The sequence below is a fragment of the Bos taurus genome, chromosome 23, assembly GCF_002263795.3.
Source record: "Bos taurus isolate L1 Dominette 01449 registration number 42190680 breed Hereford chromosome 23, ARS-UCD2.0, whole genome shotgun sequence".
NCBI classification, from domain to species: domain Eukaryota; kingdom Metazoa; phylum Chordata; class Mammalia; order Artiodactyla; family Bovidae; genus Bos; species Bos taurus.
In genome coordinates this window covers 50762207-50831872 of record NC_037350.1, presented here as the reverse complement: position 1 = coordinate 50831872, position 69666 = coordinate 50762207, and the positions used below count along the sequence as shown (strand labels likewise).

The 69666-nt window shown below is 51.4% G+C and overlaps 3 protein-coding genes and 1 long non-coding RNA gene across 7 annotated transcripts; 1 reads left to right on the top strand and 3 right to left on the bottom strand.

Moving 5' to 3' along the window:
• Positions 1–2041: 2041 nt before the first annotated feature.
• SERPINB1 (serpin family B member 1) lies at positions 2042–11158 on the bottom strand. 3 transcript variants are annotated; one of them, XM_024983469.2, is made up of 7 exons: positions 10336–11158; positions 9926–10100; positions 7207–7341; positions 6548–6665; positions 5120–5262; positions 4869–5036; positions 2042–3306 (listed from the first exon to the last, which is right to left on the bottom strand). In XM_024983469.2, exons 1-7 carry the CDS (start codon positions 10425–10427, stop codon positions 2905–2907), a joined length of 1233 nt encoding a protein of 410 aa, XP_024839237.1. In that variant the 5' UTR covers positions 10428–11158; the 3' UTR covers positions 2042–2904.
• Positions 11159–38383: 27225 nt separating this feature from the next.
• Positions 38384–47375, bottom strand: SERPINB9 (serpin family B member 9). Its single transcript, NM_001075859.2, is given in 8 exon segments — positions 38384–40110; positions 40321–40476; positions 41954–42096; positions 43318–43435; positions 43761–43898; positions 45602–45786; positions 46508–46589; positions 47338–47375. Coding segments are annotated over 6 exon segments (1125 nt in total). The 5' UTR covers positions 45770–45786; positions 46508–46589; positions 47338–47375; the 3' UTR covers positions 38384–39708.
• A 94-nt stretch (positions 47376–47469) lies between these two features.
• Positions 47470–53968, top strand: LOC132343664 (uncharacterized). The gene is made up of 3 exons (XR_009492609.1): positions 47470–47646; positions 50438–50525; positions 53135–53968. It is a non-coding gene; the product is annotated as an uncharacterized lncRNA (long non-coding RNA).
• A 2915-nt stretch (positions 53969–56883) lies between these two features.
• On the bottom strand, positions 56884–67609 carry LOC404051 (serpin peptidase inhibitor, clade B (ovalbumin), member 6-like). 2 transcript variants are annotated; one of them, XM_024984156.2, is made up of 7 exons: positions 66752–67608; positions 65104–65278; positions 64782–64931; positions 61765–61882; positions 60665–60807; positions 59207–59362; positions 56884–59019 (listed from the first exon to the last, which is right to left on the bottom strand). In XM_024984156.2, the coding sequence occupies exons 1-7, from the start codon at positions 66766–66768 to the stop codon at positions 58615–58617; spliced, it is 1164 nt and encodes a 387-aa protein (XP_024839924.1). In that variant the 5' UTR covers positions 66769–67608; the 3' UTR covers positions 56884–58614. The 2 variants fall into 2 exon arrangements, with proteins under 2 accessions (XP_024839924.1, XP_024839926.1); XM_024984158.2 differs by lacking the exon at positions 59207–59362 and having other exon boundaries at positions 66752–67609.
• Positions 67610–69666: the final 2057 nt, after the last annotated feature.

Below are 69666 nucleotides of genomic sequence, written 5' to 3'. Positions count from 1 at the left end.
GCTTCACAGCTGAGCGAGAAAACACAGTACTACCAGTGAAGGGCGAGCATCTCTTCCAAAAGCTTCGAGTGCACTCAAATCCCCCTGGGCAGTTCTTGGTGACGCATCAGGAGGACGTCTACTCGAAGGCCCCAGGCAGCTTCCTCCCTCCCGTCTGCAGCCTGAAGACCAGACTGCTCACCTTAGAGTACAAACATCGCATGTGGAGCACCATGCCTGGCCCCATGTGGGACTTGGAATCTGGAAACTGACGTATCTGTTTGAAATCATGTTGAATGTCAGCTCTTTAAACATGATTCTGCCCTAGACAGGGCTTCCCAGGTGGCTCAGCAGGAAAGAATCTGCCTGCAATGCAGGAGACACGGGCTCAATCCCTGGGTTGGGAAGATCCCTTGGAGGAGGAAATGGCAACCCACTCCAGTATTCTTGCCTGAGAAATCCCATGGACAGAAGAAGCTGGCGAGCCTACAGTCCATGGGGTTGCAAGAGTCGGTCACCACTTGGCAACGAAACCACCGACCACCACTGCCCAGACTCTTTTTTTTCCCCCTTCTTTTCCTCTGAAGTGTCTTCTTACTGACTTCTCTGGGTTTTTTATCTTCCCTTTTGCATTTTTTCCATCCTTTTGTCTTTCTGGATTACATTTTTCTTTCTGAAAGAAGTTGTGGATAATTTTTCCTGATCTGACCATAGTTTCTCTCTCTTGCCATCTGTAATTTGCTAATAAATCTTATCTATTACATACTTCATTCTTAACTGTGTTTTTTGAGCGCTAGAATTTCTGTCTCATTTTTGAGACTGATTTAAGCTTCCAGTTATCCGCTGAAATGTTTACCCTTGTCTTGTCTTGCTGATCAGGGATGACAGTGTTGTTTTGTGATTTGTGTGTGATGGTTCTAATAGCGGGAGCCTCAGGACCTGCGCTTCTATCCTCTGTGTCTCTGTGTGCTGGTTTATGTTGTCATGGCTCAGGAGGGTGTCTTCAGGACAGACCAGGTGGCACCCATCCAGTTACTTTCGATCGGATACTGGATGTTGTATAAGAAAAGCTGCTTATAAAAAGTCATTTGAAATTTATGGGTAATCTTTCTGCCTCTGGGTTGTAGCAAACCAGGATGAATAACCCCATTATAGGGCCTGGAATTTTCCAGGCTGTCTGACGACTTCAGCAGGGCTGCATTCTGCAATGGCTCGCTCATACCTTAGGGTGGCGGGAGGTTGAAAGGGGCCCTCACTCTTGATGGGTCCAAGCACAGCCTCCCTAGCCTAGCACAGTGCCAAAACCCCCACGTCACTCCTCACAGATCTGTTCTGGGTTGGGAGATGCCCCAGCCCCTGCTGGGTCTCGGGCCCAGTGTTTCTCCACGATCAAGTCAACCTTCCCCCGAGGGGCTGCCATGTATTTTTTTGGTTTTCCAGTTGGTCTCCAGACGTTTCTGGGTTATCTCACTCATCATCATGAGAGGTGGACGTTGTCCACATCAAATATGAACCGGGGGACTTCCCTGGTGGCCCAGTGGTTGGGACGCCACACTCTCACTGCCAGGGCCACAAGGGCACGGTTCCGTCCCTGGTGGCTACGGGCAGCGAGACCAGAAAAAAAAAAAGAATCAGATCTAGTCCCTGCTCTCGTATCTCCTAGTTGTTCTGACTTCAACAGCTGATGGTAGTCCAGGGGCCTGTTCCCTCAAACACAGAAAGGGAGGATTTGAGCAGAGCTGCTTGGGCCCACGTAACTCGATCCACACGACCTACTCTAAATCGCTGAGTGGATGTTGGACTGAGGAGCAAAGAGGGACAGACCGCTGCGGCTGTCCTCCTGGCCCCTGTAGCCACGAGGCCTTGGATGGCAGGCGCTAGGGAGAACCGTGAGAAAGGAGGAGAAGCGCCTGCCAACGTGAGGCCTGCTGCGATTCTGTTGCTGTCCTGTGCAGTCACTCCGTATCAGCCAGATGTAAGCACAGGTCCGGCCAAGAACCCGCTTCTGCAGTCTTGGCTTGCCCGAGATCAGGGAGAAATAAGAGGACTGAGGTCAGTCTGGTTTGCACGATCTGAGGAAACTTTATTAACCAACCCACCAGCTTCACGAGAGCAAGAAGCAGCAATTCAAGGCACATTCCAAGAAGAACATTGACAAAGGTTGACATCCATCAAATAGCACCCGGCCACCGTCTTCCTCCACAGCCTTGCATAAAGCTGTCCTGTGACCATAAAAACGTGTGCCAGATGATGGACATCAAGAGCCTTCATCAGAAAACATGGGAGAAGGCAGTGAGCAGTGAGATCCTGTTGCCATTTCTTGGCTTCTTTCCTGACAAGACATCTACTGCCTGACTCCTTGTGCCCCTCATAGCACGCATCCGGAGGAGCGAGGGAGAACAGACAAGGGGGAGCGTGGGTTACGGCCAGGTCGGAGGGCTGGACACAGGGTCAGAGACCTCACCAAGGCAAGGCTGTCTCATAACCCTGGCCCTCAATGGGGGCGCTAGCCTGTATTTCAACTGAGTATCTGTTGTGCCTCCCCTCAGCTATCAGGACATCTCTCTACTGCGGCTTCCAAAAGTCTATCTCTAAAAACAGTTGACGGCGTGACCACTGTCCCCCCCAGCTCTCAGGAAAGTATAGCAACTACCTAGACTGCTACATTGTCAAGGATCTACACATATGATTTTTCTATTTTTTTAACTCAGTGCATTCAAGAGAAATCACGGGATTTTTTTCAGTATAAAAAAAGAAGAAGAGATACCCATGCCAAGTGTGAACAGCCAACAGAGCTGAGCTTACAAAGGAGATTAAAGATTCATTATCGAATAGTACTTTATGGGTAAAGGTACATGCGAATGGTCCCCATCTAAAGGGCAGGCAAAGAGCTTAGGCTTGACCTTGCATTAACGTCTCTAGCTTCTATGGGGAGGAAAGCCTGCCTAGAAACAGGATGTTCGAGGAGGGCTTGTGCCGGATGAAGAAGATGAAAGGGTGGTCGGCAACGAACTCCTCCTCCGGCACGAGCATGGCGAACTCGGCGATGGCCCCCGTGGCGGCTGCCGCCTCCGTGCCCTCCTCGTTCACGTCCACGACGGACTTATGGACCACCTTGGATATGAAGAGGTCCTTGGCCCCCGACATGCCAGACAGGTCTGCCTTGCTGCTGAAGAGATCCCGCACACCCAGGCGGGCCAGGGGCTCCTGGAGGTCGTAACTCTCCTCCAGCTTGAACCTGGGCAGCTGGACCCTGACCTCAAGGAGGTCTAGGCTCTCGGGTCGGGTCCACTCCCGCAGCTTCTCCAGAGTCAGCTGTTGCTCAATCTGGAACAGAATGGGCGAAAAGAAGAGCTGAAACCATTCTATGGAAGTCAGTCAATAAGGCATTCCTTAGATGAACGGACCCTCCTACCCACTGCTCACTGGTTTCCTTCATGTTTGCACCAAAACAGGTCCCACTCGGGGACTTCACGCCTTTCTGGCTGCTGGTGAGAATACACAGAACCGTGTTCCCAGGCACCAAGGCCCCGTACGGAGACAAGGCCCGGGAACCACCCGCCCTTACCCAGGACTGCTGGTGAGAATACACAGAACCGTGTTCCCGGGCACCAAGGCCCCCGTACGGAGACAAGGCCCGGGATGCTGGTGAGAATACACAGAACCGTGTTCCCAGGCACCAAGGCCCCGTACGGAGACAAGGCCCGGGAACCACCCACCCTCACCCAGGACTGCTGGTGAGAATACACAGAACCGTGTTCCCGGGCACCAAGGCCCCCGTATGGAGACAAGGCCCGGGATGCTGGTGAGAATACACAGAACCGTGTTCCCAGGCACCAAGGCCCCATACGGAGACAAGGCCCGGGAACCACCCACCCTCACCCAGGACTGCTGGTGAGAATACACAGAACCGTGTTCCCAGGCACCAAGGCCCCGTACGGAGACAAGGTCCCGGAACCACCCGCCCTCACCCAGGACTGACTGAGCCTCTGCCACGCTGGACCACTGCCACCATGGCTGTCACCACCCTAACTGACCGAGTGACACGGGGTAATTTTTAAAGCTTTCTTCTATGTCTTCTATTTATCTGAGTCCCAGTGGTCGCTGTGGTTATCCGCAAACCTCCCACAGCTGAAGTTGTCCTGATAGACATAGCTCATGAAGCTGAAGCTCCAATACTTAGGCCACCTGATGCAAAGAGCCGACTTATTGGAAGAGACCCTGACGCTGGGAAGATTGAGGGCGGGAGGAGAAGGGGACGACAGAGGATGAGATGGTTGGATGGCATCACCGACTTGACGGACATGAGTTTGAGCAAGCTCTGGGAGACAGTGAAGGCCAGGGAAGCCTGGTGTGCTGCAGTCCACTGGGTCGCACAGAGTCGGACACAACTTATTGACTGAACAACAACAAGCAGCACACTGGTAAAACCAGAGACGGACCGAGTCCCTCATCTAAAGTGGGGAAACCGTAGCACACGCTCGAGCCCTGCTCCAGGTGCCGGACCGCCCCGCAGAGAACACCGGGCGCACAGGGTGAGCTGCGTGAGCCCAGCTCCTGCGGCCGCCCTGTTACTGCTGCTCCACTGGGACAGAGCCACGCCGCACTGCCCTGCTGATGCTGCTAATCCCGGACTGTCCCTGTTACAGTCAGGAAGGGACAACCATGCAAATACAGCTGAGAGCAGGAACAGCCAGGTTCTAACGCATGCTGTAGCTGCAGACGGCTAATACCAGACCCCGCCCAACAGGAAGTTTAGTCAGGAGGGGAAGGGCAAAGCACCCAACAGGGCAGACACACGGAAGAAAAACTGCCGTCTTCACACTCCTGCCTCTTCCACACACACACACACACACAGTCCGGGCACCACGCGGGGAGTGGGGCCGCACCTTCTTCAGCCCCGTGGCCTCGTCCTGGATGTCGTCCGGCAGCAGGATGACCATGCTGAGGTCCTTGCCCTCGTAGGGCAGCTCCAGCACCCGGCACTTAAGGTCCTTGATGTAGCCGAAGGGAAACTTCTTCTTCTGATACATCATCTTCACCGTTTTCGTTTCTTTCTGAACAATCAGACCACAGATCGCCCATCATTATCCGCGTGGCTTCGGAGCACAGAGTCATCCAGACAGCCATCCGGCCTCACCTTATTCAGTCTGAAAGGCGCATCCTTGGTGGCCTCCACCATGAACTTCTCCTGCCACTTCCCTTTGAAATAGATGGCGTTCACCAGCACCAGCTTCGTCAAGCTGTCAACCATACCTGAGGCCAACAGCTCCGGAATTTTCCCTAAAAAGACAAACTTAGCTTTTTAAAAACCCACCTATCAGAATTCCAAATTTGAAGGGACCTTTGATCAGCACTAGGCTTCCCTCATAGCTCAGTTGGTAAAGAATCTGCCTGCAGTGCAAGAGACTGGGGTTCAATCCGTGGGTTGGGAACGACCCACAGAGAAGGAAATGGCAACCCACTCCAATATGCTTGCCTGGAAAATTCCATGGACGGAGGAGCCTGGTGGGCAGCAATCCATGGAGTCACAAAGAGTCGGGCACGACTGAGCGACTAACACACTTGATTAGCACTGAAATGCAATTCAAACGCTTCCTTCTACCCAAAGTCCTGTCACATGGCACTACGCTAAGGCCCCGGGGTGCTCCCACTGGAAATGAACCGGCTCGGAAGGACTTCCCTGTTGGTTGGGTGGCTAAGAATCTGCTTTCCTTGCATCCCTGGTTGGGGAACTAGGATCCCACAAGTCTCAGAGCAGCTAAGCCCACACACCACACCTGGAGAGCGCACGCCACAATTAAGACCAGACAACTCGAGGGCGGATGAGGGGAAACACAAACTACCCCCGGGGGGGGCGATGCTTCGAAACAAGGTATTGGGTTAAAGGGCTAAAAACAGGAAAAATCTCCTTTTCTGGGATGTATGATAATCAGCAGGCCTCATTTGGAGACAGGCCATTCTTTATAAGGAAAGGAAAATTTTCTTAACCAAAGTGTTTCTAGTCACTAAGAAGTAAATTGCTTCTTCAAATCATCCAAGTGGTCGCCTAACTCCCACCAGGAAGCTTTTAACAGACGTCTAAGAGGTAGGACAGCTCCTCCGCGGACACATGGCCCACTCGTGGTGCGTGTGGCTGTGACGGCCGCTGTGGGTGTGGAAGGGACAGGTGTCCTGTGGGTGCCTTGACCATTCCGTGACTACGACAGGGACACGAACGAGAGACGCAGCCTGACTCCTTAGATGAGGTGTTGGCGGAAACACTCCTGGCCACAGCGGCTTGTAGACATTGGATCACGAGGTTTTCATCCATTTATTCTACAGTCGATGTTAGTTTCAACTTTTAAGCGCAGTTTGGGGAGCTTACAGGGAAGAAGCTGCAGCATCTTCAGTTACACCATGTTTACATCTCCACTTGGAGAGATTCCTGAGTTTGAAAGCTGACCGGCCTGGGCAGGGGTGGACCCCAGGGTCAGGCCAAGAGGCGAGGGAGGGGAGGGTCCCCGCAGGGGGAGGCGGGCGGAGGGAAGGAAGGGCCCGGCGGACGGCCAGCGCCGCCCTCGCTCACCTCCCGTCTGCTCTTTGACCCACGCGTTTATGGTCTTCCTCGCATCCTCGGGGGCCCGCAGAAAATCCACACTGGCCAGCTCAGCACTGTACATTTCCTGCGTTGAAGCTAAGAACTCCTGTTTAAGAAAAGAAACAGGAGGTATCGTGAGTAAGTCCTTCTCCATACAGAGGTGGTTCTCCAAAATCCTTAAAAGCAACAGGAATAATCCCCAAAGGCATATTTCATGGTAACAACAAAAATTCTAGCTCTTGTACTTTTTTTTTACTCTGGTGAAAAACACGTAGCATTGACTTGACCATCCTAACCACTCTTACGAGTGTAGCCCAGTAGTTTTGGTGTTGCACGAAATTTACCGATTCTTTTCTATTCTCTGACTAACACTGTCATAAACGAGCAAACACTGGCTGTACTTGGACATGAATGACGGGCTTCACTCTGGATTTCTCTAGTAGAGCAGCCAGGGCTGACCTTTTCACTGTGGAGATGAGAAAACGAAATCACATCCGCCGAGGCGAATGCTGTTGGTTATGTTTTCATTCTGGATTATTTTTCTGAATGTTTATAAAAATTAAAACTGGTTTGCGTGACTTGATTGTGCTGGGCAAAAAGTCTGCATTGTCTTTCGAGTTTGAGAAAACGAAGAGCAAAGCACTCACAGGCAGGAAATCGTAACTCTTCTCTCCGAATAACCTGTTGGCGAGTTTCAGAGTGTACGGAGCACCACACTTGTTGATATCAGCATTCAGACTCTGAAATCCCGAATGAATCTCAACTCCTTCGAAATGCAGAGCCTAAAATAAAGGAAATATTCTTTCTATAACCATGGATTTTGAAATTATAACCCGGTTCCTTGGAATTTGCTTCCATCAAATTAATATGTTTTAGTACTAATTATTGATCAGCAAAATCCAAAATGTATTCGCTTTGTGAAACATAGTAAGTATATTGAAAGCTGCCCTTCAGCATCACTTTTTGATATAATTACAGTTGCACAAATATGAGTGGTTACTAAACTAGACATGTATACAAGCCTGCTTCCCCCAATCATAAATGGCATGTCCATATTTGTACAAGTAGACTTCTCCTGAGAGTTCTCAGAAATAAACAGTAGATACAAGAATCATCAGCTATGCAAGAACACAAAGGTAGTAGAGACTGAGAGGTTTGTTATTGCCTTGCCAGCGTCAGTAACTCACTTGCTTAAAAACAATTTCATTAAACTTAACACTGGACAAAGTTTAACTCTCCACATATCAGTTATACCAAGAGCCACTTTATGGTTTTATGCGGCCTGGGCTGGTTCCTTCTTTCAGGGCACAAAGAGCAAAGCTCTACCGTGTGCAAAGGCCGGTCTCTCCCTGACACGTGGAGCGTGTGTGTGGGCTCTGTGATCCGTCTCCTCAGGGAAACGGGGTAAGAACCTAAGACTGCTCTTCACTGAGGTTGTGAAGTTCCTGGAAAACCTCAAAACAGAAGCTCAGATTACCTTGCAGGGGCAACTAACAGTTACTAGTACCAGGGTTTTTTTCTTTCTTTTTTTTTTAAGTAGATTTTTGAAAACTTTCAAATGCTTCTGTATCTACAGTGATGAAAACCGTTGGTTTTCCATCAAGTACAAACACTTGTACTTGTTGCAGCTGCAACAGGCTGGTGAACCTGAATCTGGGCTGGACCTTCCCTGGCTCTAGGTGCAGCGTGACCAGTGGCCTGGACATTAGAAAGACCTTCGCGGACGCCCTTTCTTTCGAGGAAAGCCAGAGTTCCCCACTCAGAATAAAGCAGGCCCAGCACACGGGTGCCCTCCGCACCCCCCAAGGACAGGCGGAGTCTCCGAGTCGCCTTCCCGTCTCCCTGAAGGGCCCTCCTGCTCACACAGGACACGCCTGGGCCAGGCCCAGGAGCACAGGGCCGGACACAAGACCCCGCAGGCGCTGCTGGAGGGAGGAGCCGGCATCACAGGCAAAGCAGAAAGCAGACGGTCCTGGGGGAGGAGGTGCCTGTGAGAGCCAGCAGGTGATGCTGGGGCAGAAGCAGCAGGCGGCAGGGCGGCCAGTCTTCTCACTGCTCTGTCCTCAGCCCGGGGGAGACACCGTGGTCACACAGGCGGGTGTCCCAGGGCGAGGCTGACCCATTGCACTTCGCACGAGCTGACCCCTGTGATTTCCCCAAATGTGGGAGACTCCACTGGGCTTCCCCAGTAGCTCAGGTGGTAAAGAATCTGCCTGCAATGCAGAAGACCTGGATTCGATCCCTGGGTCAGGAAGATCCCCTGGAGGAGGAAATGGCAACCCACTCCAGTATTCTTGCCTGGAGGATCCCCTTGGACAGAGGAGCCTGGTGGGCTACAGCCCATGGGGTCACAAAGAGTCAGACACGACTGAGCGACTAACACTCCACACTTCACACTTGCTCAGCCCAACCAAAAACACTGTCTGTCTCATGCATGCATCCATGCGAGGTTGCTTAAGTCCTGTCTGACTCTGTGACTCTATGGGCTCCAGGCAAGAATAGTGGAGTGAGCTGCCATTTCCTCCTCAAGGGGATCTTCCCGACCCAAGGACTGAATCTGAGGCTGTGACACCTCCTGCATCGGCAGGCGGGTTCTTTACAACTAGAGCCACCCCATCGAAGGTGCTCAGAAGAGACTGGATCATAAAGACAGCCTGCATCCAAGTGGATTTTCCCTGGGGCTTTTTCTGGAAGTCTGAACTCATGAAGTGTAACGTATAACGTGACACACAACACTGAACACTGAGACACAGTTCTACAGACGCACTGTGCACGCATGCCTGCTAAGTCGCTTCAGTCTTGTCCGACTCTTTGTGACCCCGTGGCCTGCAGCCCCCCAGGCTCCTCTGTCCATGGGATTCTCCAGGCAAGGATACTGGAGTGGGCTACCATGCCCTCCTCCAGGGGGATCTTTCAGGCCCAGGGATTGAAACCGAGTCTGCCTGAGTTTCCTGCATTCCAGGCAGATTCTTGACCACTGAGCCATCTGGAAAGCCCACAAATGCACTGCAAGAGCTCAGAGGTACAGCCTTTGATCCCGGCTGAGGCAATGGCACCCCACTACAGTACTCCTGCCTGGAAAATCCCATGGATGGAGGAGCCTGGTAGGCTGCAGTCCATGGGGTTGCTAAGAGTCAGACACGACTGAGAGACTTCACTTTCACTTTTCACTTTCATGCACTGGAGAAGGAAATGGCAACCCACTCCAGTGTTCTGGCCTGGAGAATCCCAGGGACAGGGGAGCCTGGTGGGCTGCCGTCTATGGGGTCGCACAGACTCGGACACGACTGAAGCGACTTAGCAGCAGCAGCAGCAGCGGCAGGGCTCAGCGGGGAAAGCAGACTATTCTGGCTAGTTTCTGCTGACCTTGGACATTTGCGCCGCGGTGTCGCCTCTGGCCCCCAGAAAGACCATGGCCAGCGCTGATGAGATGCTGAAGGGGGAGATGAAGATGTTTCCGGCAGGATTGTGCTCGGTCAGGGTGAGGAACAGGTCCACGGCGAAGCGGGTGTTCGCTGCGCTCAGCTGCTCCATGGTGAGGCTGCAACGCAGAGCAGAGCCTGAGCCGCCAACGGCACACAAGTGAATCAGCAAGGTCACCCCCGTCTCCTCTCAGCTTGGGCCACCCCCCCCTTAAGTTCACTGGAACTTGCACGTTCTCCTTCTCTTTCTAGGAGGGCAAGAACCCGCAGGCATAGATGTGAGAGCCTGGGGAGACTGGCCAAGGACTCAGCACTGACATGGCATCCAAGTTTCCCATAGAAAATCAGAGCAACCTGCCAACCAATGAAGCAAATTCCAGCAAGGAGACAGGATGACCCTCGTTTTGGGGTTCACTGTCCGATGTCTGGAGAGGTCTTGTCCCCATTCTCGCAGGATATGAGAGCTCGGAAACCCAACACAGGCCCCGAAGCAGGTCGAGCGGCTGGACAGGGAGAAGGTGACCAGAAACCCTGTCCCTCCCGCGGGCAGCGGGGTCTGCGGGTGCAGCAGCTGGCCCTGGCCCATCAGCTGGCCCCTGTCCCCGCCCGGCCTCGCTCTCAGCCCCACACTCGGGCGAGGAAGGGGATCGGCCGGAGGCTGCCCCGCATGCCAGTCACAGCTGAATTATTACTGTCGCTGACAAATCGCCTCCTGCACCTCCAGCAGCAGGAAAGAGGAAGGAGGAGCGGCTTGGCCTGGGCCGGACCGCGCAAACAGCTCGGGAGGAGGGGGAGAAGGGCTGGGTTCCGCCTTCGGGCCGGCGGCGGCCTAGAAAGACCGGACGCGGCGCGGGGACCCCGGGGCGGGCGCACGGCGGGGCGGGGTGACCGCCGCACAGGAGACTCCGCGGGGCGCGGGCCAAGGGACTGGGTGACCATCGGACAAGGAGTTTCCGCGGGGCGCACGGCGGGCCGGGGTGACCGCCGCACAGGGGGCCCCGCGGGGCGCAGGGCAGGGGGCGGGGTGACCGCCGGACACGGGGATTCCGAGGGGCGCACAGCGGGCCGGGGTGACCGCCAGATGCCGGACCCCGCGGGGCGCGAGCGGACCCGAGCCTGTCCCGCCCGCCCAGCTCCCTGCCCAGCCTTACCCGCTGCTGGGCTGCCTGGGCGGGGCGGGGTCTGGGACAGGCCGGGCGCGGCCCTTATAGCGGCAGAAGGGGGCGGCGCAGGCGGTGAGGGCGGGACGCCCTGCCCCCTGACTCACCTCCCAGGAGCCGGAGCAGGGCGGTGCATCCGGCGGTGAGCCGCGTGCGCGCAGCGCCCTCCTGGGGATCAGCACCCCTGAGTTCCAGGCAAACTCAGGTCTCCGTCAAGGGCCTGTCATCTCTGTCAAGATGAGCTGTTTCTTACTAAGGTGTGAATGACTGAGACGCCGATGCATCACCTTTCAGAGGCCAAACCAGCCTCTTTGAAGTCTCATCTGTACACTCCAGCCTCTCCGGTTATGGGGTGCGGGAGTGGTGGTGGTGGTGGTGGTGAGGAGGGGCCCTCAGGGTGAGAGGAAATAGAATCAGTTCCAAGCAACATCACCCAGGTCCCTGGCTCAGGTGTCCAGTGAATTCAGCCCAAAGACTCCCCTGGCAACTGACAACCCCACCAGGCTGGGTCAACTCATATAACTGCTCACACACCATGAGACCGCCCATTCGTGTGAATAAAGTATTTCTTACCCATTACCCAATACTGAAATGCACACTGGCCAGTTTTCCCCTATACAGACTGTTAGAGTGACTATGAGTGGAGAATAAAAGCAGGAACTCTTTCTGTAAGTTCCTTTTGGTTTTTCCCACTTTAAATGCCTGGCTGTGCAATTTCACCAAATCTGATACTTGGGATGGACAGGGAGGCCTGGCATGCTGTGGTTCATGGGGTCACAGAGTCGGACATGACTGAGCAACTGAACTGATCTGATACTTGAGAGTATGTAATAATTCTGCATCTTGAAACTTCCTCCTTGCTGTTTTACAAATCTCAACATGAAAAGGGAACAAAGGAAAAATCTTATTTTTAAAGTAATATAAATAAAGCAGTGTAAATGAGTTTGTAGGTTTTGTTTTTACTCTGCAAATTTGTTTATAAGAAAAGAGGCAAAAGAAAACCCAGTAATAAGAGATAAAAATACTTTTCATTATTTAACCAAAACAAAACACTAAGACTTTAATAACTAAGATTGAAGAATGTTTCATAGCCCATTGGAATAAAGAAACTGGCATTTATTGAAAGTCAGTCATAGTTAAAACCAGTGGTTTGTTAAAATCAGTAACCTCTGCACTGTCTCTCACAGAACCAAAGACCCCTCATCAGCTTCTAGCAAGAGGTCTTTGTGGGTAAGGAAGTCAAGAGTAAGAGGTTGTGCTGAAAAGCTGTTAAATTAAAATCCCAGACACATAAACCAAGGAAAAACAGGTTCTGAACTTGCTGGTTTTTCCCTCTGACGTTTTGTATTTGTGCTCACATGAAGTTAGTAGTCTGAGTCAAATATGACATGAAGTGAAGAGAAGTGTAAGTCCCTCAGATGTGTCTGACTTCTGAGACCCCATGGACCATACAGTCCATGGTATTCTCCAGGCCAGAATACTGGAATGGGTAGTGTTTCCCTTCACCAGGGGATCTTCCTGACCCAGGACTCGAACTAGGGTCTTCTGCATTGCAGGCAAATTCTTTACCAACTGAGCTATCAGGGAGGCCGTAATATGACATCCGGAGAAGGCGATGGCACCCCACTCCAGTACTCCTGCCTGGAAAATCCCATGGAGGGAGGAGCCTGGAAGGCTGCAGTCCATGGGGTCACTGAGGGTCAGACGACAGAGCAACTTCAGTTTCACTTTTCACCTTCATGCACTGGAGAAGGAAATGGCAACCCACTCCAGTGTTCTTGCCTGGAGAATCCCAGGGACAGGGGAGCCTGGTGGGCTGCTGTCTATGGGGTCACACAGAGTTGGACACGACTAAAGTGACTTAGCAGCAGCAGCAGCAGCAATATGACATCCCTACATACTCTGTACCAGGCGCAGACAGGGCTTTACACCCCAGTCATCCATCAGTCTGTGGGCTGCACATGGCCCGAGGCACTTGCGGGCTTGAGTGTCAATGGCCCGGTTCCAAGTTACCCCAGAGATCCTGGGACATGAGTGATGGCCGGTCTGGTGCAGTGTTTGGCGAGTCTGCTGAGCTCCGAGGTGCGGTACCCTGGCTGGAGCAGCGATCTCGTCCCCAGGACAGACCCAACGAAGTGCTTGTGAGAGTGAGCGCCTTGAGACGTGTACCGGCGTGTTCATTAGCAGCAGGATCTGAGTCAGGCCCAAGCAGAAGGATGGGGAAACCGTACAGCAGAACCACGTAAGAGCAGAGACAAATACACCAGGCAATGCGCAGGGTCGTGGCGCGCGGCAGTGCAGGCTGAGCTCGGAAATAGGCGGAAGCGGTCGGTGGTGTCAGAGGTCGGGAGGGGCGGAGACCCTCCCGGAGGAAGGTGGATGCTCTGACCACGTTCTCCTATTTTCTGTCTCCTTGACACCCAGGCATTTGGGGCCTGGATCCTGAAGAGCCTGCGAGCCCAGGGCAGGCGGGTTCCCGGAGGCGGGAAACGATCCTCTCGTAAGGGCACCTTTGGCACATGGACCCAGGAGCTCGGTGACCACACTGTCGACTCTCTCCTTTATCAAACCCACACTGGCCCTAACGCGCCCCAACCCCAGGCAGCTAGAGAGAGTTGTAGGGACCCCTCCTTAGATCCCTGGAGGGCCTGAGCCCTCTCCAGCACAAGCTCACTTAGTGCACCCAGCCTGTCCGACCCATCCCTTCTTACGTACGAGAGCCCGGCTAAGGGCTGGGAGCAGCCACTTGTGCCCGCTCCTCCTCTGCCCCCCGCCCACCTGGGTGCTCCCCAGGCCCCCGGGACGCAGCATCCCTTGCCTCCTGCGCTGGGGGCCCTGTGCCTACACTCCTCCCGCGAGGCGCTTCCGTCCACGTCAGCTTCTCTGGCTGCCGGTGAGAAGAAACCCCGTTCACTCTCAGCACAAGCCGGGTGGGCGGGAGCAGCACGGGTGGGGCGGGGCCTTCTGGGGTGCCGGCAGCTTCCCTCCGGTGGTTACACAGTGTGTGGATTTTGTGATAACGTATTGAGTTGTAGGCATACATCGTGTACTTTTCTGCGTGTATGTTGTACTTCAACAGAAATTACTATAAAGTAGCAGCAAAGCATATTAAATGTTGGTAATCGTTTCTGCCTTTGCTGCCCCCTAGGCTCAGCCAGGATTAATCAGCTTGAAGCTGGTCGGAGCCCCTTTCCCCCCAGCACGTCCACCCCCTTAATTGCACTGGGTGTGCCCAAGGGTCGGGGAGGAGCTGGTGACCCCAGGGCCTCCCTGTTGTCCCACGCCCAGCCACAAGGACCCCAAATCCAGGGCAGAAGTTTCCCACCCACTCTCTGATGCGGGGACAAGGCAATCTTAGGTTCAAGGTCCAAATGCAGAGGCGCAGGGTCGATTTTTCAAAGACTCGCAGCTGCGTTCATCAGGCGCAGGTCAGGGGAGCGTCCCAAACTGGCCGCAGTCTGTGGCGTTGGTCTGAGAACTGACTGTCCTTACGTTACTGACCTCCAGGTTAATTGTATTCTGGTTGGGGAACATGATTCCTGTATTATTTCGGTATTGAGGAATGTTTTGGGACCTGCTTAACTGACCCAGTATATGGTCCAGTTCTGTAAATACCCATCTTCTGATCCACCCTAAGTTTGTTAGGGGCAGGATTCTCTAGCCATTAGGAACTAATCATGTTATCTAACTCTGTACTTGGATTTACTAAACATGTTTAGCAAGAGAATGACTAAATATCAACTAGCAACAAATAAAATGAAATTAAAAGAAAAATACCATTTAAAATACTATTAAAAATACCATTTAAAATAGTCAAGTCCCTGGACATATTTCTAATAAAACATATGCAAAACCACTATACAAAATTATTTTAGTATTATTAAGAAAATTTTCTAAAAATCTAACTAAATGAAGAAATATATTACATTCATTGAGTAGAACTCAATATTGTAAAGATAGTCATTTTTCTCTGACTGACTTTTTAAATCAATCCCAATCCCAATAACTATTCAAAGAAAATGGATATGTGCACATGCGTGTGTGTTTAACTTGTACAAATCACATAAAAACTTTTTAAAAATGAGCACACACTTTAAAAGAGGAAATCCAAATGGCTTTTAAATGCATAAAAACGGGTTAAATACAAACTTTAAACAAAATGAGATATCTTACATTCACATTGCCAAAAATTAAAATTTCTGACAATTTTAAGTGAGCCACTGGAATTTTCTCACTTCTGTGTGGGGTGGATTATAAACTGGGAAAACTACTTTGGAAAATAATTCAATTATTATTCGAGTTCGATTATTAGGAGTGTTGAACCAGCAATTCTCCTAGTATTCACATTCATATGGAGACATTTACAAGAATGTTGGAGGTAGCTTTATTGGTGAACCCCAAAGATCAACAACAGCAGAATGGGAGCCCATTCAGTGGAACGCTGCTGCTGCTGAGTCGCTCAGGCGTGTCCAACGCTGTGTGACCCCATGGACGGCAGCCCACCAGGCTCCCCCGTCCCTGGGACTTCCAGGCAAGAGTACTGGAGTGAGTTGCCATGTCCTTCTCCAGTGCCTGAAAGTGAAAAGTGAAAGTGAAGTCGCTCAGGCCTGTCCGACTCTTCCTGACCCCATGGACCGCAGCCCACCAGGCTCCCCTGTCCCGGGGATGGCATTGCCATTGCCTTCTCCGACCACGCAGCAACAAAGATGCACAAACCGTGGCTGCCTTCACGACATGCATGAAACTCTGTAACATAAGTTGAGCAAAAGAAGCCAAATTCAAAAGACTACATGTCAACATTATTTTATTTACATAAATCTCAGAATCAGCCTAAAGAAAGCTGGAATAAGCTGGAAGGGGTAAAACAATAGAGACAAGCAAAGACGCTCTCCCCAAATCACAGGAGCTGTTACCTGCGGGGACAGGAGAGGCAGGGCTGGGCCTGGGGGGTCACGTGCTGTAGAGGCAGCTTCCTGAGCACGGCCAGTTCAACCTCTTGACCTGCATCACTTGGGTGCATGCTGTATAACTGTTACAATTATCCTCATAATCTGTGGGTTATATGTCACAGAAAAAAAAAAGCAAATGAAGTAATGTCAAGTGATCCAACAGATGAACACAACTCAAAATACTTGACAAGCTGATTTGATTATAATTTCACAGTTGATTTGAAAAGCCCTTGAAGAGCCTTCTCATACAAGAACAATGGACAGACAGACATTCTAAGGACGGAGGAGGGGAGGGAAAATCCTCCCACTGCCCGGGTCCAGCTCGGTGGCCAGCCGGCGGTCACGACCTCTGCATGCCCTCCGGTGAGCTCCGTGATGCTGGGGGCACAGCTGGAGTGCTCCGTGGCCGACGCAGCCGTGACCACGGAGGGCGGGGAGAAGACCATCAGCAAGGAGCAGGAGGAGGGCGTGAGGCCGGCTGTGAGGGCCTTGGCCCGCCCGGGCAGGGAGGCCTGAAGGCGTGAGAGCAGAGCCTGTCCTCCGAGCGGCCACCAGGGGCTGCTGTGCAGGGGCGGCCGAAAGTCTTCAGTTCTCTTGATTTTGATCAGAAGTTGCTAGTTGGACAAAACAAGGTAGGGGTTGGGGTGGGGCGGCGACAAGCTTGCCATGCACTTGCTGCATTCATTGAGGGTACAAACGAATGAACTTAGTGTTCTTTTAAGCGCGTAAATATCTAGACTCGTCTTTAAAAACGCCAGCCTTGAGTCACAGTCATCTGACGTACCAAGTGGCCATATGAAAAGCTGAGCACACCCAGCTCTGCACTCCAGAGCAAGATAGACTCTCTGGAAAAGGAACTGGGAAAAGCACAAATCAGATGTGCCAAACAAGGGAAAATGATGACAGAGGGCGTTAGAAGGATACGGTCGTTGAAGATGAATCAGATTCCAGACCGGACCCAGGGGAGAGCGAGCACGCCCACACTGCCCGTCATCAGCGCCCAGTCTTGTGCTGAAAGGAGAGCGTCAGCCTGTGAGTGCACAGGGTGCACCCGTGTCTTCCAACCTGAGGTCCTTGAAGCACCCCCTCGTCGCCCTCTCCCCTCAGGGGCACGTGTGGGCACCATCGAAACTGCTTCTGGCCGAGTGGTCCTGGCTGGCTCATCCTATAAGAATAAGGGGGCTGTCCATCCTCTAAGGGGTTTCCTCGTGACTGAGTTATTCCTCCTGCTCACGCAGCCTGAAAGGGAAAGTGGGTTCCTCTTAGACTTGTCTCCACCTTCAAATAAGTCGGCCATCCAGAAACCCCACAAAAATCTTGATTTTCTTTTCCTCTTCAAAAGTAATTTTGCATTCACCTGTTTTCTGATTCAGTTCAAGAAACTAAATAAGAATCATTATACCCTTGATCAGCCTATCCTGGGGGTGTTAGACATCTCACAGTGGTTTGTGAATATGGAGACTGGGATCACTATGAGCACAGGATCTCCATGTTAGAGTGCTCTCTAGACAATAAGCTATTTTATTTTAGATAATTATTCTCTAAATATAAACAAAATTTACAATAGTCCGTGGGCGTGCAAACATTTTAAACTTAAATAATTTTTAAGCCAAGTACAAAACTGTTCACTACAGTTAAAGAGAAATGTGAAACTAACTTGACACGTATTTAAATAATTGCTTAACATGTTTGTGTAATAATTTATTTTTAACTTGTTAAAACGATAAGAAAATGAATCAAAATCACTTTATAACTACTAATGTTTTCTTGTCAATAGTCCAAGAATTTTAGGTGAGACACAGTAATTTCACACCGAGGAATAATTTTGGAGACTGAGATATGGTTGCAGGTGACTGGACCCTCTAAGGAAATTCTTAGTTACATTCTCATGTTCAAGTTTCTTGAGAAACTTAAGTGACTAAGGCCATTGCTGCTGCTACTGCTAAGTCACTTCAGTCGTGTCCGACTCTGTGCAACCCCCTAGACGGCAGCCCACCAGGCTCCCCCGTCCCTGGGATTCTCCAGGCAAGAACACTGGAGTGGGTTGCCATTTCCTTCTTCAGTGCATGAAAGTGAAAAGTGAAAGTGAAGTCGCTCAGTCATGTCCGACTCAGCGACCCCATGGACTGCAGTCTACCAGGCTCCTCCCTCCACGGGATTTTCTAGGCAAGAGTACTGGAGTGGGGTGCCATTGCCTTCTCCGAACTAAGGCCACAGGAACAGATACAATAACCTCTGAAGAGTTTCTGTTAGTCCTTTTCTGTTAGATAATCGTGCAAAACAAACCTAGTGGTGAACTCTCAGCTTTGTCCTCCAGGGGGCGGAATGTCATCACAGCACACCCACCGCTGACCACTGAGAGGTCTGAGCACTGGGCCTTTCTGCTTCAGTCAAGCACAGTTCCCATTACTAGGGGAGCTGCAATATCCATAAAATTAACTGTGCCTGTGAAATAGCTCAGTCAAGGTTTCCTCTGACCTCACCTCCTTCTCCTCATCTTGTAGACCTGCCTTCCAGGTCTCAGGTTAGAAGCGTCTTGCTCCAGGGTCTTCCTCCTGCTCTAACCTCTTCCTGGAGCGACAATGACTCCTAGTTCTGGTCTCTTCTCACCACCTCTTCCTGAGGCGGTTCCTGGTGTCTCCTCTCTTCCCAACTTACTTTCTTTTGCATCCAGCATCTGTTGCCGTCAGAAATGATCCTGGTTAGGAATGGAGCGGCGTATCACGGAAACAAAGCTCCAACCAGATCCAGAACGGCACCCGGATCGCAGTACATGCTCAGTAAGTGTTGCTGGGCAGATGCATGAACAAGTGAATGGAGGTTCTATCCCAGAACAAAGTGGGCTGTGTGGGCAGGTGATGTAATGCCGACTTGTAAAGTTTCTCAGTCAGTGGTAAAAGGGACCAAAGGCTAATCAGATGGAAAGGATAGAATGACGTTAGTTTAAATGGAAGTGGAGCCTTTGCAGCAACATGGATGAACCTGGACATGATCGTACTAAGTAACCTAAGTCAGGCAAAGACAAGTATCATACGATATCACTTATATGTGGAACCCAAAACTGTAATACAAATGACCATATTTGCTGAATAGGAACAAACTCACAGACACAGAAAAATGAACTTCTGGTTACCAAAGGGGAAGGGAGTGTGTGTGTGTTAGTTGCTCAGTCGTGTCCAACTCTTTACGACCCCGTGGACTGTAGCCCACCAGGCTCCTCTATCCACGGAATTCTCCAGGCAAGAATACTGGAGTGGATTGCCATTTCCTTCTCCAGGGGACCTTCCCAACTCAGAGATTGAACCCAGGTCGCCCGCATTGCAGGCAGATGCTTTACCATCTGAGCTACTAGAGAAGCCCCAAAGGGGAAGGAAGGGGATGGATAAATTAGGAATTTGGGATTAATATATACACACTACATTGTAAAAATGGATAAACAGTAAGGACCTACTGTGTGGCACAGAGAACTATAGTCAATATTTTGTAATAACCTTTAAGGGAAAATGAAGGGCTTCCCTGATGGCTCAGATGGTAAAGAATCTGTCTGCCAATGCTTGTCAATGCAGGAGACCTGGGTTCAATCCCTGGGTCGGGAAGATCCCCTGGAGAAGGAAATGGCAACCCACTCCAGTACTCTTGCCTTGAAAATCCCATGGACGCAGGAGCCTGAATCATTTTGCTGCGCACCTGAAACTAACACTGTAAATCAACTATACTTTAATAAAGGAGAAATCAACTTTTAAAAGGAGTAATTAAAAAAATCAATAGAAGTGGAGCCTAAAGAAGACAAATTCCAGTCCCAGGATGAACCACTACTACACAAGAGCAAAAATGATGCAGACAGCTGACGTGCTGCAGACGCTGTCGTCAGGATTTGAGTGGGCGACTGACAAGTCTCGTCATCACTCTGAGGGCAGGATGCCAGTAAAGCATGGTTAGCTGGTCGTAGCCATGACCCCACGCACAGAGGTCTCTCGACGTGTGCGGCGGGCTCTGCCTTTGGTGAGCTTGTCTCATTCTCTCACAGACAGCTTCAATGGAGGCTTAGAAGGACACAGACAATCAACTTGCCAAACACAAGTCTGTTGCAGGGGATGAGCGCACTGAGATTCAGAAGAGCTCTACCGGCTGAAAGGTCGTGTCAAACCAACGTGAAGGATGTCATAAAGAGAGTGACCTTTTCAGTTTAGATGTTAAGGAGTTCGTTTTGCAAATATCATGAGTGAGACACCTATTGGAGGAGCAGTTCATGTGGGGGGAAAAAGCCTGTAATTTCAACGGACCACAAACCCCATATTCACAGATAGGGTTGGGAAGATCTGAGTATTAGTAGAAGCAGATGGTCCACCTTCAACGAGAGGGGAGTTTCGTGGGCCCGCGCCATGGCCTCATCTCTTTAGAGAACGGCTTTCAGCTGTGGGGGCCACAAGTATCAGAGGGGACGAAGGTTACGCTCTGCAAGGGACTTTGGGAAGAACTGGCTGCCTTCAGTTAAAGAGAGGAAGACCGAATCGGGCAGGGAGGAGGCCGATGGGCCTGCGTCAATACGGCGGCTCATGAGGAAGCCGGTGATGCCTGGCTTTGAGCCCCGCGCTGCCTCTCCCGGGCGGACTCCTCACACCCTCCGGGTCCCAGCTGCACTGTCTGTAAGCCGAGGGCAACAGCGGCAGCCGCTGAGGTCCGGGGTGGATTCAGTGAAACGTCCCCAAACGCTGGCACCTAAATACAGCGCAGGTGCAGGAGGGGTCACAGGAGCGCATGGACCGATGCTGTCCTTGAGGCTTAGAACAGGGGCGGAGGGGCGCTCAGGTGGAGGTCACAGAAGCGCGAGCTCGCATCCCATCCGGGCAACGCAGCGAAGCCGCGCCCACCAGCCGGCCGCGGGCCTGCCTCCTGGGGGAGGGGACCTGGGCCCTAGCCCAATCCCAGGGCTCTCTCCCTGCTTCCCACGCCTCCTGCACAGAACACCTGGGACAAAATACCTAACCCCTTCTTTCTTTATTTCCCACGGTACTCAAGGCAATGTCCTTCTAAAGCTTTTCAGAGCCACAGCTTATCTCAACTGGGAAGGCACCTCGTCACCTGTTACCTCCACCTCCAACTGGGTGTCCTGCCACTCAGCTCGTTCTGACAGCAGCTCCCCAGGTGAGCGCGGGGCCCCCAGGCTGGGCTCAGCCCCACGGGGATGGCCCCACTGCAGATACCAGTCTCGAGTGCCAGGGACCACCTCCGCTTCCAGCCGACGAGCTACAAGTTCAGGAGTTCCTATGGCCCCTCCTCAGTCGCACGAGTCTCCAAGAGACTCTCAGAACCCAGGAAGGCGCTCTGCTCACTCTCTGTGTGCGCGGTGTGTGTGTGCGTGCGCGTGTGGTTCCCTCAGTCCCCACGTCCACCCGTGTCCGACTCTTTGCAACCCCAAGGGCTGTAGCCCTCCAGGCTCCTCTGTCCATGGGATTGTCCAGGCAAGAACACTGGAGTGAGTTCTCCTTCTCCAGGGGATCTTCCCAACCTGGGGATCGAACCCTGGTCTCCTACACTGCAGGTGGATTCTTTACCGATGGAGCCACGAAAGAAGCCCGTTCTCCTCACGATGCCTGTTATGAAGGATGCAGCTCAAGACCGGCCAAGTGGAAGAGCCTCGCAGAACAGGGATGGGGGTGGGGGTGAAGCATGGGCCCCATCCCCCGCCCCCGGCACACATCCTCCCAGAACCCTGGTGTGTTCCCCAGCCCAGAGACGCTCCAAATCTATGACTTAGGGTCGTTTTTTCCCTTAAATCAAGAGACGATTGACTAAATCATCAGCCACATGATTGAACTCACTCTCCAGCCCCTTCCCTCCCCAGAGGTGGGCAGGGGTGCCTGAAAGTCCCAGCCTTTACAGCCTCTCCCCTGAACCTACCTGGAATTGCTCTGTTAGTGTAAACTCACATGTGCTTGAGAGAGCCGCCTTGTAAATGATCAAAACACTCTTATCGTCTGGAATTCCACAGGCTTCGGAAGCTCTGTGTCAGGAACAGGGGGCAGAGAACAAGTGTGTTTTCATGACATCGAAGCTAAACCTCTGACTTCCCAGCCCTTCCAGGCTCTGACCATCCCGGTCAGACAGGCGCTCCTGACGGGAGGGACTGAGAACCCAGGGTGGCATCGCGTAAAGTAGACTTAGACCCGCAGAGGTCCTTCCACCCACGTCCACCCGTGTCCTTGACAGCAGACACCTGGTGAGTGGAGGAGTTCAGAGACCGCGGCCCGAAGCTGCCCGCCTGGCTGAGAGCGCAGTGTACCTGCAAGGCACAAGTTCTCCGTGCCGTGGGCTCGGCTTTCCCAGCCCTGCTACCTGTCATCGCCGGACAGACCACCTTCACACGGAGGTTCCCCTCCATCACGAGGCAGTGACCTGTTTAGTCCCCAAGCGAAACCTCCATGAGGGTTCTTCCTAGGAGCCTGCCTTAGCCAGGGGTGGGGGGGCGTCCCCTACCCACCCCCAACCCCCATGTCCACAGGGTCCTGGGAGCCTTCGTACCTCCCCAAAGAGGCTCCTCAAGACCTGGGAAGTGCACGGGAGACTCTCTGTGGACTGGCTTGGGGTGGGGGGGGAGTGGGCGGGTGTCAAGGACCCTGCAGGTGCCGGGGGAGTGGGCGGGTGTCAAGGACCCTGCAGGTGCCGGGGGAGTGGGCGGGTGTCAAGGGGGTGAACTGTCCTGCCTAACAGACAGCAGGAACTCGGGGTTGAAAGGGAACCCCACCCGCCTCCACCCAGAGACTATAGGAGAGAGAAGACGAGACAGGAGGCTGGCCCAAGGCCGGAGAAGAGAAGAAAAAACAAAAACACTTCCACTGGAAAGTCAAGGGGGTAAGACGGGGCTCCGGGTTTTGGGGGGTGTCCTCCACTCCTGCCTGCAGCCCCCTCCCCTCGCTCCTGACCAGCTTCTGCGGGACAGCAGTTGCAAACCTACCTCCTGCCATAAGGATGTGTTTATTTTCCCGCAGATGAAGCCAACTAGCTGACCCAGAGGGTCCCTCCAGCCTCCAGCTGGTGAGCTGCGTGTCATGAATGGAGGGCTAGTTTCAGTTGATCTTGTTCACTTAGTAACATCACTTTTCCTCAAGACAGGGAAGCAGAGTTCCCCCAGTCTCCTTGATATGGATACTAGGCCAGACAAGTTTTATTATCATGGTTCCTCAGGTGAAATTCCCTATTAAGTGCTCAAGTTTCATTTCAGTAGGTCTTCAACCTACCTGATTACGAAGGCCGCTTAGTGACCTTAGCAGTGAGTTTTCACCTTGCAGTCAATATTGAACTTGGAAAGCTTCTATGAGATGCCAACATTCAATTTTTGGCAGAGTTTCCTGCCCGCTCCCCCCCCCACCAAAAAAAAAGCATACAGTTTCCTGTTCAGTTCTAAAAAGTGAATCTGATCCTTACTCTGTAGAAACCAAACTGTGCCCTCGCTGTGTAAAACGGCTTTGTAACCTTTTCCACATCTTTTGGTCTGCCGTGTGTGTGCAGGAGTGCACACAGCCCAGCCTCCCTGAGTCTCACTGTGTGTGAGGCTGTGTGAAGACCCTGTGCCTCAGGAGGAACCAGATCGGGTGACCGGAGCCAAGCGCAAGTCTTGACCAAGAACTCCCTCCGTTCCTCCTGCAGCCAAACTTTTCAAATGCATTTTCAAGCTGTTCCAAAGGGTGGACACAGGGGCACCTTTCGCTGGGGTCTTTGTCCCAAGAGGAGAGGGCAGGAAGCTGTTGTCTCCTCAGAGATGAAGCCCTGGCCGACCTCCTGAGAGTCGAGGCGTGAGCGCTGACCGAGGACCCCCGGAGCTGAGACGTGTCTGTGGAGAGCAGGTGTTAGGGCAGAGGTTTGCTCTTCCAAGGCACCGGATTTGCTTTCTAAGCCCCGATCACAGCTCTCTCCTGTTCCCCTCTCCAGTGTACCCCTGTGTACCCCAGAAGTGCTGGAAGCCACATGAGGGAAAGCACACAGATCGTTTACGTTCTGAGCTCAGCCTTCCACACGAGCTGGTGTGCTGGGGGGCCGGGATCAAGCACACACAGGTGGTGATGGCAGGACCTGGGGAGAGCTGTAGGCCACGGAAGGGCCAGGGTGCCGTCGGCTACGCGCAGAGAGATAGAGAGGCCCGGGGCTGGTCTGCGGTCCACCCTCGAAGGCCCTGCATTCCACCCGCAGGGGCCTTCCTGCCCGACCCGCCCGAAGGGCCTGTGCTCTAACCAGACAGGGCGGCTCTCTCCTGGACAGCGTTCCAAAAAAAGTCTGCCTTGGCTCTCTAATTCTCAGACTGCCGAGAACAGACCCCTTGCGGCAGTTTTCTTTGTGGCCCCTTGATCCTGGCTCTGTCCATCTCTGAGCTTTTCATTCAGAAGCTTATTTGCCACCTGGAAGAAAGAAGAGAGCTCTCAGGTCCAATGGGCCGGCCACCGGGCCTGCCCGCCGCCCCCTGTGATGACCCTGGACACGGTAGCCAAGTCCTCTTCCTCACGCTCTGCCTCGCACAGGTCCAGACAAGCCAAACCAGTTTTACTTCCTGAGTCTCCTGCTTTAATAAACAAAAAAAGAAGACGAAAAAGAAAATTTAGTATGCATCTAGTAAGCATTTCGGGGGTGGTTTAGTCACTCAGTCGTGTCCAACTCTTGCAACCCTATGGACTCTAGCCCGCCAGGCTCCTCTGTCCATGGGATTTCCCAGGCAAGAATACCGGAGTGGGTTGTCATTTCCTTCTCCAGGGGCTCTTCCCGACCCAGGAATTGAACTCCTGCACTGCAGGCCAATTCTTTACTGACTGAGCCACCAGGGAAGCCCCAGTAAGCATTTTAGTATACTTTAAAATGTCATATTTAATACACGGATGCTTTTAAAAGTGCGACGCGGGGAGCTCCTTGGTGGCCCAGTGCTTAGGACTCCATGCTTTCTCTGCTGCGGCCAGGTGTTCAATCCCCGGTCAGGGAACCAGGATCCCACAAGCCTTGTGGCATGACCGAAAAAATGAAAAGAAGTAAAAAGTGGGAAATGAGAATGCAAGGCTGTATAGCTGTGTTGTCCTCATGGTAGTACAGGATTTGTAAGCACTGGCAGATGCTTCTCTTCTGGGACGTGAGCTCAAGGTTTACGGTTGAAGTGCTGTTGGCCCAGCTTTCCAGTGTGACTCTTCGTCTAATCTCATTGTGAAACAATTCAGTAGTTTAACTTTGAGGCCCAAGGGAAGTGGGCCCTGGCCACAAACCCTGCCGCCCGGTATCTCGAGGCCTAGACACTATGCCAGGCCCAAGGGCCCACGTTATCTCCTACGGGACCCGGAGGGGTTTATCTCATCATAGGCCGCAGGTCAAAGGGGAGGTGAAGTTCAGGAATGTTCCAGTTTCCCACTCCCCATGGCTAGTTTAAAGCTCAAGCAGATTTCTAATAATTGATTAGCAAGTGATTTCAAGTAAGCAGTTAGTAGCGGATTATCTTTCTGCATATTCTTGGCTGTGTGACTCTGTCCCTGAGTAGCTGCTGCACAGCTGACTATAAGTAGATTCTCGTCTTCTTGGCAGAGCGTGTTCGCTGCCTCTTTGTCAGAGTTTTGCCTCTGACAGTGAGTAGCTCTGGAGACTGAAAGAGGATGGGTTCTTGGTGTGCTTTCTTCCATCTCAAAATGAAAGTGAAACCTGGTCCAGAAGCGTGGATTGGGGTAAAGTAGCCGAAGAGTTTACAGGAGGAGGCAGCTGAGGGCTGTGCTGTTGGACTGTCAGAACAGAGAGAGACTAACCCTGCAGAGAGTTAGGCCCTTAAGGTATTTGCCTGGAAGGCAGGGTAAGAAACCCTATTCTGACTTTATTTACAGGGAAAAACTTTAGATAAACAGAGGGATGTGTTTGACCAGCGGCCAGCAGCCTGTGGCTCAGAACAAGAAGCAGGCTGGAGCTCAGAGGCACCTCTCTGAACCCCGACAGACAGACGCTGAGGAAGCCCTAGGCAGGTCCTCGAATGCCCTGGAAGGAAAACAGCACTGAGGGGTGGGGGGAGGGGGCCAGGGGAAGGGGCCGCAGGCCTGGGCTGCATCCGGGCAGCAGCAGAGAGACAGCGGAGGGCGGAGGGCGGGGTCGGCTGATGGGCCCAGGCTGGGGCGGGGGGCGGACCCCATCACGGAAGAACAGTCAAAGCAGAAGCGCAAATGCCTTTTTTAAAGGGTCCCCAAGCCAGGATATGGAGACAGGAGCCGCTGCGCTGTGGGAGGAGTGGGCAAAGCAATGTTGTAGCCTCACGTTCCGGGAAACAAACTCACCGAGAAGGACAATGCAGACAATGGAGTGCAGTTTATTACACCGGCGGGCCCAAGGCAGAGTCTCCTCCTAGCCAAGGACCCCACCAGTTTTTGTGAAAACCTTATAAGGGTCTGCCCTGGTGGTTCAGAGGTTAAAGCGTCTGCCTGAAATGCCGGAGACCTGGGTTCGATCCCTGGGTCGGGAAGATCCCCTGGAGAAGGAAATGGCAACCCACTCCAGTATTCTTGCCTGGAGAATCCCATGGATGGAGGAGCCTTGGTGGGCTACAGTCCACGGGGTCGCAAAGAGTCGGACACGACCGAGCGACTTCACTCACTATATACCCTAAGTGTTCATGCCCAAACCCATCTCCCCAAAATTCCTTGAATCTAGTCTAAACAAAGGAGAAAGAAAGATACAATCAAAGTTAACCCATGATTCACATGCCTTAAGCCTAGGTAGTTAACAGTGGACAATTATCAATAGGCCTGTGGTCATACCCCAATAAGCATAATAGAATGTATGATTCTATTCAGTTATACAGATAATTAGGGTATTCCTTTAGGCGATGGAGAGCCCTAGGACTCTTCCATCTGGGGCCTGGTTTTCCAGTTGGTTTGTGGTTTCCGTAGATACTGGTCATATAGCTCAAAGTCCATAGTCCGGCCCAAGATGACTTAAAAGTCCTGCTTTTAAGATAGAGCCTGTTCTGTTTCCTCCTTCAGAAGAAGTGCAAATACCTTTTTTAAAGGGTCCGCAAGCGAGGATGTGGGGACAGGAGCCGCTGCGCTGTGGGAGGAGTGGAGACCACACAGCCCCCGAGGAAGCAGCATGGAGGCGCCTCACACACACAGGAGGAGAAGGAGCATCCACTCCAGCAAGTCCACCCACGGGTGTGCTCCCCGAACCACCGAGCAGAGAGCCCGGAAGAGGCGTCCGTGCACCCGGCTCACGGCAGCAGCAGCTGCTGCTCCATCCACAGATGGACACGGAGCGTGGCCCTGGCGGACGTTGGGGTCTTGCTCACGCTTAGGGGGAAGGACACCCTGACACAGGCCACAGTGCCGATGAACCCAGAGGACTTAAACTCAGCGAGAGTGGCCAGACCAAAAAGACGGGTACTACCCAACTCCACTTCCAAGAGGGCTGCAGTGGAGTCAGATTCTTAAAGACACAGAGCCGGGAGTCATTGTTGTTTCACGGGGCAGTCTCACTCGGGGAAGATGAAGCAGTCGGGGGATGGATGGCAGCGCTCAGAGTCTGTACTTAATGACCCCGAAGTCTGCGCTTCAGAATGGTTCAGGTGGTAACCTGGATGTTATGTGTATTTTATCACCATAAAAACTTAAAAAAAAAGTTCTCTTTAAAACCAGATTCTGTTCACATCAGAGTGTTCCCAGGACGTGCCCTCACTCAGCAGGCTGCCTGTGGCCTGCCCATCCTGCCTCCCCTGCGAGCGCTGTCTGGGGTGGGAGGCAGGCGGCCTGGGCCGCAGGCGCCCTCCGCCTCCCGGGTCATCTGCAAGGCCGCCCGTGTGGGTTACAGCCAGAGTGACTGTGGCCGCTGAGCATGGACCCTCCACCACGCTTTGCGGCAGGAAATTTTGTGGTCTGGTTCCTAGAAATAAGCCCATAGATAGGAAAGCCCCCTTTCCTTATATAAAAAGAAGTCAAAGATGGGAAATGAAGAGGCCAGCGTCAAGGGGAAGAGTGAATTCCCAGCCACCGATGAAAGCTTGGGCGACAAGCCCTTCCTGCTGTCTTCAGACGAGGTGGACCGCCCCTGCCTCGGAGGGCAGGCGGGGAAGGGGCGGGGGTCCAAAGGAACACTTGCCGGGAGGAAGTGGAGCTGGAGGGCAGAGCGGGGACCAGGTCAAGGGGTGTCCAGCCAGAGGGTCAGCTGGGCCTTCTGGAGGAAACGATGTTTAAGCTGAACCTGTAACAGCTCATATAAACAAGCTGTTCTGAAGTTATTTCCTGTTTCCATAAGGGGTGGAGTGAAAATAGCCTGGAATCCAGGCCCCAGCGTGGGAGGAGAGGGGAAGTTCTGGGGACACGAAACCCCCTTTCACAGGCTCAGCTGTGCTCCCGGTCAGCAGGGCAAGGACGGGGGTGACAGCCGTGAGGTCTCCCCCCACCCCCAGCCCATTCTTTTCCTTTCCTTATGAGAGAGATTCTGACTCAAGGTCTGCAAAAACAGTTGGGCCTCATTTTATCTTCAACTGGGGCTTCCCTGGTGGTTCAGAGGGTAAAGAACCTGTCAGCAATGGGGGAGACCTGCGTTCAAACCCTGGGTCGGGAAGATCCCCTGGAGAAGGGGAAGGTCACCCACACCAGTATTCTTGCCTGGGGAATCCCATGGACAGAGGAGCCTGGTGGGATAAAGTCCATGGGGTCACAAAGAGCTTCAGGATGACCGAAGCAACTCAGCAGCAGCAGCATCTTCAGTGACGGCAGAACACGTGATGTCTCCTTGAGCAAACCGCAGGTCAAGTTCCCACCAGGGGAGACAGGACTCGCCCTGTCCCACGGTACCTCTGACTCGGGCCCTTCCTCCCCAAGCCCAGCCACCCTCCAGCCACAGGGTCAGCCGTGTTTACAACATCCTTAGCGCATTTTTATTAAAGTGCCAAGAATCAGGTCAGGTTCTGGGAAGATGACTGTAACAGGGTTCTAGCCTCCTTACGCCACTGAGTGTGAATAATGAAGACCTGGAATCAGGTACGAACAAACGCAACTCCAGCCTCCCAGCTCCTCCGTCTGTCCAGCCCTCTTCTGTCCTTCCCTCTTCCCAGACCCTTGTCTGGGTCGTCCCCCGCCCCGCCTCTGCCCCACCCGAGGCTCAGCCCATCAGCCTGCTTCTTCAGGTTTCTCTTTAAACTCCGCCCTCCTGTCTTATCTCTCTCTGTAATCGAACCTCAGTGTGTCCTATTTTTGCCGCTTAACTACCTGTGCCGTCTTAGACAAGTTACTAAGCTCTTTGTCCTCAATTCCTTATTTGTACAGTGAAGGGTTCTTACTTTACCTGTGTCCAGAAGTTATTATGAAAATCAAATGTAAATGTAAATATTTAATAAATGTTGATTAACAGTGCTTCCTAAGTTGCAAAGTGCTCCACAAGTATGTTTTCTCACCAAGTTCTCTCTCCTATTAAAGGTGGGCTTGTTTCCCTTATATAAGTTGTGAGTGCCTTGAAGAACAGGACACTGTGTCTCTCACCACCTCAGCAGGTGGCAGCCAGGTGTCAGGTCTGAGCCGGACGGGAAGGGCCACAGTTCCCCAGATTCGGGAGGTCGCATGCATGCAGCTCCATGTGAATGGCACCCCCAGAGCTGGACGCCGCCCATCCTCCCCCAGGACGGGATCCCAGCACCTCAGAAAATGGGTTGGCCTTTCTCTGTCACAGCTGAAGTTGCATTTAATTTTCAGACCATCTCTAAGTCCAAGACCTGGTGCTCAGAGGGTGTATTTTAGATGTGGGTGTTCAGAGCACACCACCGAGGGATGACTCAGACGTTTGGGTCCTCGTGGTCGTCAGGTGAGGAATGACCTTGCTCAGCTCCTCAACCCCAGGGGGTGCCCCTTAGGACCCCTGCCTGCATCTCCCCCGCTCAGGACATGACACATCTGCCTCTGTTCACATTCTAAAGAAAGCATGCAAAACTGAAATCAGATGATTGCCACCAGCTGATTGAAAGAGGAATACAAAACATATTCAAAATATAAGCTTGACCGAGAACACTAATATGATGCAAATTAACAGAATCATTTCTGTGCTTAGGCATTTATTTGCATGGAGAAACCCAGAAGAAATCATCGTGATTCTTGAAATCTGAAATTCTTTTCTTGTGACTGCCGTAACGAAGTAGCACAGACTCTGGAGCTTAAACAACAGAAATTTATCATCTCAGCTCTGGAGGCTGGACAGCCAAGGTCAAGGCGCCAGGAAGGCTGGATCCTTCTGATCGCTGTTCTCCTTGGCTCGTAGAGGGCATCTTCTCCACGTGTCTTCATTATCTTCCCTCTGGGCATCTGTGCCGTTTCCTCTTCTTAAAAGGACAGCAGTCATATCGGCTCAGGGCCCAGCCATGTGATCTCATTTTACCTTAACTACCTCTTTAAAGGCATCTCCAAATTCTACTTTCATATTCTGAGGTCCTGGGGATTGGAGGGGACACAGTTTGGCCCGTAACAGGACCTCAATGTTTCTAGACAATTTCTGCACAGGCAGACACAGCCTTGTCTTGCTAATTGACAAAGCTTTTCTCCATTAGGCTTTTTTTTAATCAAACTCCTTAGACGGCTTCCTTTGAAGTATGTAGCATTAAGGAGGACCAGTTTTGTCAATAAATCAACTGAATTGAGAGGTGATACCTCTACAGTTTTGTCTTTAAAAAGAAAAGACCAAGGAAAGAAAGGGAATGGGTCTCAGTAATATTAAAACACAGACACTGGGGTAGCACACACAAGAACACTCTGTGAGCTGAGGGCCACCTCCTCAAACTTGTGGTCCTCATGCCTAGAAGCCAAACTCACATACATCTGCTGTTGCCATCAAACCGTGATTGTCAGGAGCCGCGTTAGGCATTACTGACAAAATGGAGGCATGGCCCCAACCCCCTCTCCTCATCTCGCAGGCACGGCCCCAGGATGAAGGAGTTAGGCCTTGTGAGTCTGACTTGTTCTTTCCTTTCTTTGGTTGAGTTGGCTGGAAAGAATGTTAAGGTGCTTGAGAGAAGCATGAGAAAGCACAAAGCCTTCTACAGTTGTGCCCAGAAAATAATCTATAAAATAACCATTGACATTTGTTCAAGGATCTTTACAAAGAATGTCCCAGGATGAGCACGTAGGCTGCAGGTTGAGGCCATGGGAAGGATTATTATCTGAGACCTGTTTGTGAGGGGAATGCTTATGGCAAAAGAAGTTTGCTGAGTTTAGAGTTTAGGATTAATTAAGAGTAGCTAGAAGCCTTTTTAGGAGATAAGGATCTTAAGATGCTAGGGGTGAACAGGATTTAGAAAGATAAGAAGTAAACTGAGGAATGTAGCATGAGTTACAATGTAATCACAAGTACAGTCAATGTGGGTGGGGGAAACTAAAAACGTCAAATCTCTGACCTAATGCTTTTGTCAAAGTATAAAAGAGAACCTGAAGCTTGAAATAAACATGTAGTTCCGTATTATGAGTCAGAGGCTACATCATCATCGCCAACACCGTCCGTCTCTTCAGGTTGAATCCCTGGCTGCTGGAGCTGGAATCTGGCACGCAATCCCTGCGTTTTCACAGAGTGTTTGAAAGTATTAACGAGTAGGAGTTTGGAGAGTTCCAGCTGTTGTCTCTGCAAGAATGCAAACTGCAATCTTTTCAAAAAGAAGTTGGGAATGAATAGAGGAACGATATTACATAGTTCATAAAACTGAAAAATATCTGTCCAAGAAATGGGCAGATTGGGAGTGGTGAGGCTGTAGCTGTCTCTGGCTTCACAGGCAGAACTTTTGGGGACTGAGGGGCCAGCAGGATGAGAGAACCCTGCCTCCCCAGCTGTGGCGGGATCCAGTGTGTGGGGAGAAGGCGCCACAAGTACGGGAGTGGCGGCAAGGATCCCACGGAAGGCGGGTGTCTGCGCTTGGACCCGTGACTCCCCAGGACCTGCTGTGTCCCAGGCACCGCCCCCAGGGCTGGGGAGACGCTGGAATAGTCAGTCCTCCCTGCACAACCCCTGGGAGGAGGGTCCTACTGGACTCCTGAGGATGCCCGGTGAGGAGGTAGCTCCCAGTGGAAGGCAGGGTCGAGTATCAGATGCAGGAGTCCCTCCCATCCGTAACGTCAGTCAACAATCGTGTGTGTGTGTGTGTGTGTGTGTGTGTGTGCACATGTGCGCGTGCTCAGCTGCTTCAGTCATGTCTGACTCTTTGCAACCCCATGGACTACCCACCAGGCTCCTCTGTCCATGGGGATTTTCCAGGTAAGAGTAATGGAGTGGGTCACCATTTCCTTTTCCAGGGGATCTTCCTGACCCAAGGATCAAACCAGTGTCTTTTTTTTTTTCTTCTTATTTTTATATCTCAGCATCTGGGTCAGAAGTCAACATTCAGTGTATTTGTTAAACTAAGCTTTTAAAAAAGGGATAATAAATACACTGAGTGAAGTCGCTCAGTCGTGTCTGACTCTTCGCGACCCCTGGACTGTAGCCCCCCAGGCTCCTCTGTCCTTGGAATTTTCCAGGCAAGAGTACTGGAGTGGGTTTCCATTTCCTTCTCCAGTGGATCTTCCCGACCCAGGGATTGAACACGGGTCTCCTGCACTGTAGGCAGACGCTTTACCGCCTGAGCCACCAGGGAAGTCCTAATAAATACACTATATATATATATATATATATATTAAAAATACTACTATATATCAGCTAAATAAATAGCAGTGTGCTACTGTGTAGCACAAGGAACCATATTCGGTATCTTGTCATAACCTATCATGAAAAAGAATATATGTGTGTGTAACTGAATCACTTTGCTACACAAGAAACTAACACAACATTGTAAATCAACTACACTTCAATAAAAAAAAAGGAGGAAATGCTTCAAATACTAGGCAGATTTTGGCTCTTGTGAACACATCACTGAACAATGAGGCATGTCAATGCTTTGCTGATTACTGAACGGAAACTCATTTGCTGTAAAACTTCTGTTTATGTCTTCCGGAATAATTAAAAACAGAACACTTTCCCTTATGTAGTAATCTCACCATTTTATGTGTGGCAGAAATATCCATGGAACTCCTAATAACAACAGAAAAATTGAATCTCTCCCCTCAGCCCTTTCTGCTTCCCAGGCATGTATGTGTTGCTTGGATACCTCTGGCTTGTTCTGATAAAACAGCTAAAGGCAAGACTCTAAAGGCCCGGGGGAAAGACCAGTAATAAAACAATCCTTCTAATCCCTAGAGGATGCGCTTCACTGGTGGCTCAGCTGGTAAAGAATCTGCCTGCAATGCAGGAGACCTGGTTTGATCCCAAGGTTGGGAAGATCCCCTGGAGAAGGGAAAGGCTACCCACTCCAGTATTCTGGCCTGGAGAATTTCATGGACTGTATAGTCCATGGGGTCACAAAGAGTTGGACAGGACTGAGCCACTTTCACTTTCAATCCCTAGAGAGTTGATAACTTTTTCTGAGACATGAAAAACCTAAAAATCATGCTGGCGAGCCAGTCAGCCTCTAAGCATACCAGACTGTCGTACAGGCAGGACCACGATGTGAAGAGGATGGAGGCTGCCGGGTGCCCAGGGCAGCCACTGGGGCCCTTCAGTTCCTTCTGCTGGGAGGCGGGACTCAGGGTCCTTCAAAGTGGGACATCCTGCATGGTGCTCACTTAGCACCTGACCCGTCACTCGTCACCCTGTGCTTTTCCAGGCTCCTGAAGAGGTGGTCTCACTGAGGCTGGGATATAATAAAGCACACACTTGGTCCTTGTCCCCAGTTCCTGGCACGGAGCTCCTAAAACCCAGGTGATCCGAGAGTTGGAATCTTCAGCTCCACCCCGACCTCCTTGGAAGGGAGAGGGGCTGGAGACTGAGCCAAACACGTGGCTGATGATGAAGCCATCACGCTCACAGGAAACCCCTAAATGAGGGGCCCCGGGGAACTCCCAGGTGGGTGAACGCATGGAGGGTGGTGCCCAGGGACGGCCTGGAAACCGTGCGGCCCTCCCCACACCCGGCCTCAGCAGCTCTATTCCTCAGGGCAAACCATGATGGTATGGAAAGCACCTTCCTGAGTTCTGTGAGTCATTCTTGTCAGTTATCAAAGCAGGAAGGGGTGGGCTGTGGGAAGGCTGAAGCTGCAGTAAGCTGGTAAGAATGCAGCATCCTGGCCTCCAAATTGGCACTGGAGTCTCCCTCCTGAGCTCTTAACCTGTAAGAACACGCTAGCTGCAGGCAGAAAGTACATGTTGAGTGGAATTCTGGACACCCCATCGGTAATGGTTGGTATGGGAAAGAATCTCTCAAGTGTCTGTACATCTACCTACTGTCTCAGAGAAAAGGAAGAAGAGGAAAGATAAAGAGAAGAATGAGCAGACCTGAACGTTCCTAGGTTTTGGGGTTTTTTTTTGCTTTAACTGCTCCTAACTGCATATCTGTAACTAAGTTTGCTTCTCTGCACCTCCCCGCCCCCAACCCTGCAAGAGCTGCATTTAGCACCTATTATCCTTTGCTTTTTCCAGTGGTCATGTATGGATGTGAGAGTTGGACTATAAAGAAAACTGAGTGTGGAAGAATTGATGCTTTTGAACTGTGGTGTTGGAGAAGGCTCTTGAGAGTCCCTTGGACTGCAAGGAGATCCAACCAGTCCATCCTAAAGGAGATCAGTCCTGGGTGTTCATTGGAAGGACTGACGTTGAAGCTGAAACTCCAATACTTTGGCCACCTGATGAGAAGAGCTGACTCCTTGGAAAAAACCCTGATGCTGGGTAAGATTGAGGGCAGGAGGAGAAGGGGACGACAGAGGATGAGATGGTTGGATGGCATCACCAACTCAATGGACATGGGTTTGGGTGGACTCCAGGAGTTGGTAATGAACAGGGAGGCCTGGCTTGTTGCGGTTCATGGGTCGCAAAGAGTCAGACACTACTGAGTGGCCGAACTGAACTGATCCTTTGCTTGCGCGTAACACTCCCTTCCCCTTGTAGTTACATATTAGAAAGAAGGCCACAGAGCCACCAATCTGCTAGACTCAATTGCTGAGTTACCGACAACAGCCTGTGACTGGTTTTGACAAGAACCTAACACCTTTATTCCTCATCACTAACTCCTGACCTTGAGCCCACAGAAGTGCCGTGAAGACAAGCTGTCAGAAAAATGTCATGTTCACATGCTTATATGAGCCATCAGGGGTGAATCAGTAAAAGGACAATTCAAGAGCTTCCTGGACTCCCTGCAGGTCACGCAGGGCATTTAAGGGAAATCCCATCATGTCCTGGGCTTCCCTGGTGGCTCAGCTGGTAAAGAATCTGCCTGCAATTCGGGAGACCTGGGTTCCATCCCCAGGTTGGGAAGATCCCCTGGAGAAGGGAAAGGCCACCCACTCCAGTATTCTGGCCTGGAGAATCCCATGGACTGGATAGTCCATGGGGTCGCAAAGAGTCAGACATGACTGAATGACTTTCACTTTCACTTTATCATGTCTTTATTCAAGAAAACTGAATTAACTAATATCTTCACTATTTTTAATAAAACAAAAAATTTATTACCTTAAAAATTTGGTTTCTTCATAAACAATTTTGTAAAGCAATTATCCTTCAATCAAGAATAAATAAAGTTTTTTAAAAATTGGTTTCTCACGTTACTTTGAAATAAATTCCAAAGGGAATTAATAACAAGGAATAAAATGACAAAAACACTAAAGAAAAATATAGGTGAATATTTATATGATTTGAGTCTTCAATGACTGTTATGTTGGTGTTTCAACCAAGAAACAGAATGTTTCCTGCCATATCAGTAAACAAGGATGTCAGTCATCAGTGACTGCGGGCCTCCAGTGTCGCCTGGTGAGCCCCACGGGTGCTCGGGAAGGAAAGAATACCTGCCATTTAGCAGCCAGCAGACCATAGACACTCCCTACCGTGAGCCCTGAGCGACTCAGGATGTGGAAACACAGGATCCTGATCCCAGAGAGCTGAGGCACACGGCACAGGAGCAATGTCAGCGAGCCAGACTCTTGCATCTCCCTATACATGGAAAAGCACTAAATTCAAATCCCTTAACTTGGATTATCTGCTTTTCTTTAATTTACAAAAAAACTTTTGACATTGAAGACCACTGGCCCTTTGTTGCAAAGCTTCTATATAGCCTGGCTCCAACCTCCGCCTCCTCAGAGCGGTGCTCTCAGGGTCACTTGAGATGCTGCCTCCAGGGCCCAAGTCCTAAAAATTTTCACCAAATAAAACATAACTCAGTTTTTTAGGTTGCTTTTTTTTCTGGCAACAACACAGAAGAATAAAGATGAAAACAATAGATGGCTGGAGGAAAGCAGATTGTTTCACAAATAATGTTGAGAACTTGGCTATTTGTAAATAAACCAAGTCATATTTTCTCCTGAATGTCAACAACACAAAAAAATAGTGACAGATTAAACAGTTAATTGGTTTAAAAAGTAGAAAAATATAGAAGAAAAAATAGGTGACTAATTAGTTTCTCAGTGGGAAGATAATTCCAATACTGAGAGCAGAAAGCAGGGTAGAAATCACTAAGGGAAAGCCTAAATTTTATTACAGGGAAAATATTTGTTCATCAATAAAATACCACAAAGAAATATGCAAAAATATTAAGTTGGACATCTACCTCATATCACAGATATCAAACAGATTAACAATTTAAATGTAAAACTTAAAACCATAAAAGTCTTAGAAAAAAAAAAAACAGCTGTAAATCTTCATGACTTTGGATAGGGCAATAGATTCTTAGCTGTGACACCAAAAATATAAGCAACAAAAGGGAAAAAATAGATAAACTCAACTTCATTGAATTAAAACTTCTGTGGATTGAGGGACATTATCAAGAAAGGGAAAATATAATCTGCAGAATGGGAGAGAATACTTGCAAATCACAAATCTGATAAAGGCCTAACATCCAGAATATATAAAGAACCCTTACAACTTGACAGCAAAAAGACCAACAGCCCAATGAAAAAACGAACAAAGCACTTGAATACACTTTTCTCCAAAGAAGACATATACAAGTGGTCAGTAAGCACGTGAAAAGACGCACAACATTATTAGATGCTGCTGCTGCTGCTGCTGCTGCTAAGTCGCTTCAGTCGTGTCCGACTCTGTGTGACCCCATAGACGGCAGCCCACCAGGCTCCCCTGTCCCTGGGATTCTCCAGGCAAGAACACTGGAGTGGGTTGCCATTGCCTTCTCCAATGCATGAAAGTGAAAAGTGAAAGGGAAGTCACTCAGCTGTGTCCGGCTCTTCACAACGCCATGGACTACAGCCTACCAGGCTCCTCTGCCCATGGGATTTTCCAGGCAAGAGTACTGAAGTGGGGTGCCATTGCCTTCTCTGTATTAGACGTTAGGGAAATGCAAATGAAAACCACAGTGAGGTATCACTTCTTACCCACTTTCTTTTAATACTTTTAAAAGAAAGGAGATAACAGACATTGGTAAGACTGTGAAGAACCTGGAACCCTCATACAAGAGTGGAGAGTAGCCACAGTGGAACGCACGTTGGTATTTCCTCAAAGAGTTAAACATGAAATCACCATTTGACCCAGCAACTTCCCCTAGTAATGTACCCCAAAGAATGAAAAGCAAATACTCAAATAAATACGTGTATATGCATGTTCATAGCAGGATTGCTCACAATGAACCAAGAGTGGAAACTTACAAATGTCCATCAGTGGACGGCTGGACAAACAGTATGTGCTCTTTGCATTCAATGGAATATTACTCAATCACAAAAAAGGGTGAACTGCTGACATCTGCTATAACACGGATGAATCTTGAACACATTTTGCTGCTGTTCAGTCACTCGTCATGTCTGACTCTGCGACCCCATGGACTGCAGCATGCCAGGATTATCTGTCCTTCACCATCTCCTGGAGCTTGCTCAAACTCATGTCCATCAAGTCTGTGATGTCATCCAGCCACCTCATATTCTGTCGTCCCCTTCTCCTGCCCTCAATCTTTCCCAGCATCAGGGTCTTTCCCAATGAGTCAGCTCTTTACATCAGGTGGCCAAAGTATTGGAGCTTCAGCTTCAACCTCAGTCCTTCCAATGAATATTCAGGATTGATTTTCTTTAGGATGGACTGTTTTGATCTCCTTGCAGTCCAAGGGACTCTCAAGAGTCTTCTCCAACATCGTAGTTTAAAAGCATCAATTCTTTGGCACCATCTTTAGGGTCCAAACTCTCACATCTGTACATGACCACTGGAAAAACCATAGATTTGACTATATGGACCTTTGTTGGCAAAGTGATGCCCCTGCTTTTTAATACGCATTATGTGAGATGAAAGAGGCCAGACACAAAAGAGGTCGTGCATGATTCAGCTTACATGAAATTGCCAGCACAGGAAAATCCATGGAGATAGAAAGCAGGCTGGTGGTTGCCACGGGTTGGGGAAGCAGGGAATGGGGAGTAACTGCTTAGTGGATGCAGGGGGATGAAGAACATTTGGAACGAGATCAGTGTGATGGTTGAACAACAGCACTAACAGACTAAGCACCAGTGTGTCATTCACTTTAAAATGGTAATTTTAGGTTTTACAAATTTCACCTCAATAAAAAAATTATTAAAAAAAAATTGTTTTTTCAATAAATTGTTTCTATTATTTATCAATTAGAAAAACTGATTTCTAATCCTTTTTTTTAAAGTCACAGAGTCCATCATCAAATTGCTTATCCATGCACTGTAAGTGATACCCTGATGCATGAAGCACAGCCCCATCCCCAAGGGCCTTAAAGCCAGAAAACACAGAGGGGCAATATGCAAAGAGCTACTGTCAGGGACGTGCCATCTCCCAAGGGGCAGTGTGGGTACAAAGACGCACCTCTGGTTTTGCAGGAAAGGAAACAGCTCTCAGAGAAGATGACATTGGAAATGAGCTTTAAGGGTTGAACGTGATTTTTCCCGTTAGAGTTGGAAGTGGAGAAATACAGTAACACGAGGAAACATGTGATCCTTCCAGTGGTCACATGGTAACCTAGAGGCAGGACCTAGTCCAGCCTGGTGGTCCTCAGAGCTGCCTACCTCTGCCATGGGGTCAGGAGTCAGAGGTCACACCCCCCTACTTCCTTCCCCAGGGCCTGATGCAGGGTTGGCAGTATTCATGGTGACCAGTGAATGTCAAAGAAAGATAAGATGGGCATTAAAGAGGGAATTCCCAGGCAGGTCAATGGAAAGGAAGCCAAGCTTCCATCTCAGGGGCCATGGGTTCCATCCATGGTCGGGAAACTGACATCCCATGGGCTACCCAGCCAAAAAAATAAATACGCATTACGGAACGTTCCTAAAAAGCACAAGCACCAGGAAATCTATCAAACGGTGGTGACAGCTAGTGGCCTGGATGAATACCGAAACAGGCTAAGGCAAGCAGGTGACCAGGAAGAGAACACAGTGCAACCGGAAAGAAACGCACTCGGGAGTGAGTGGGAAGTGAGTCTGCGGCCCACGGAGCGCTTTGCCCACCATCCTACGGGATTCAGGCTGCGTCTCACTGAGGTCTACTGGCCCTCAATCCCCGTTCGGGGGTCAGCCTGGAGGAGAAGCAAGGGTGTGCTAGTGAGTCATTCAGGCTGGGAGCTGCCCAGGCCCTGGGGACACAGGGAAGGCAGGGTGGGCAGGCACGGCGTGCGCACCCCTACGGGGAGGAGAACCTGCCGCAGAAGAGAGTGCTGCGGGAGCCGTTGTGTCTGATGAAGAACAGGAAGGGGTGGTCGGCACAGAACCGGGGTTGGTCCAGGCCGCAGTCGACCTCGATCGCGGCCGAGGCGGCCGCGGCCTCCGTGCCCTCCTCGTTCACCTCCACCACGCTCCTGTGGGCCAAGGTAGACAGACACAGGCCTTTGCCATGCGACATGCCTGAGAAGTCAGCCCGGCCCGGCTGGAAGGCCTCAGCCACCCGCAGGCCCGAGAGCACCGACCGCATGTTGTAGGTCTTCCCCAGCTTAAATTTCGGGAGGAAGACAGACACCTGGGTCTTCTTCATGGAGTCAGGGTGGGTCCAGGCGAGGAACTTCTCCCAAGTGAGATGTTTCTCCACCTGAAAGGCCAGAATTTGACTTTGGGATTCAGCAACGTCAGGCAGCCCTGAGTCTCCTTTCCTGGAGGGCTCCCCCCCGCCCCCCTCCACCCCGAGTCACCTGGCAGACAGGTGTGCCATCTCGTGCTCTGGTCCCCGAGCTAGTACACCCAAGAGCGGGAGGAGGGGCTCGAGGGCCAGCGGGGCAGGAAGGGCGCGCAGGACACTCACCGAGTTCAGAGGCACGTGGTCGTCGGGGAGCAGCACCAGCATGCTCAGCTCCTCACCCGCGTACGGCAGCTCCAGCACCTTGGCCTGCACCTCCTTTATGTGGGCCAGTCTGAACTCGCTGTCCTGAAACATCATCTGCACTGGCCTTTGCTCCTTCTGCAGGAGTAAACAGATGACCCGGAATCAGACACAGATCATCGGAGGAGGCAGCACCGTCTCTGGGAGAGGCGGTGGATGGAGGGGTGTGCAGAACCCCCGATGGAAACGGCATCCGCGCCCTGATTAGTGCTACAAACTGTCCAGCAGCTTCTCCCTGCTCCCATCACAAGGCACCTGTCGTCAGCACACCGGTGCTGCCTGGGAAAGATGGTTCATTCAGCAAAATAAATGTGGTGCTCTGCTGTGCTCAGAAAGGAAGTCAGATTTCCAGAGCTAAAAGATGCCCAGTAAATATATCTAATGAAACAATAGAATCTGATGAAAATCACTGCTATTTAATTAGAAAAATGTTTTATGAAACCTTAGAGTTTCACAGCAGTGCAGTCCAGAAATGTAGACAGGCTCGGAAAAGTGTGACAAGTGCAAGGAGCCATGAGAGAGGTTCTCCGGGGGCCCAGAGGTTAGACTGCAGGCGTGGCAGGTTTAATTCCTGCTCAGGAAGCGAAGATCCCACATGCTGTGCTGCACAGTAAGAAAAAAAGAACCACATGGGTCTTCATGCATTTAAACACAACTGTACCAATTCTGAAATTTCAATTGGAGGAAATAAATTTTTAAAATACAGAAGTGCTGTATGTGCACAGAAGTTAACTGAAATACTACCCTTACTAAATTCAGTTTTACAGGTTGACACAGGTCATCTATTAAAAAGATTAAAACAAATTTCTAAAATCCATGCCAGCTGTGGAGTGCTCCCCTCCCACTCTGCAACTAGAAGACTGATTATTTACAGTATACCGTATTCGAAGAAAAGGGTTTTACTCCTATAAATTTCTGAATTGCATTAAAAGGGCATTTTTATAAGTGCTGGCTGTGGGGGAGTGGTTAACAAACTATTTTAATGCCTGTCTCAATTGAAATTATACCTCAATGTCAAGACTAAGGTCTGTGTCAAAATTTATTATTAGAAAGCTATGATTACTGAATTTTTGGAGATTAATTAATAGCAAATCAAGTCTGTATTTATTCTCATTTTTTAAATAATTGATTAAAGAAATACATTTTCTTATTCTTTCCCTCTGCAGACCGCCCCCCACCCCCCCCCCACCCCCATCATAGTAATACCCAGATCACACTTTCCTAACACCTGTGGGGGTTTTAAATTTGGATTTCTTCTTCATTTTTTGCTTTCTATCTGAGCAATTTGGACTTAAAAGAAAAACTTGAGCTTTCAGGCTGAATGTAGGATGAATACACTCATACAGCAATGACTTCATGAGAAGTTATCAAGGCTCTAGGAGCAATAAAAAATGCAAAAGACTAAAGGCAACAGGTGTTCTTCACCACTGAGTTTAAAATTTCATTCAGAAATGTGAAGTTTCAAGTTATTATTAACCAATGATCTATGCTCTTACAAAGTTAAATTTTTCAATTTTTTCACCAAATTCTCAGGATGTTCAGAAGCTTCCCCCACCTGGTTTACTCGAAAAGGCATCTCCCTGGTGTACGCCTTGTCGAATTCCTCACTCCACCTCCCTCTGAAGTAGACAGCATTGACCAAAACCAGCTTGGTCTCTGCATTAATGGAGTCAGCAGACAACAACTCTGGAATCTTACCTTAGGGAGAAGTAGAGAATACAAAGCATGATAGAAAAAACCCTTGATAAGTCTCATTGGAAAATCCCGATTAGTAGTCTAGAACCAAAGTTCTGCTTTCAGATTTGCCCAGTTTGGGTTGTTCTAAACGGAAGCCACACACATGGGTGGCGTTTATGATCTCGGTGCTTCAGGACCTCTGCAAAGTGGGTGACGTGAACCACTTCATCACTCAAGGATAAGTCCGCTCCAGGTGGGTGGAGACAGACAGGAAATGATGGATGGGCTGGAGAGGCTATGGCTGGAGAGGCCACATGCAGAGCCAGCCTTCCAGGACTGCGCATCAGAGGGCACACCATCACAAGGACAAACTTCTGGAAGCCTCTAGCAAAGGTTTCACTATGATCCCCCAGACATTCTCAGAGAAGGTCAGGGAGCACGTGAAAGGTACTCCTTTCTCCCCCGGAGATCCAGTCAAGCCTTTTCAATGAACTAAGAGCACCCCTGCTAATTCACGCCTCGAGAGGGCAGAGGAGAAACAGGGCAAGGATGGCTAGGTCTTGAAGGAAAGACCACCTCCTGCTCTCTGCTGGTCCATGTACTAGCGGAAGGATCATCGCTCTCAGTGGTACCACGTGTAATTGGTACAGAGGGGTCTGTTTGGGCCCAACATCACATGGCCACCATGGGGCCAAGGCCACAGCAGGACACCCTGGGGAACAGAAGCGAACGAGGCTCAACCCACCCCCATGCAGTGATTTCAGTCTGCAGAACCATCAGCCCGAGAGAGGGTCTGCAGCGGGCCTGTCGTGGGTCTAGCCTGTCCTAGGCTCTAGGATAGGAGTGGAGGCAGGAGACAAGAAAGGAGCAGGAGAGGGTCAGTCTCGTGTGGCGGAGGGCCACAGAGGCTGTTCAGAGGCGGCCCCAGGCTCCTTCCGACAGAGATGCGGCATTCAGCGACGCGAGAACACACGCCCGAGGGAGACGATGCTTCTCTGTGAGGTGTTAACCTGCAAGCCCGGCCTGTGAGCTTCTGCTCCTGCCGGTCACTCTGCTCCGGGGAGAATGGACACGATGAAGTCTCTGCTGTTGAAAACCCGAGCATCTGATCAGAACCTCTGCGAGTCCATTAACGTTCAGATGGTCCATGGGGCCCAGACAACACAGCGCTGACCATCAGAAAGACCAGGGACGAGAGGAGCAGGAGGAGCAGAAGTGGGGGAGCCACCATGGAGCGCTGACCTTCAGTCTTCTTTGAGATCCAAGCGTTGATGTGCTTCCTGGATGGCTCTGCAGCTTCAGCAAAGGAGAGCTGCTCCAGCTCAGCATAGTAGAAGCGAAGACACGATTCCTTAAAGGTCTTTGGAGAGGAGAGTGGTCAGTGAGTTTCCAAAATTCTGAACAGTATATATATTACATTAAAGTAACCATTAATCCCTTAAAGGTGATCATCTCAGTCTGCTAGATATGAAAAGATCAGCGTTTATAAACAGGTGAGAACTCAGCTATGAATAATCATAATGGACAAATGCACTTTAGAAATAGTCAAATTTCAACTAATTCAAAGTACAGTTAGAGAATTACAAGTTTTAAAAATCGTGTTCATAAGTATCAGTTCTCTGGGGTCTTTCTCTCACCCTCTACATTTTGATCACAACTTGTACTGTTCTGTTGCTTGAACTTACAGAGAGAAATTCATATGTCTTCTCCCCAAAGATCCTGTTGGCCGTCCTGAGCAAGTACTGAGTGTCAGTCTTGTTCAGCTCAACAAGTAGCTGCTGGAAATCCTGGTGAAAGTCCGTCTCTGTGTTTAAGGAAAGCACCTATCGAGATAAGCAATTTAAAATGATCAATATTGCCCTTCAATTTCTAAAAGTTTTGTGACCAGCATTTTTTCTCAAATACTTTACAAAATATTCCTAAAAGGACACGACTTTTAAGTGTGGATTTAGTACATACTGGAGAAGGCGATGGCACCCCACTCCAGCACTCTTGCCTGGAAACTCCCATGGATGGAGGAGCCTGGCGGGCTGCAGTCCATGGGGTCGCTAAGAGTCGGACATGACTGAGCGACTTCACTTTCACTTTTCACTTTCATGCGTTGGAGAAGGAAATGGCAACCCACTCCAGTGTTCTTGCCTGGAGAATCCCAGGGACAGGGGAGCCTGGTGGGCTGCCGTCTCTGGGGTCGCACAGAGTCGAACACGACTGAAGCAACTTAGCAGCAGCAGAGAAGCAAGACGACACGGGAGAGGGGGAAGATACAGAAAGTAGAACAGAAATGGGTAAAAGAGTTGGCTTTTCTGTCTCAGTTGATCTCCCTTGTTTAAAGATGAGTAACAAGGAAAGAATGAAAGGACTGGAGAAATTCAGAGAAGGAGCTGCTTTAAAATCCTGCATCCTAAGGACAGTGTAAGTGTGCCTAAATGTAGGACAGCTTAACTCTAAAATTTACCAAAAAAAAAAAGGAGAGATTCACATAAAGGCATTAAAATCCGAGGAGAAATGAGTATGAACAACGACAGTGGCAGAGACTGTTCTTCCAGAGTCTGCCGGCGCCCAGAGCCCACAGCCCGCAGGCCGGGAGCCCTTCCCAAGACACGCCAGGCAGCCAGGCGGAGTTCGCACCCTGAGGGCCTGTGACCTCAGCACAGGAAGGCCAGGCCCACTCCACGTCACAGCAGACACACCACACACCAGCTCCCCCACGAAGCTGCTCTAGGGCTCATGGGCCCGCCTACACACCATAAAGTTCCTCAGGAATAAAGAGTCACTCTCAACACCTCAACCTTCAGGCTCTCACACATGAGCTGGGAAATTATTACGACGAGTAATCGCTACCGTCCAGGGTTCTCAGAGTAATGGAGAGGCAGAGTGAAACAGAAAGGCGCCCAGCAGTGAGGGGGCCCGTGTGGACCGCAGGACCACACCGCCTTCTGGGCGACTCCTGCACATGTTCCTCTGTCTGCTCTAGACACTTCCCTGGGGACGGGACAGACTCGAGCGGATGTTTCTGAGTATCTGTTCATCTAGGCTAACTCACACCTAGGCATCTCTACAGGTAAAAAGCCCACGCCTTTGCACCTTCTTTGCACATTTCCGCTTATCCTCTGACTCAGCTGGAAAGCATGGTGGTATATCATTGACTTGAAATACCTATTAACCTACCCTTCTCACCAACGAACAGCTACAAGTTTTAGTACAAACATCAGTACTCTCAAACTGAGACAGAGCTCAGCTGCTGAGATCTCAAGCAATCATTATCATTTCCTAAGTAAAAATAAAAGTATTAAGACAAAAGTTTGATAGTCACATCCAGGCTATTAACTGGAGAAGGATTACCCAAGAAAAACCTTGGTGAAGGAGACCTCAGCTCCGGCCCCTGTGTCTGGGCAGCCCCAGCCCCTCCCAAGGCAGCACGCGTCTGCACCCCGTCCACCGCACCCTCCCACAGGCAGGCCTGGAGAAGGCAGTATGCAGCGGGCGAGCGGACAGGACACGGGAAAGAGTCCCCGCTCCGGCTCACCTGGGCCATCTGGGCAGCGGTGTCCCCTTTGGCTCCCAGGAGGACCATGGCCAGGACCGAGGAGAGGCTCACAGGAGAAAAAATCACGTTTTCTGAAGGGCGGTGTTCACACAGGGCCTTTAAAAGGCGGAGGGTGAAGGTGCCATTTGCTTCACAGAGCGCGTCCATGAGGCCAGGTCTGGAGTCTGAGAGCGGAGAGAAAGACCCTCAGTAACTCTGAATGCCGCCCACCTCACACAGGACACTGTCCTTTCAGGGTGGAGTGCAAAATAGTCTATGGAGCAAGATCCGTGTACGGTGCTTTCTGTCCAAATAGGAAGTCCAAGGTTAAGGTCACGACGTGTGGTCCTGGCAGCAGGTCAAGCAGCTGAGAGCCTCGGGGAATGAACCCCAGTGGCTAACGGGGGCGCACACCCCCCGACACACACTGCTGGGCTCCTGGGAGCAGTGAAGTCCAGTCCTTTCCCATCTGAGAAGGGGGAGGACAGGGCTAGAGAGGAGGAGGGGAGAGACCCCACGTGAGAGCCCTGTCGGCCCTCTGCCAGGTCCCCACAAGGCCCCGTGTATTCTTGCACATACTCCTGAGGAATCCCTGGGAGATGTTCAGTTATGAAGCAGACCAGGTCTCCCCATTTTCCAGCTGATAGCTGAGAAATGTTTGAGAAGCTGAACTGGAGCCAGACAGGCTGGAATCCGGGAGGAAATGGGCTGTGAAGCGAGGAATTTCCACCTACAGTGGCTGCTCCGTCTGAGCCGGGCCTCGGGTCCTGATGGTCAGCAAGTGTCCCTGAACCCCAACCCAGCTCAGGGCGCCTGCTCTCCGCTTCCCAGCCCTCAGGGACCCTCGGACATGGGACATGGGGCCCAGACACTGTGCTTTTTTTAAATTTTCAGTTCTTTCTTTACCAGAAACAGGATTTGAAGGTTCCCTCCTTTCTTTCCTCAACAGCCACCAGCGGACACCGAGCCTGACATTGGAAACCAGGTCCTGAGGGACACAGGAGAGGAAAGGACGAAAGACAGGGGTTCAGGAGAGGACAGTCAGGGTGACGGGGTGCAGCCAGGGGGAGCACTGAGGCCGTGGGAGAGGCGGGGAGGTCAGAGGGGGTCAGGCAGGTGGGCGGGGTGGCCCCGGCCCACCTGAAACCGGACGTGGCACAGCCATCAGCCCCCAGCCCACCTGTGGCCATCCTTCCTTGGTAACGAGACCCTCACTCACACCACGGCTGGCCTCAGGCCCTCCTGAGAGGGCCCCGTGTCCTCCCAGCCCGCTCCAGCCCCCCCACAACCACCACCAAGCCTCGCCTCCTGTCCCCTTAAAGCTCTCCAGCCAGGCTGGCCCTGACTCCGCATCTGGTCTGGCCCACATTCTCCCTGCTGCCGCTCGGAGCCTGAGAACAGGACTGTCCCCACTCCGCACCTCCCGCCACTGCGGCAGACGGAGGAGGTCCTGACCCTTCACTCGGGCTCTTGCCTGGCCCAGCCCTGGGGCTCAAACACACTCGACCGACACGGCTCATCCTCCCGCCAGACCCGAGAGCCCCTTGAGCCCCTCTGAGGCCCTGTGGCCTCTGCAAGCTCCGTTACCCAGCTCCCCATCCTTTAGCCAGGCAGTCACCCTTCTGCCTCCAGGTGGCAGCGTGGCGGCTTCTCAGTCCCCACCTTCTAGGCGTGCCCTGAGCCCGAGTCCCTGCCGGGGCTCCCCTTCAGCTCTCTCTCCCACGGGAGGGGCTCACCTGCCTCCTCAGCTCCAGATGTTCACAGCTCCCAGCACAGAGTGGCCCCTGGTCCAGGAGACCCCGGGAACAAGGCCCGAAGGGCGGGGCCGCCTGCAAACCCGCCCCGCCCACAACTTCCAGGTTCAGCCCACTGCCCTGGGAGCTCCGGTTCTCCGCAGACCCAGGCCTCTGGGGTGTGGAGTTTTTTCAGTCTTTATTTCATGATCTGACTTTCAGCTCTAGAGAAGAAACAGAGTGGGTTTCTGGCAAGCGCACCCCAACAGGTCTGGGTCACCCGGAAGAGCACCATCTCCCACCACCACCAAGGTCAGTCCCTCTTGGCCTCCTAACTCTCAGCCCAGTGAGCCCTGTCCGGGTATGATTAGCAAAAGACCGTGCCTGCAGCTCTGCCTGCGGGCACTCAGATGCCATTTCTCAGCAGTCTACAAAGAGCAATGCCGAGCATGGCCCTGTTCTGCAAAGGTTTCCGGAACTTTGAAGGCCTTTATCCCTCTAAACTTGTTTCTTCCGTAACTTTGAAAAACCTTTCTTTAAACTTTTTTCTTCCTTAACTCTGAAGACCTTTCTCCCTCTAAACTTGTTTCCTCCATGAGTGCTCCATCCTTGCATAATGAAGATTGTCAACTCAAATAGCAGGGACGTCTCGGCCTCTCCCATGAGCGTGGCACTGGGCTGGGTGCTGGGCACCTGGCTAAGGACACAACCTCCGACCTGAGGTGCCTCGCAAGTGATGAGAACACCAGAAGTGCTCAGAGGCACCTCCTAGATGTAATGACAAAATATCTAGATGGTGGCAGCCTCACACAAATTTCCCCAAGAAAGTCCCCGGCAGACACTAAACTCCGGATGGACTTTATGGAGGAGCTTCCGTGTTCCATATGGTTCCCGCTAGGACCAGCCTTGCTGCTGCTGCTAAGTCGCTTCAGTCGTGTCCGACTCTGAGACCCCATAGATGGCAGCCCACCACGCTCCGCTGTCCCTGGGATTCTCCAGGCAAGAATCCTGGAGTGGGTTGCCATTTCCTTCTCCACTAGGTGACCGGCCTTAGGACAGCCTCGTTTTCCTTGACTTGATTTTGTGTCTGTACCATCAACCGCAGTGTCTGAACAGATTTCTAAAGGGATTGTGAGGCTTCCTGGGGGATGTGATTATGCACAAATGTTAAAGCTCTTCAGCCAGACGCAGAGGGAAACAGCATTTTCGATCCAGGTCTTGCCGGTGATGTCAGTGAACAGGTCCTCTGAGAATGACCTGGGAGGTCCCGGGAGGTGGCGGTGGGGGATGCGTCCTGGAGGGGATTGAGGAGAAGACAGTGGCAGGAAGGAGCCCTGAAATCCAAGCCAGGCCAGATCGGGAAGGGCCTGCACCCAGCACACGGAACCCAGAGAAGGGCACCCGGTGGTTCCGGGGTTCTGCACATAAAGTGCTGGGCAGTCGGCTCCCCTGCTCCCTGCACCTCCTGAATGTGACTTCAGGTTCCGGATTTGCCCCAGCTCAGAACCTCTCACACGTAGGTGGCTTTTTCACCTGGAAAACTGGTTAGATCCTAAAATCCAGCACACCTCGTCTGTCCCGCACATCTGTCTTATCACCCCCCATCCCAGCTCCTCACCCCCACACCTCAGAGCATGTGCATGATGGGCTCTGCTTCAAGACGATCCACAGACTGTTTTCTTCGCAGAAACACTGCAGGACCCATCCCAGAGTCTCGGGTGTTCCTGCCCTGTGAACACAAGGGTAAGACAGGAAATAGCCAGAGCAAGCAGAGGTTTTAAAAGAATGATTTGCCCTAAACTCGTTTAATATTTTTTTCATTTCAGTTATCTCCCAGCCAAGTGCTGGATTTATTATGTTTATTTGTTCATGTCATGCACAATCCTCTGAGTCAGAAGGTGGTGTGTGAGAGGAGAGGCACATCTCAGCCCAGAGCTCTGAAGTGGAAGAGAAGGGTGTCGGGGTTCCCCAACCCCCTGAATGGGGTGCTCGTCCCAGAGAGGCCTGCAGCTCTGGCCATCCCTGGGCCCCCGTGCCAGCTGTCCGCCTGCCCAGGAGTTAGCATCCAGTCTGGAGCCAGGCCTTGTTCGACGTGTCCACAGGAAGGACAGGAGGCAGGGGGCTTTGTCCTGCTGCGGGCCTCTCTCTCCACAAGGGCGTCCAGGTGAGCCCTGATCCAGGGCCGCCTGGACGCAGCGCCGGCCCCCGCCTCCCCTGATGTTCGCAGCCATCAGGGCAGACGCCCGGGGAACGCCTCTGACCCCAGGAGGAGAGGCAGGAGGCCCGCAGGCCCGCCACGCGGCACCCCACCCTCTGCCTGCTCTCAGAGACGCTGCTTCAGGGCCCGGGCGCTGCAGGCCTCGCTGAGGGCGCTCCCACCGGGAGCCAGCAGGACGCCCACCCCCACTGTGCGCGGCGCCAGGGGCCTCTCCCGCTCATCCTCAGCCCCGGGCCTTCACGCTCCTGACAAGAGGGCTCTCTCCTCTACCGTGGACGCGGTCGCCCCTGTGTGCCAAGGCCTGAAGGACTTCCCTCCGTCCGGCTTGTATCCCCGTGATAGGAGATGGGTTTAACCAAGGATGAAAAACCTGAGCTCGAAATGAGAAAAAAAGCTTTTCATTTTTTTCTTCCTCTTCTCCCAACAGTAGATACATAGACTATATCCTGCCAGGCTCCTCTGTCCGTGTGATTCTCCAGGCAAGAATACTGGAGTGGGTGGTCGTTCCCTTCTCCAGGGGATCTTCCCAACCCAGGGATCGAACCTGGGTCTCCAGCATTGCAGGCAGATTCTTTACCATCTGAGCTACCAGAGAACTCCCGAAAAGATACATAGGGAACGTCAAATCCTTTTAACAATCAATTAAAAATCAAGAAATTTTGAAATGCTATCTTTTCCATCTTAATTCCCCGTATGCGATTATTTTTAACAGAGTAGCATTGTATCTGAAAAATATTTCCCTATGTGGTTGAATCTGAAGGATCCTGCCAAAAAAAAGGGAAAACCAAGCCGCTAGAATGAAGCATTTTTGGAAGTTTTCCAACACTGTCCAGAAGGAAGGTTTCCGTGTTTTTCAAAGGCTTTATTTCATGATCTGACTTTCAGCTCTAGAGAAGAGGGAGTTGGTTTCCGGCAAGCGCACCCTAACAGGCCTGGGTCACCCGTCAGAGCACCATCTCCCACCACCACCAAGGTCAGTCCCTCTTGGCCTCCTAACTCTCAGCCCAGTGAGCCCTGTACGGGTATTGTTAGCAAAAGACCGTGCCTGCAGCTCTGCCTGCGGGCACTCAGATGCCATGTCTCAGCAGCCTACAAAGAGCAATGGCCCTGTTTTGCAAAGGTTTCCGGAACTTTGAAGGCCTTTATCCCTCTACACTTGTTTTTTCCTTAAATTTGAAGGCCTTTATCCCTCTCAACTTGTTTTTCCCGTAACTTTGAAAACCTTTCTCCCTCTGAACTTGTTTCTCCCGTAACTTTGAGGGCCTTTCTCCCTCTAAACTTGTTTCCTCCATGAGTGCCTCATTCTTCCATAAGGAAGACTGTCAACTCAAACAGCAGGGTCGTCTAGGCCTCTCCCATGAGCGTGGCACTGGGCTGGGCGCTGGGCACCTGGCTGAGGACACGACCTCTGACCTGAGGAGCCTCCCAGGTGATGAGAACACCAGAAGTCCTCAGAGGTATTTCCTAAATGTTATGAGAAAACATCTAGATGGTGGCAGCCACACACAAATTCCCCAAGAAAGTCCCCGGCAGACACTTCACTCCGGACAGACTTTACGGAGAAGCTTCCGTGTTCCCCACTAGGTGACCGGCCTTAGGACAGCCTCATTCTCCTTGACTTGATTTTGTGTCCGTACCATCAACCGCAGTGTCTGGACACATTTCTAAAGGGATGGTGAGGCTTCCTGGGGCATGTGATTATGCACAAATATTTTTTAAATTAATTAATTTATTTTAATTGAAGGCTAATTACTTTACAATATTGTGGTGGGTTTTGCCATACGTTGACGTAAATCAGCCATGGGTGTACATGTGTCCCTCATCTTCTCTAGAAGCTGGAGAAGCTATCTGTATGTCATCTTTGGAGAAATATCTGCTTAGTTCTTTGGCCCATTTTTTGATTGGGTTGTTTATTTTTCTGGTATTGAGCTGCAGGAGCTGCTTGTATATTTTTGAGATTAAATCTGTCAGTTGCTTCGCTTGCTATTATTTTCTCCCATTCTGAAGGCTGTCTTTTCACCTTGCTTATAGTTTCCTTCGTGGTGCAAAAGCTTTTAAGTTTAACTGGGTCCCGTTTGTTTATCTTTGCTTTTATTTCCATTACTCTGGGAGGTGGGTAAGAGAGGCTCCTGCTGTGATTTATGTCAGAGAGTTTTGCCTATGTTTTCCTCTAGGAGTTTTACAGTTTCTGGTCTTACGTTTAGATCTTTAATCCACTTTGAGTTTATTTTTGTGTACGGTGTTAGAAAGTGTTCTTGTTTCATTCTTTTACAAGTGGTTCGCCGGGTTTCCCAGCACCACGTGTTATAGAGGTTCTCTTTTCTGCTTTGTATATTCTTGCCTCCTTTGTCACAAATGTTAAAGCCCTTCAGCCAGACGCAGAGGGAAACAGCATTTTAGAGCCGGGTCTTCCCAGTGATGTCAGAGAACAGGTCCTCTGAGAATGACCTGGGAGGTCCCGGGAGGTGCCGGTGGGGGCGGGGGGTGTGTCCCGGAGGAGACTGAGAAGTCGGTGGCAGGAAGGAGCCTTGAAATCCAAGCCAGATCGGGAATGGCCTGCACCCAGCACACGGGACCCAGAGAAGGGCGCCCGGTGGTTCCGGGGTTCCACACAAAGTGCTGGGCAGTCGGCTCCCCTGCTCCCTGCACCCTTGTCCTCAAGTGTTTTAGCTTCTGTAACGAAACAGGAGGTGGCCGGGAGGAGGGGACCTGAGCGCAGGAAGGTGTCCCAGTGCTCGGCAACACTGAAAGACAGATCAGGTTGATGGATAAAAACGAACGTTGATTAACCAGGAGATTCCTGGATCCCGAGGCTGACCCAGCACCACCCCCAGTGAGGTCAAGCCCCCGAAATGGCACCAGGAGCTGAGAGGAAGGATGTGTGTCACAGAGGCAGCCCAGTCAGAGGGCCAGGACCCCTCCTCTGGCTCACTAATCTCCCCCCACCACCACGCTGCGTGTCACATGGCAGAAAAGCGGGACTTCAAGTATGGCCGTTCGGAGGGTTTTTTCCAGACCAAGGAATTTTATGAAAACTACACAGATTGAAAGCTTCAGTTTCACAAGAGGCTTGTCTCTAAAAACCCTGTTCAGTCCTAATGTGGATTTATGACACAGAGGAAAGGACCAGGTTGGACCTAAAGAGACACTTAAGAAGCAAGTCAAATGATAGGGGTAAAATTCCCTGAGACTCAGAACTGAAGCAATCGCAGTGTGCCTCAGAAAGAGGTGAGAGGTCCTGGGTGGGCGGTGAGGGTGGCGGTGACCTGCCCAGGAGCGGAGAGCCGGGAAGGGAGGACCCAGGGTGGTCCTCCTACAGGACAGCGGGAACAGGGAGTCGGGGGGACGCACAGGCTGGGCTACATGGGGTGGGTGTATTGGGAGTGACGCCAGGGAGGGGGGCTGCAGAAACAAGAAAGGAGGCAGACATAATTCAGAAGCAATATTAAAATGCAAGATCAGAGTTTCAGACGTGTATCTCTCAGCCCGCGTTTAAGACATGTGCTAGCGTTGCTGGTACTTCCTTTTCACGAATGTCTGAACCTGACTTCCTGACAGCATTTACACCTATTTGCTCCACAGAGTTGGTGGGCAGTTTCCAGAAGACACTGCGTGTCACGTTCGTTAACTTCAGTGAGAAGTGATGGGAAGCTTGATAAACATCTGCCTCCACCACTGTTGATGGGAAATACCACCACTGACTTTGCACGTCACCCACTAGGCCCCCGAAGAGAAACCTCCAGACACACCGCTGTGCTGGAGATGTGGTGGGTTCCGACGTGAAAGGGGCCCGATTACGTGTCCGGCCAGCATTGCTCACAGGCAGCACGGCTGACGAGTGGGGTCAGATGACCATTCCTGACGTGGCTCCTGTGCTCCTCCACTAGAGGCCAGCTGCACCTCCCTCCATTATGACAACAAAAATACCTCCGGGCGTGCTACCTGTCTTCAAGGGGGACAGTGCCCACCAGCTGATAATGGTGTCACAGACTCATTCAGCCCAGGAGGGCATAAGTCATGATAACTGGAGGAAGACAGGAAAAATCTCTTTGGGACTGAATCTAACCTGGCCTGGGGAATACAGGGAAGAGCATATGTAGAAATGAAAGTGAAAATGGTTCACCAGCAACTTCATAGAATTTTCCAGACCCAGCGGAGACTCTGTCACAATGAGAGTATAGGTGATTCCTGTATCCCCCCACCACCCCGACCCCCACCCTGGCCAGAGATTACCTGCTCCATGAGCAGAACCAGGACCCCGGGGAACCCCAGTTGGGTTCCCTGGATGCACCTCAGGTGAATGTGCACACACCCTGGCACTGACTGTTGTTGTTGATCATATTACATGTGAATTATATATAGGATATGGAGCGCATGTTAATGTCGTGCATATGGCGAGGTTCCATGACACATTGACCCTGAGTTTGTGGTGATCGGTTATCGGAAACCAAGACACCTGATTACTCACAAGCAACCAGTCGTGGCTGCCCGGGCTCATAACCGGTGACTCTGGGCAACAGGCCCTGGTGGGCGAGAGCCCCTTTCCCTGTGCACCAGCCGCCAACACTTCTCTGAGCCGGAACCATACACACTCAGCTCTTAAAGCCTCAGAGCCTCAGAGCTGCACACCCGGGGCAGGGCAGGTGTGACCCAGCTGTAAGCAGGGGGAGACGTGGCTGAGGAAGCAAATGAGTCTGAGCCGAGAACCGCAGAGAGCCCCGACTGCTGCTGGCTCGCCTTCGGGTTGCTGTCTGCCCTACCATCCAGGACAGAGTTCTGCAGATAAAGAGCGCAGTTCTTCACAAAGAAGAGCCATATTTAAATCCCCATGTCCTGAATTGGTTTGCCAGAAGTTTTACTTTCATTTTCCTTTCAAAGGATTCCTTAACAAAAGAGACCCCTTGTTCAGTTCAGTTCAGCCGCTCAGTCATGTCCAAGTCTTTGTGACCCCATGGACTGCAGCACGCCAGGCCTCCCTGTCCATCATGAACTCCCAGAGGTTGCTCAAACTCATCGAGTCAGTGATGGCATGCAACCATCTCATCCTCTGTCATCCCCTTCTCCTCCTGCCCTCAATCTTTCCCAGCATCAGGGTCTTCTCCAATGAGTCAGTTTTTTACATCAGGTGGCCAAAGTATTGGAGCTTCAGTTTCAACATCAGTACTTCCAATATTCAAGACTGATTTCGTTTAGGATTGACTGGTTTGATCTCCTTGCAGTCCAAGGGACTCTCAAGAGTCTTCTCCAACACCTCAATACAAAAGCATCAATTCTTTGACGCTCAGTCTTTTTTATGATCCGACTCTCACATCCATATATGATTCTGCAGTTTTGAGACAACTCCATCAAGCCAGGGAAGGGCCATCTGTGCCTCTGGGGGAACCTCGGGACAAAAGCAGGGCTGGGTGGGTAAGACGGGAACGGGGGCGTGACTGTGTCAACCGGCACCTCTCTGCTCGAGGCTATATTTCACTTGCTTTGCTCAGTCGCTAATTTGTGACCAACTCTGCGGCCCCGTGGACTGTAGCCCACCAGGCTCCTCGGTCCACAGGGTTTCCCAGGCAAGAATCCTGGAGGGGTAGCCATTTCCTCCTCCAGGAGATCTTCCCGACCCAGGGATCAACCCTTCATCTGCTGCACTGGAAGGCGGATACTTCACCGGAGAAGCCCACAGGAACGCTGAGGGTGAGCCCAAGGCCAGAGGGACATCGACACGAGGACGCTGGCTCAGAAGAGGAAGATGACTGTTCCTGCCAGGAGCGGGGAACATGCCGCCTGCACCTTGACCTCAGATAACCAAGGAAAGTTGCAAATAGAGGCAGGGCGAGCTGCCAGGACCATCCGCGTCCTCCTTCCGGGAGGCTGTGAGTGAGTGATGGAACTACAGGGCTGGGCATTGCAGGCGCTAAAGCAGACAGCCACCATTTTCCGGGCGATTTCTGAGGTTTGAACACAGAGAGAGGAAGGGACGGGGGAGACTGTGCCCTGCTGCCGGAGGTGGGGGAAGGGAAGGGTTCTGTGCAGCCTGAGTCCACAGGCCTCTGGAGGAAAGCGCCTCTTCCTTAGGGGACCTCAGTCACCTTCAACTGACTGGACCAGGCCCACACACGTGCTGGCGGCCAGTCTGCCTTACTCAAAGTCGACTCATTTAATCCTCATCCTCTGTAAAAGCTACCTTCACGGAAACATCTTGATTGGTGTTAGACCAGTTAACTGGTCCTCTGGCCCAGTCAAGGGACAGACAAAATCAACGGTCACGCTGGGCTGCCTCGTCTTTCCCGTGCTCATGTGTGGATGGGAGAGCTGGACATAAAGAAAGCTGAGCGCCGAAGAATTGATGCTTTTGAACTGTGGTGTGGAGAAGACTCTTGAGAGTCCTTTGGCCTGCAAGGAGACCCAACCAGTCCATCCTAAAGGAGATCAGTTCTGGGTGTTCATTGGAAGGACTGATGCTGAAGCTGAAACTCCAATACTTTGGCCACCTGATGCGAAGAGCTGACTCACTGAAAAAGACCCAGATGGTGGGAAAGATTGAAGGCAGGAGGAGAAGGGGACGACAGAGGATGAGATGCTTGGATGGCATCACCGACTCGATGGACATGAGTTTAAGTAAGCTCTGGGAGTTGGTGATGGACAGGGAGTGCTGGCGTCTGCAGTCCATGGGCTTGCAAAGAATAAGACACGGCTGAGCAATTGAAATGACCTGAACTGGGCTACTTCTTTCTCTCATGGAAACACATGCTGTGTGGAGTTCAAAAGCCAACTATGGAAATATCCTGACCAAAATGTGTATATATTTTAATGTGGAAAGAGTGGATTGAGAAGATCTTTCATTTCTCAGGATTTGCTTTGAGCTTACCTGGTACTCAGCATCTGAAAAAAAGACTATATTTCTCCATAAAAGGTACTATAGTCCACGGCAGGACTGGCTCCGTAATTTGCAGGGTCTGGAGCAAAATGAGAACGCAGGACCCTCTGCTCAAAAGCTATAAAGGATCTGAAGACAATGAAAGCAGAGCACTGAGCCGCAGGTCCTTCTGGGGGCCACCGGCCACTCCTCCTTGAAGCCGAGCTGGTCACAGACAAGATCAACTGGGAGGAAAGTAAGTGAGAGTGAGAAGGCTCGGCCACGTCTGACTCTGCGACCCTGAGTCCGTGGGATTCTCCAGGCTGGAATCCTGGAGTGGGGAGCCAGTATCTCCCGGGGACCTTCCCAAACCAGGGATCGAAGCCCAGTCTCCCGCACTGCAGGCGATTCTTCCCGGTCTGAGCCACCAGGGAAGGACTATGACGAGGACAGGAATTCCAAGTTTATTGATCACAAATGCATGGAAGATTCTAAGGCGATTTTATTTAAAAATTTTAATGAGATCACATTGAAAAATACAGTTTTGAGGAAACTGCCAATGACATTTAACGCAGTAGATCCAGCTAAGAAAGAGATGGGCAGGGGCCGAGCTGTGTGACAGGTTCTGTAACACACGGGCCCACTGTGTCCATCGTCACAGCATCCCACTGACGGCCTGGTGGGGACGAAGGACAGACGCCTCAGACCCTGGATGGACAGACAGCTCACTTCAGGCGACAGTGGTCCAGGCTGGGGCGAGGGGGGCGCTGACGCCGCTGGCCCGCCCGCCGCCCGCTCCCAAGGGCAGCATCTCTGCAGCCTGTCTCTCCTCACAGCTCAGGCACTGACTTGGGCACAGCAGAGACAGCAGACTAGAGACAGGCTGAGAATGTTGGTCACACCATTAGGTTAGAGGGAGCCCAGCTCCTGATGACACCACAGGGAGGCCAGTGGACACCCCACCACTTTCCACCCGAACCTCAGCATCGGCTGGGCGAGGGCCCCACGTCTCATCAGGGAACACGGGCGGCTGCAGAAAGCCTCGTGCAGTTCAGTTGCTCAGTTGAGTCCGACTCTTTGCGACCCCATGGACTGCTGCACGCCTGGCCTCCCTGTCAATCACCAGCTCCCGGAGTTACTCAAACTCATGTCCATCGAGTTGGTGATGGCACCCAACCATCTCATTCTCTGTCGTCCCCTTCTCCTCCTGCCTTCCATCTTTCCCAGCATCGGGTCTTTGCAAATGGCTCTTCCCATCAGGTGGCCAAAGTATTGGAGCTCAGCTTCAGCGTCAATCCTTCCAATGAACATTCAGGACTGATTTCCTTTAGGATGGACTGGTTGAAACCTTAGCCGCCTCTTTATCTCCAGTACCAGCGGCAGGATGGAAAGTCACCCGGTGTACATCCATGACGTGGTCTGAAACGCCCCCATCTCGTGAACAGGACCTGTCTGCTCATCTCTGACCCCGTGGGCAACTGAGCATGCTCAGGAGTATGCACGGTCAAGCAGTTGAACACGCCTCTGACCACAGACCCTCCAGTGCAGACACAGTGGCTCGGGGATGGACTTCTCTGGTCTGGGTCCACGGCCCTCCCCTCTTCTGCTGGTTTCTGGAGGGCTCACGTTCGGGGGTCTCTGAGGCCTGCTCCTCCTGCCTGTGGCTGCTGTAGCCTCTGCTTCGCTTTGGTCTCAGGAGCAGGGCCACTGAGCAGAGGAGACAGGGAAGCCCCGCTCATCCTTCCAGGCCTGGAGCAGACAGCGCTCTCCCCGAAGGCCTGGACGGGGCGGGCAGAGGGAGGACGCAGAGAGCAGGCAGCCAGTGCTCCCCACCGACAGGACCACCGAGCAGCCACCTCTGATGGCATGTGCAGTTCTGAGAAGGCACGGGACACGAGAACACATGGGCAGGCACACACACACACACACACACACTGACACACACAAAGACACACACTCACACACAGACACACACACATACACACACCACAGACACACAGACACACAGACACACACAGACACATGTGCACACAAAGAGACACACACAGAACACACACACAGAGACACACACACACAGAGACACACACACACAGAGACACACACAGGCGGTCTCGATCAGCTCTTTATTTGTGGACCTTCGCCAAGGTCACCGGGGTTCCAGCTCTTCGCAGAGATAGGGGAGAGAGGTGAGGAGCACTGGGGGCCCCCCCACTCGTCACGGCGAGCAGAAGCGGCCGCAGAACAGGATGGCCCCGGTCCTGCTGTGCTGAATGAAGAAGAGGAAGGGGTGGTCGGCATAGAACATGGGTATGGTCGTCAGGGAGCCTGTCATGACGTCCTCCCCTGTGGCGGCCACGGCCTCCGTGCCCTCCTCGGTGACCTCCACTAAGGACTTGTGGATGACCTTGGACAGGTGCAGGCCTCGCCAGGACGACATCCCTCTGAAGTCGGCCCGGGCCTCCTCGAAGGCGTCGGTCATGCCCAGTTCTCGGAGGAACTCTTCCATATCATAACTCTCCTCCAGCGTGAACCGGGGAAGAAACACCTCCACCTCCTCCTCGTCCATCACATCCGGCTTTGTCCACGCGATGAATTTCTCATAGGTCAGGGCCTTTTCCACCTGCAGGAGAAGGTAGAAGATCTCAGGGTCTGCAGCAGCGCTGCCCCAGGGACCATCCGCTACGACCAACACTCCGAGCCCTGTGGGCCCGGGGTGGCCTGCCAGCTGCAGACGAGTTCCCGGAGCCCAGTGCCCAGCAGGGATCCAGACGAGACCCTGGGCCCCGTAGCCATGGCTGCCCGGTTACCATGTTCAAGTCAGTTCTTTCACTGGGCAGCAGAATCACCATGTTCAGCTCTTGACCTACGTAAGGAAGCACCAAAATCTGGGTGCTTATTTCTCTAATGTAGGTTATTTTACAGGTGGACTTCTTGAACATCATTTGCACAGGTTTCTCTACATTCTATAAAGGAAATGGATAAACGTTAAGTTGAATCAAGACCCGTGAACACGCTGGACGAGTCATCAGAGCCGTCCACCTGGGCCCACACACTCTGTCCTGTCTTCCAGACCCACCCCAGCTCCACGTCGTCAGCTCGTCTGCACAGCTCCAGCTCCCACCCCTGGTTCCCAGCACTCAGGCCTCAGGCTGCTATTCTCCTGCTGACCCAGGAAGTCTCCACATGGACATTCCCAGCAGGACCTCTCCCCCGGCTCCTGCCCACCTGACATCTGCATCTGGACGCAAAGGAGCCTCCAGTTCGGCTCCCACACTGGCGGCTCGTGTTCCCCTCCACGTGCTCCATCTATACCTTCCCATCTCTGCTCGTGGCGACACCACTCATCCCGCCGCCAAACCCTGGAGGGTCCTGGGTGCCTTTCGCGCCCCACAGGTGACCCATGAGCAAACCATGTTGGCTCTAGTTTTAAAGACAACAGGGCTGCCCTGGTGGCTCAGGGGTAAATAACCCGCCTTCCAATGCAGGAGACACAGGCTCCATCCCTGGTCTGGGAACACCCCACAGTCCAGGGGCTTCTAAGCCCACAGGCCCGAGCACCGAGCCAAGAGGGCCTCCACCATGGCAGCTGCAGGAAAGGCTCTGCAGCAAGAAGACCGGGCACAGCCAAGATAAATAGATACAATTATTAAAAAGAAAATACAAAACAATCTGACTTGTGCTTCCTACCCTCACCACTCTCAGCCCAGCCACGGTCCTCAGGAAAACTTCCAAGTAACCTCCCTGGTCCTGCACATGGGCCCGAGGGGCTCTGGGAGATCAGAGCCACTGTGAGAGGCCACGGGCTCTGTGAGAGCTCAGAGGAGGGACACAGGAACCAGGAACCTGGGCTGGGGAGACCGCTAGGGAGGCTTCTGGACGGCCCTGCAGAGAAAGGCGTCTGTGTAGGTAGCTCCTGACGGGAGGGGGACAGATGGTAGGATCCAGGCCCAGGGAGCGTCACAGCCACGGTCTGGAGTTTGAACTGGATCTTGGGGGTTCTAGGAGGCCCAGAGACCTGCGAGCTGCCCCGTGGGATGTGTGATACAAGACGGAACACTGGCCGCACGGATCTCCGCTCATGATACAGCAAAGGCGGAGCAGGGGGAGAGGAAGCCAGGGTGTGCCCAGATCCACATCTGGGCTGCCAAGGCCACAAGAGGCACACGTTCCTTGAGATCAGCCTCCTGGCAGGCTCCGTAAACCAAGGGGACCCCAGGGACCGTTTCCAAGAACCTCCTCCCTTATTATGACACATTCTCGTTCACCTTGCTGACTCTGAAAGGCCTTTCTTCAGTGTGCTCTTTGTTAAACTCTGTGTCCCAGTTCCCTTTGAAGTAGACGGCATTCACGAGAACAAGACGTGTCATGGGGTTAACTGAATTTGCAGGGAGCAAGTCTCTAATTTTACCTGCAAGGAAGATTTAAAGAACCAGTTAGCTAACAGGGTTTCCTGGTGGAGGTGCTGGGCACAGTAGTCACTGGTCCGTCCCCTGCAGGAGTCAGTGCACAGACCAGAGGGTTCCCTGTCCCCCAGACAACCACAAACAGGGAGTTGTTGTTTACTCACTAAGTTGGGTCCCACTCTTTGTGACCCCGTGGACTGTAGCCCACCAGGCTCCTGCATCCATGGGGTTCCCCAGGCAAGAATACTGGAGTAGATTGCCATTTTCTTCTCCAGGGAATCTTTCTGACCCAGGGATCCAACCCGCCTCTCCTGCATTGGCAGGTGCATTCTTTACCATCTGAGCCACCAGGGAAACCTATGCAGGGAGCCTGGCCCCTAAAGCTAAATCAGCAACAAAAACCTTAATGTCTCCGCTCAGAAAATACCATTAGTTGCATAAAACACATAAAATGAACAAATAATAGGGCAGGATAATTCACAGTGACAGAAAAAGGAATGTTCGGTCTACAACGTGAGGGGACTGTCCTGAAGGGAAGAGGCCGAAGCCAGCTTGCAGAGCACGAAAACGAAGAAGCGCAGGTGGACGAGGGCTTGACCGAGTGTCCTGCAGTGATGCTCAGCGACCCGCAGAGCATGCGCTCTGCTGCACAGGCAGGGAGGTGGAGCCCGATCCAGAGTCTTCCTTCCGCCCTTTGTGAAAAGGCAGACTATATGAACATTAACTGCAACAGCCAAAAGTCAAAGTGCGATTGCTCTGGAAGAGGTGCACCAAATACTGATGAGGAGGGGGGAAGCTAGAGAAATTGATTACTGATTAAATTTCAGAAGTGGATTTGAAAGTTTCCAGTTTTATGGAGAAAAAAGCCATTTCTGTTTACATTTGATGGTCTTGGGAAGGAACTGATGGAAAATAAGACTGATTCAAATACTGTGTGAACAGAAGTAGTGACACGTCCTCACCTTCTGTCTTTTTGGCTACCCAGGTGTTTATGTGCTTCCTGGACTGCTCCGTAGCGCTGATAAAGTCCAGCTCTTCCATCTCTGCTTGGTAGAATATGCGGCAGGAATCTTTGAAAGACTAGGAGAGACGGAATGACAGAATCACATGGCTACAGAAACAGACAACACCAACAGCTTACTTCTTCACCGCGCCGATCTCAACACTGATCATTTGACAGTTACTTGTGTAATGTACAAACGAATGTGCAGAATTAACCTTCAATGCGGTTTCTCCGTTTTCAGCTACATTGAATAAATAACTGAGTAAAATCACAGGCTTCCCAGGTGGCACAGTGGTAATGAATCCACCTGCCAGTGTTGGAGACAAGGGTTTGATCTCTGTGTGGGGAAGATCCCCTGGAGAAGGAAGTGGCAACCCGCTCCAGTATTCTTGCCTGGACAATCCCACGCACAGAGGAGCCTGGAGGGCTACAGTCCATGGGTTGCAAGGAGTCAGACACGACTCAGCGACTAAACAACAACAACACAGCCATTCAAGAGAGGCGATGCGGCAACACTGCCGCCAGCACACGTTCCGGGCGTCACTGCCGTGTGACCCTGGAAAGGTGCAGCGTCTCTCTGGCTTCCTCGCCCCCTGGAAGCAAGGACGCAGCAGTAGCTACGTCTCAGAGGTGCTCTGAGGACCAGGAGAATTGGCTCTGCCGATGTCACGTGGCTGAGTTCTCTGCACACTGTGGATCCTGCATTTCGTGGTCCGGGTGCCTCATTTCATAGAACCCTCACATCATTCAGGCTCTGCCAACCTACTGCTCCAGTTCTTAATCGGGGCTTTTGGAAAAGATGTCCATCTCCCAGTCTAAGAAAATGGTCTGGAACCAAAGTGGTCACCTACAAGTCATTACCTCATCATACCCTTGGTGATTTCAACAGCTTTTAAACACATCTGAAAACAAGTGCCTGCTTCTTAAAATACTATTTAGTGAGTAATGACCAGTCAAAACCAAACTAAAGCAATATCTAATCATACATTGCCATTGGTATTGGATTCGTGGAATAATCACTACGAAATAACTGAAAAATATTTTTAATGTTTTGATTTTATAGTCCATATCAAAATAACATTTTAAACATCAACGCTTGTCTTCAAATATCCACTAGAAAAGAAAGAAAGTTAAGGAAAATTAGCCAATTCTTTGTGTTTATTGGAAATTTTTCTTTTTTGTAAATCTAAGGCTTACACAAATATGACAATCCCAGGAGAAGGAAATGGCAACCCACTCCAGGATTCTTGCCTGGGAAAGTCCATGGACAGAGGAGCCTGGCAGGCTGCAGTCCACAGGGTTACATGCCTGAGTGTACATGCATGAGGGAGGAGGGAAATGGGTTGGTAGCAGTAAACTGGTAGAACTAAAGAAAAAAAGATGACAATAAACTAGCATGTAGCTAAGACTGATAAAAACAAGTAAACCAGGTTGTAAAAAAAATTCGCACTGTGCTCTACAAACCTTACCAATATTTGACCTCATGCTGACTACATTCACTTTACACCACCTGTTTTAAAACAGTTAATTTAGACTCTGAAACAAGTGTGAAAAATAATGAAAAAAGTTATATAACAGAATAAGATCACTATCCTAAACATACAAAGAACTCAGTAAAAACAAAACAAAACAAAAAACAAAGACCTAAAGCTCAAAAGTAAAATACACATAGGACATATAAATACATAATTTTCAGAAAAGATACAAACGTTTGATCACCATGAAAAGCTGCTCAGTCTTGTGAGCAATCAGAATGTTAAAGGCTGAGCACCTGCAGCGCTGAGGAGAAGGTGGACGCGCCCACCCCCTACCCTTTCTGAGGACGACAGGAAGGGCTGCAGCCCTCGGGGTGGGAATGAGGCAGAATTCACTGAGATCTGAGAGCCTCCCTCTGTCCCTTCCCTCTAAAGTCCATCTGTAGTAGCACGCACACACAGGACAGAACCACACACACAGGGTCCCTGCCGGCTCGGCCCGGGCTGGGTCCCACCCCACGCCCACCCAGGGCTGGCGGCTGTGTCTTGGTACAGCCACCCCTGAGCACGCCGCCCGCCACCGTGAGGAAGGGTGAGGCGGACACACGCTGCTGCCGAGGCTGAAGCCCCATTATTGTGGCCACCAGACACGAAGAGCCGACCCATCGGAAAAGACCCTGATGCTGGGAGACATCGAAGGCAAAGGAGAAGGGGGGACAGAGGACGAGGGGTTGGATGCATCACCGATTCAATGGACGTGACTCTGAGCAAACTCTGGGACGCAGTAGAGGACAGAGGAGCCTGGGCTGCTGCAGCCCACGGGGTCAGAAAGAGTCGGACACGGCTCAGCGACTGAACAGCAGCCACACAGGTAGTGAGATGCAAAGCCTTTCTCTAGGTACAGGGGACAAGCCCTCAGACTGGGCGCGGGAGCAACGTGGAAGAGAGTGTGGGAGGACTCTGGCTCTGTTTGCGTTTTATATAATAAGAACACACTCACAGGTTACTTGAGGTGTGTATGAAAAAAATTTAAAAATCAGGAAAGCAGTGTGATTAAATAGAACCAGAGTAAAAAACACAAAAATTAAAAAAAATTTCTGCATAGGAAAAGATAATCAAAATGTTTACATGTGTAAAAGAATTAAGCAAGTCTCACAATGCACAAAATACTTCCAACACGTGAAAAACAACACCAGCAATATTCTATTCGATCACTTCCCTGTTTGGGCCAACTCCTCTGCAACTGTGGTATGATTCGTGTTAGTTCTCTGACAATCATCTCACTGAAGCTTCATGAATATGTGAACAAGGCTGTTACAGGGCTCCTCTTACAGCCAATGACCGAACGGTTCCCGGAAGCGTGAGGTCGTGACTGGGGTCCCACAGCCCGCCCTCCGTGTGGGTCTCAGCCCACAAGGCCTGTCTGCACCACAAGGCCCGCCTCCCGTCTCCACACGACCTCGGTCTCTATGTGCTTCGGGCAATCAGGAGTATGACTTACCGAGAGGAAATCATAAGTCTTGTCTCCAAAAAGCCCGTTGGCGGTTCTGAGCAAGTACCGTGTATCCGTCCTGTTAACTTCGCTGAGAAGGTTCTGGAAACCCTGGTGGACATCTTCACCTCCCCCACTGCTCTTGTTTAGAGAAAGCGTCTGAAAAAAAAAAAAAAAAACAGATAAAAACGCACAAGTGCAGTACGCCCTGACTACAGGAGAGCGAGGCCTGTCTGCCGAGCGAGGCCTTTGGGACTCAGATCGCGGACACTGGCTCACGGGCAAAGGAAAGAGCATCGGCCGCCGCCCAGAACCGGCTTCCCGAATGTACCTGGCACATCTGGGCTGCGGTGTTGCCCCTGGCTCCCATGAGGACCATGGCCAGGGCAGAGGAGATGCTTAGGGGCGAGATAAACACATTTTTCGAGCTGCCCTCACCCAGCTTTTTCAGAAGGGTCAAGGCGAAGGTGCCGTTTGCTTCTGACAGCGCATCCATGGTGGCGAGGCTGAAAGGATGGATTTAAAATCAGTGTCACGCAAATTCAGGCCACAGGTCGGCCACGTCTCACTCCGCTCTTAACTGTTGTTAGCACTGACGCTCTGCTTGGACGAGCAAACAGCTACATGCACAAAACTCGGTTTCCTCGGGGCCTCAGACCCCCCCGTGGGCTTCTGACACGTGAACACGGCTGAGACACGCTGCTGACACACAGAGTGTGCTGGGACACGGCCTGGGAGGGTCGGGAAGGAGCTGTGGGCTTTTGCTCCCATTTCTAGATTGTTCGGTGTGTTTGGGGCCTATAGGTACAATTTTATAACAAGAATCATTCAAAATGATCAATCAAAATGCACAGTTACACAAGTTGAACATTATGTAAAGAGACAGAAAGACCCTGATTAGCATAACCTGAAGCCTTGAGATAAAAGACAAGAAAATCCCGTACAAAGAAGCACAAAAGCCTCAAAGACAAACCCCCTGAGGCCCAGGTCTCCTCCTATGGGACCTCCACCTGTGCCAAAGCCTGAATCCAGGGCCCTGTGCCCAGGCCCAGGACCTGCTCACCCCACTCAGGACAAGGGCTCGGGACGCGCCCACGTCCACCTCCAGGGCCCGGCCTCGGAGGTCGACAGCCCCGCCACGGAGGGCGTTTGGTCCAGAACAGGACACTGGGGGAGGGGTGGGGGTGCGTGAGGGTTCAGGGCCTCTCTGCCTGGTGGGAAGGGATGATAGCTGAGAGATCCCCAGTTCTTCAACAGAAAGCAGCGTCAGTCCTAGATACCGACGTGGGAGAAACAAGCAGGTGAGCCTGAGGAAAGGGCGCGAAGCCACAGGGCGTGCAGGCTGGCAGCCCCGCTCCGGGCCCTGCGTCAGCTCCCTGATTTCTGTCCCCCTGCATGAGGACGGGGACGCACCAGGTAATCTGTGCTCCTGATGGCGTGCAGGGCAGCTCACCCCAAAACACTCCACTGCAGCACACTGATTGCTCTGAAGTAAAGAGACTTGAGAAATAGCTGGTGCAAAAAGTGTGCTCTGCCTTTCTTCTGCTCACCCTGAAAGCTGAAAATAAATCTCCACGTGGAAATATCGTCCCTGTACCAGAGGTAGAGAGACATCTTTACAACCAAAGAGGGAAATGCAAGGCTGAAATGGTTGTACAACGAACCAGCAAACCCTGTTACTTCACGAACTTGCTACCCCAGGCAAAAACCCCTTGTTTTGTCAAATCTTCACACACACACAAAGCTGCCTGCCTTGTCACTTCTTGAGTCTTGTATCTTCGATTTTCGCACAAAATTCAGTAGGGTTGGATTTCTGCTCTTGTTTTGTCTTAGCTAAATTTAACTCCTAGACTAACCAGGAAGATGGCAGAGGAGAGGAAACACTCCCCCCACACACATTCTCTTCCATCTTTAATATCCAATTTGGTTACTAGCTAGCAGTGTCCGACTCTTCTGTGACTCCGTGGACTACAGCCTACCTGGCCCCTCCGTCCATGGATTTTCCAGGCAAGAATACTGGAGTGGGTTGCCGTTTCCTTCCTTTACGTCCATTTAGAATGCTTTTCCAAGTAATACTGGAGTGGGTTGCCGTTTCTTTCCTTTACGTCCATTTAGAACGCTTCTCCAAGTCCCAAGACTCCAAGTATCAGCCCCTCTCTTGATTTCTTGTTTTTCTCTTTGGGGGGACCGTGTGCCCTCAGGAGGGACTGAACCCGGGTCCTCGGCAGTGAAGGCGCGGTGCCCGAACCCCTGGACTGCCAGGGAAGGCCCTCTCTCGGTCCCTTTTAAGGGAAAAGCTGTAAAGCACAAACTGAATCCTCGAGTCCACAAGGAGCGGGAGAGCCTTGGTGCTGCTGAGGACAGCTGGGCAGAAGTCTCCTTCTGAGCTGCTCACACGCAGCCTGGAGACGGGGTCGCCCCGCGAAGCGCTCACCCCCTGGCCCCCACCTTCCTCCCTCGCAGGTGCGCCGGAGGCGCGGGCGCGGCTGCCCCTCCTCTTCCGGGCGTGAGGCTCCCGCGGTCCTCGCCACTCTGGACGCCCGCCCTTTCCTGCGCTGGGCCCCCGTGCTCCCTGCTTCGTGGTTTCCTCCCTCCTTTGGGGAAGTGAGGGGTCCAAGGATGTTCTAAGACAGAACAGGCACATCCTGACTTCCAGCATGATGGACACGTCGTTATTCCAGCCTGCCTAGCGACGGGTGGTGTGGCAGCATCCAGAGAGGTCCGCAGGTCACTGTGCCTCTGGACTGGACCTTAGAGGTACTGCTTTGTGGCTTCCCAGCCTGAAGTCTGAGGACACAGCCACCCCAGCCCCGTCCCTCTCCCCTCCCCAGCAGGCGGAAGCGCTTGACCTCTGACCCCTATCCCTGATATTCTCAACATCACATAGCTGTGTCTGTCCCCAGATGGGCGGGCTTTATTCATTTGGCTGTGTACTTGGTGGGCACTTTCAACCTGACTTCCCTGGTGACTCAGACAGTAAAGAATATGCCTGCAACGCGGGATACCTGGGTTCAATCCCTAGGTCAGGAAGATCCCTTGGAGAAGGACATGACAACCCACTCAAGTATTCTTGCCCGGAGAATTCTCTGTCCATGACAGAGGAGCCTGGAAAGGTACAGTCCATGGGGTCCCAAGGAGTCACACTCGACTGAGGGACTAACCCCTGCCTTCTTCAAACTGGCAACTCAAGAAACTTCCCCTACCCCTTCCCCTCTGGGAACTTTTAAGGCCCCTGTCACCCCTGTGGACTGACTGTTCTTCTGTGCACCTCCTACCGGCCGGCGCAGAAGTTGTTATCTGCAGGGCACTGGGCAAGGCATGGCTGCCTGCTGCGGGCAGAGAGCTCTGCTCTCATCTGCCTCCCTCTCCTGCATTTTCCATCTCATTTTCTGCAAGACACAGTTGACTTTCTCTTCCAATTTTTCTAGTGCTTTTTTCCAACCTTAGCCATTCTATCCCTCATTACTAAAGACTCCGAGTCCTCTGCTGTTCTTTCCTGCCCTCCGCTCCAGTTCCCTGGAGGATGTCAGTCACAGGCTGCTGTGTTGTCTTCTGCTCCTCTCATTCTCTCTCTTCTTCTGGGGTTTTGCTGCTGTGGTTGGTGTTTATAATATTTGGCTCTCATTCATACACAGGCTTTCCACAAATGCCTGACAATACTGGGATGTTTGTTATATTAAGGAGAAAACACAAAACAAGGTTGGAAATTGTTTACATGGCAGGATGTGAGTGATCTAGGGGTGAGCAGTTTTTTTTTTTTTCGTGTGGATCCAGCAAATGAAGGAGCCTCCTGGTCTGGCGGCAGGCAGGGTAGAGGCTGGGTGGTCCACGGGACCTGTAATCCCCTCCTTTCAGTATGAAGCAGGGCAAGAGCTAATAGAGTTTTGCCAAGAGAACGCACTGGTCACAGCAAACACGGCCACGGCAAAGGCAGAGGAGCCAGAGACCAATCGCCAACATCCGCTGGGTCATCGAAGAGCGAGAGGGTTCCAGGAAAAGATCTATCTCTGCTTTATTGACTATGCCAAAGCCGTTGACTGTGCGGATCACAATAAACTTGAAAATTCTGAAAGAGATGGGAATAGCAGACCACCTGACCTGCCTCTTGAGAAATCCGTATGCAGGTCAGGAAGCAACAGTTAGAACTGGACATGGAACAACACACTGGTTCCAAATAGGAAAAGGAGTACATCAAAGCTGTATATTGTCACCCTGCTTATTTAACTTATATGCAGAGCACATCATGAGAAATGCCGGGCTGGATGAAGCACAAGCTGGAATCAAGATTGCCGGGAGAAACATCAATAACCTCAGATATGCAGATGACACCACCTTTATGGCAGAAAGTGAAGAAGAACAAAAAAACCTCCTGATGAAAGTGAAAGAGGAGAGTGAAAAAGTTGGCTTAAAGCTCAACATTCAGAAAACTAAGATCATGGCATCTTGTCCCATCACTTCATGGCAAATAGATGGGGAAACAGTGGAAACAGTGGTTGACTTTATTTTGGGGGGCTCCAAAGTCACTGCAGATGGTGGCAGCAGCCATGAAATGAAAAGACACTTACTCCTTGGAAGAAAAGTTATGACCAAACTAGACAGCATATTCAAAAGAAGAGACATTACTTTGCCAACAAAGGTCTATTTAGTCAAAGCTATGGTTTTCCCAGTAGTCAGGTATGGATGTGAAAGTTGGACTATAAAGAAAGCTGAGCGGTGAAGAATTGATGTTTTTGAACTGTGGTGTTGGAGAAGACTCTTGAGAGTCCCTTGGACTGTAAGGAGATCCAACCAGGCCATCCTAAAGGAAATCAGTCCTTAATATTCATTGGAAGGACTGATGCTGAAGGTGAAACTCCAATTCTTTGGCCACTTGATGGGAAGAATTGACTCATTT

What these genes read in the sequence shown, in the direction of transcription:
- LOC404051 (XM_024984156.2), bottom strand. An exon ending in GGCCTTTCAGAGTCAGCAAG is followed by an intron (nt 59,363 to 60,664) that starts GTGAACGAGAAT and finishes TTTCCTTTATAG; the next exon opens with AATGTAGAGAAACCTGTGCA. An exon ending in AAAGAACTGACTTGAACATG is followed by an intron (nt 59,020 to 59,206) that starts GTAACCGGGCAG and finishes CTTCTCCTGCAG; the next exon opens with GTGGAAAAGGCCCTGACCTA.
- SERPINB1 (XM_024983469.2), bottom strand. Translation starts at nt 10,427, where the DNA reads ATGGGGACAAGACCTCTCCAGACATCGGACAGTGAACCCCAAAACGAG. An exon ending in AGAGTTACGATTTCCTGCCT is followed by an intron (nt 6,666 to 7,206) that starts GTGAGTGCTTTG and finishes TTTCTTAAACAG; the next exon opens with GAGTTCTTAGCTTCAACGCA. An exon ending in GGTCAAAGAGCAGACGGGAG is followed by an intron (nt 5,263 to 6,547) that starts GTGAGCGAGGGC and finishes TTGTCTTTTTAG; the next exon opens with GGAAAATTCCGGAGCTGTTG.